The sequence below is a fragment of the Diadema antillarum genome, unplaced genomic scaffold, assembly GCF_040938485.1.
Source record: "Diadema antillarum isolate AM-2024a unplaced genomic scaffold, OU_Dant_1.0 seq00000406_RagTag, whole genome shotgun sequence".
Lineage (NCBI taxonomy): Eukaryota > Metazoa > Echinodermata > Echinoidea > Diadematoida > Diadematidae > Diadema > Diadema antillarum.
In genome coordinates this window covers 10397-82485 of record NW_027271394.1, presented here as the reverse complement: position 1 = coordinate 82485, position 72089 = coordinate 10397, and the positions used below count along the sequence as shown (strand labels likewise).

The following is a 72089-nucleotide window of genomic DNA, read 5'->3' as shown; positions in this document are numbered from 1 at the left end:
TGAATCAAAGAACGACCCAAGTCCACCACACAAAATTGCCTCTCCACAATTAATGTAAATGTTAATTGTCACAATAATATATGTTCTAATTTGTATATACAATGTTGCCTTCCCATCACAGTTAAATAGAATATTATTGGACAAATAAAAAAGATATGAAGTTTTTTTTTATAGTTTACTCGAAATGGTCTTCCATGGACTTGGGTCGTTCTTATATTCATATACTCAATTCAATAGCAGAAAACTCAATGTAGGCACCTATATCTGCAGATGATATACCCCTTTCTGCCTAAACAATCACGCGTATACATTGTCAGTTACTAATATCATTCAACTAGAAAAGCACTCTGAGGGCGCAGACCTCCGCCAAGTAGCTATTTTCCACCGATGATCTTGCTCTTCCCAAGGAGATTTTTCTCCATTCCACCACTGGGGAAAAGCTCTTTGGGCTCTGCGACTTCCTTGTGGATCAGTGATTAGAACCACCCATAGGTTGACATGCTGAAAAATCGCCCGACTTCCCAATGTAGAAGCTTTTGATACGTCATAAACCCTCAGCTGCACGGCGCGCCTGCTCGCCCTATAGCAGATTGGAGCACTGCACTTTAGTGCGCGCATGCAAACCTCAAATACGCGCAGCCTGAACTCCCAAAGTTCATTGACCCTACCTGCCAAAAGATAAAAAATCCTTCCTAAATTCCCCCAAAATTCTCGGATCATTACCAAAAGTTAATCGTTTGGTACTTGTGTCATTCTCAACCTTTCCTGCATGTTTCATCCCAATCCGTTAACCACTTTTTGAGTTATTTTGCACACGGACAAACTAACTAACGAACACACAAACCAACGCTAACGAAAACATAACCTACTCCATTGGCGGAGGTAATAAGTTGGCAGAAAGACGTTGGTATAATAGGCCTATCTCCTGATAGGCCCACTATAATGTAACTTCAACTTACTGAGAGCAAGGAGGTTCGAGAAATGGAGTCAACAGTCTTATTCGATTTGATCCCATCCTCGAAGCCGCCACTCAAAAATATTTGAAGTATATGTCAAACTGGATCTCCCCCCCCCCCCCCCCCCCCCCGGAAGAAAATTAATTCTCGTCTCATTGCATAATGACCAGCCACTATCTAAGGAAGATAAGATAATGTCTTTATGATGGTAATTACTTTTCGCTATCCCTTACAAACTTTCGCTATCTACTTACAAACGATGGGCGGTAGACAACGGTAAAGGCACGGGGGTGCGCGAATAGAAAATGCTCAAATATTGCTGAAATAGAATATCAAAATTACTCGACTGTTTTACGTGTCGTACGCTAATTTGACATATTAATTTATAAAGAACTATGTTTGATAAATAATCGGAAAAGTGATAAAACCGGCTTTTCATGAGGGTAAAATTTCAAACATTGCACTTTTACAAAATACAGCTCAGATGTTACACTTTTGCACTTATCATTTTCGAACGGAATTTGCTTTTGTTTTATATACTTTATCATTAGATGAAATTTCAATGCATTTGACATATAAACGAGCAGCATACCCGATATGATATGTTAGCGTTTAAAAATGAATCTCCAGATTGCTCAGAAAGATGGCGGCTTCAAGCATCGAACATGAAAGGCACAAATGCACCTGTGGAATTCTTGTGTCCATCCATAGAAAACTGACAGCTGATTGAATAGTCAGTTGTAACTCCATCTCTCGAACCTCATTGCAGCTGAGAGTGAGCCAAATAAAATAAAAGTGTGTCTGGATAAACGATCAATGTAAACATAACTTTAGGAAGTTTGAAACAAGAAAAATTAGCAGAAAATAGAATTTGAGAAGTGTATAACATATTCGAGAAGAATACTAAAAAAAATACTACCACCCTAAAGTTTAATAAGTTTAAACGTTAAAGGTACAGTTCCAATTTCAAGGCCAATATGTCTCTCGTTTTTTTTTTGTTTTTTTAATGTAACGTGATACGGAGGGGAGTAGGCCTATAGGGCAGAGATTGGCCACTACCCAAAACACGGCCGTCTTTGATATGAACGAAATGCGCCAAAAATGTTAAAAAAAGGAAGAAAATGAAGTACGAGTAAAATAATAATTCCATTGCCTTTGGTGCAAATCGATATTTTGTTGTTGTTGTCGTTGTTGTAAAAGCACTGACTAAAATCATACACAGAATATTCAGTATAAGACACACAAACACTTTTATCATTCCTACGGTCAGTTGTTGGTGTTGTTGTTGTTGTCGTCGTCGTCGTTTAATCACACTGACTAAAAATATAATTGTTTGAAGAGTTTGCTCGCAAAAACCGAAAACTCAATTTTTCATGAAAATTAATCGACATATACTGTGATTTAGGAAATTGTTGGACCAATCTGAGGATATAATAATTAGTTTAACAAAACGCAATATAATTCGGATTATTTAAGTCTACTTTTCGTTTTGTCGTAAAAGCCGATAAGTCCCATTAACCAATCTGTATGTTGTATAGTATTTGTCAGGTGGCTTCATTGATTATACGCTGTGACATGCACGCAGTACAGTAAGTAACTATGTAGGACTATAGTAACGCGACAGGTTGCACAGCGCCAGCCGTCGCGACTACCTATATATAACTGCGTGCTGATATAAATAATTGTGTATGTCAGTAAGCTTCTATAGAAGCTTGCCAGCTTTCGTCCAACCCGGGACGAAAACGGGAAGGCAGGAAATAAAATATACAGTTACTATGGCAACGCAGTTTTCACACATTCGAAACATGAGTCCTGCTTCCCTACTTGTTCCAAAGAACAGCATGTGTGCCGAATTGCATGAGCATTATCTACTTCAAAATATGAGGAAGTAGTTTAATCCAAATATTTTGTCCTGGTTTATTTTCATGATTGGGCGTATGTGGTTCCCATAGCAACGCAGTTTCCAACATATCTTGGCCACCACACCAATGTGTGTGTACCGAAGTTCGTGGGGATTTTGCTTGCAAAAAAAAAAGAAAAAAAAGGAAATTCTGCGATCACAAATAGTTTCCCGATTTATTGCCATAATATGCCGTTTACATATTACCAAAATGTTTTGTTACTATGGCAACGCAGTTTCCAACACATTCGAAAAATGTCTTGCACATCTTTATCCCGACACTGATGTTTGTGCCAAGCTTCCTAAGGATTTTGCTTGAAAATTGAGGAACTTTTACGATCCCTAATATTTTTCCGATCAATTGGCGCATAGTAAGCTGTAACCATGGCAACACAGTTTTTGAGCAATGAAAGAATGTGACTTGCACATTTATTAAAGGCCAATGTACCCACCAAATTGCATAATGCGGAGTGGTACCTCGATTATATACCAAAAGCGATACCATGATGATTTAGGGCCACTTCCGGGGTTTCGTAAGCTAACAAGCAAAAAAAAAAAAAAAAAAAAAAAAAAGGGGGGGCGGGGGGGGGGGGGTACTCAGCTCATCTCTTCCCTTCCACTTACGGGTTTCTTCAGCTGAAGAAAAAAAAAACATATTTTTGTTTGTTTAATGTTTGTTTAATGTGTAGCTCGTGAGTCTCATTACTCGTGAGTGTCTATCTCGTGGATAGCTAAATTATACATAATGAAGGTGCCTCCGACTGGCTAATCATTGTTATTTCAGTCCACAATGTGTATTTTATTGGATTCTCTAGTCAATTCTTGGGCCTTAAAGCCTTGGGGAAATCCAGTCAAAAAAAAAATTAGTCTGATGAAAAATATTGAAATCCTAGTAGTTCAACGGTAAAAATCTGACTGAAATTGGATGAAAAATAAGGAAGTTATGACATTTTGAAGTTCTGCTAATTTCTGCCAAACAGTTCTTATACACTGGATATGAATATGCAAATGAGTGAGCCATGTCATAATCATATACCCTAACAGTTTTCCCTTGATCGTGTACAACAACAACAAAAAAAAAAAACGATGAAAATTCAGTGTTTTGTCATTGAAGTCTGAATCATGATGCTATTCCTGGTTGAATAACTTCAGAATAGTGATCAGTTAGACAAACCAGGATTTTATCCTTGGGCATATTACTGCGTTTGAATGAAAAACTGGGAATTTCAGCATTTTACGAACGTACAAACTATATTGTAAGTTGTGAGGGGATGACATGCTCACTTTGCCATTTGCATATTCATATTGATCTTTCAGGAACTGTTTCCTGAAAAAAATAGCGAAACTTCAAAATGTCATAACTTTCTTATTTCTCACGCAATTTTGATAATATAATTTCATATAATATCATAATCATTTCCGATATATATGAAGAGTTTGTTTGCAAAAACAGTAAGTCCATTTTTGAAGATTTTCAAGTATGGTCTCTGTCATAAAGTACAAAATAATACCTTTTAAATGATATATTGGTCACTACATATAAAAGTACATTTTTGGAGTTATGGTCAAAAGAAGCAAAAATTGTCTTATTATTCTCTTTAATTTTCCTGACATTTAATCGCAAATATCTCCATTTGGCAAATATGGACTTATCGGTTTTTGCAAACAAACTCTTCCTACATATATTATTTAATAGAATATCATAATTCTACCATTGAACTCGTAATATTTTACTCTTTCTTGTCAGACTAACTTGAATTTGGACTGGATTTCCCCTTCAAATTCAATCACACCTTAAAGGGAATATAACAAAATGACCTTGCTTGACTCGATGGCCTTAGCGGGAAAAAAGTCCGGTAGTTTATCATACACAAATGCACAGATATCTAAAGGCACTAAAGCCACTAAGAGACAAACAAGCAATCACACAAAGACATTTGGCCCGAAGGACAGACAGGTCATACATCCATACACACAGACATAATGGTGGTAGGCTTGGATTATCCTATACTATAATACTCGAAGTTGTTGTTGTTGTCGCGGCCTTATGTATTTCCTGTTTTATTTCGGCGTTGCTGGTTTCTCTATCTCCTCCCGAGCCGTCGGCTCAGGGCAGTTGCGACCGGTGCCGTCGGCCGCAGGAGAGTATCCTACATCGAATGGCGCGGGTTTCGTCTCCTCTCCGCCTCCGTGTCGACGTCGAGGACGAAAAAGAAAAATTAATTAGCTACATGCATAATGCATTTTTGTGCGTGACGAAAGAGCCGAGTGTTTCAATATTCACGGAACGTGCGCTGGCCTCCTGCTTTCTCGATCTTCCATCTTTTAGCTTTCAGAGACATTGGGGGATACTAAAGATGATGGTGCAGCGAAATCTCTGACATCTTCCGGCGGACAGACGCGCACGCACACACACAGAGTACCTCGCAGAACTCTATACACACTCTACACTGTGTGTATATAGTTCTGTGATGTACCTTTGCCTCCGCCTGTTACGTGTACTGAATGTATTGACGATGGTTATCCCTAACAAAAAAGTCCTGTGGTACTCCCTGTGGTACTTGTCGGTACCACACAATGTACCACACACTTGTAATGTTACCACAGGAACTGTGTGGTACTGTACCACAGGCTTGTAGGGTACTCCCTGTAGTACTTGTCAGTACCACACAATGTACCACATAAATAAATGTTACCACAGGAACTGTGTGGTACTGTTTTACAGGCTCATGTGGTACTCCCTGTGGTACTGGTTGGTACCACACAATGTACCACACAAATATATGTTAACACAGGAACTGTGTGGTACTGTGTCACAGGCTCGTGTGGTACTCTGGGATGTACCACAGGGCAGTACCACAGGACATTACCACAGGAAAGTTCCACAGGACAGTACCACAAGACAGTATACACACAAATTGTCCTGTGGTATTTTGGGACGTATACCACACAGCAGTACCACAGGACAGTACCACATGAATTGTCCTGTGGTATTTTGGGACGTACCACAGGAGAGTACAACAGGAAAGTACCACAGGATAGTACCACAGGACAGTACCACACGAATTGTTCTGTGGTATTTTAGGACGTACCACAGGACAGTACCACAGGGCAGTTCCACAGGACAGTACCACAGGAAAGTACCATAGGATAGTACCACAGGACAGTACCACAGGAATTGTCCTGTGGTATTTTGGGACGTACCACAGGACAGTACCACAGGATAGTACCACAGGACAGTACCTCACGACTTCTCCTGTGGTATTTTGGGACGTACCACAGGGCAGTACCACGAGGGCAGTACCACAGGACAGTACCACAGGACAGTACCACAGGATAGTACCACAGGACAGTACCACACGACTTGTCCTGTGGTATTTTGGGACGTACCACAGGGCAGTACCACAGGACAGTACCACAGGAAAGTACCACAGGATAGTACCACAGGACAGTACCACACGACTCGTCCTGTGGTATTTTGGGACGTACCACAGGACAGTACCACAGGGCAGTACCACAGGAAAGTACCACAGGGCAGTACCACAGGAAAGTACCACAGGACAGTACCACACGACTTGTCCTGTGGTATTTTGGGACATACCACAGGACAGTACCACAGGACAGTATCACAGGATATTACCACAGGACAGTACCTCACGACTTGTCCTGTGGTATTTTGGGCAGTACCACAGGACAATACCACAGGGCAGTACCACAGGACAGTACCACAGGAAAGTACCACAGGATAGTACCACAGGACAGTACCACACGACTTGTCCTGTGGTATTTTGGGACGTACCACAGGGCAGTACCACAGGACAGTACCACAGGATAGTACCACAGGACAGTACCACACGACTTGTCCTGTGGTATTTTGGGACGTACCACAGGACAGTACCACAGGATAGTACCACAGGACAGTACCACAGGGCAGTACCACAGGGCAGTACCACGGGACAATACCACAGGAAAGTACCACAGGATAGTACCACAGGACAGTACCACATGACTTGTCCTGTGGTATTTTGGGACGTACCACAGGACAGTACCACACGAATTGTCCTGTGGAATTTTGGGACGTACCACAGGACAGTACGACAGGAATTCCTGTGGTAATTTTCGATGTATACCACAGGAGAGTACCACAGGAACTGTCCAAAATCCCACATGAAAATCATAATATGGTGCTATTCCACACAGAAGTACCACACAGCAAATTAAATTCGTAAGTACCACAGAAAAATGCTACAGGATATTCTTTTTTTTTCTTAACATTTTATACCAGAGGACTATCACATCAGGAGAATATCAAACAGCAGTACCACACAGGAGTACCACACAGGAAAATTGTAAGGCAGAATCAACTGAAATTTATAACAAAAATACAAACAAAAAAGCACATATTAATATTCCTCAATTAATTGATAGATGAGTTATGCTGTGAATTATAACGATTGATTTGCCATTACTTATCCTGTCCTATACTCCTACAGTATTACCTATTTAGTGAAAGTGCTGATGTAAAGCATGAGAAATTTCATAAGGACTTCTGTGGTACTCCTGTGGTACTCCTGTGGTACTCCTGTGGTACTCCTGTGGTACAAATTTTTACATAGCTCATGAATATTCATAAAAAGCACTCTAGATTTTAGAAAATACATATATGACTTAAAAAGTCAAAGTATTAATGATGGAACTTACTTTGAACTTTATGAAAGATTGTCTAATTATGTTATGTTATTCCCAATATCATAGATATTGTTATGAAAGTGTAATTTCATATCTTGATAATAAAGTATAATCGAGTTAGTAACCATGCCTTAATGCTTTACGGATAGACGGCCATATATATATGTACTGATAGGGTCGATGGCTACCTAGGAATAGAATATGACTATATAGATCTATTATAGGACTAGATTGGCACTTGGCCATTAGACTCTCGTTTGAGGTTATATGTTAGGAGTAGGACAGGTTATTAAGTAGGGCCATGTTTGTCCTAAAATCCATCACTCACCTATCAGGAATATTCCTTGAAATGTGGCTAAAAATCTCCCAGATTTTTTTTTTTCGATCTATCCTGTGTGGTACTCTCCTGTGGTACCATGGAAATGCTGTGTGGTACTGCCCTGTGGTAATGCTGTGTGGTAATGATCGACCTGTGGTACTGTCCTGTGGTACTGTCCCAAAATACCACAGGACAGTTCCTGTGGTACTGTTCTGTGGTACTAGTCCTGTGGTACTGCCCTGTGGTACGTCCCAAAATACCACAGGAATTCCTGTGGTACTGTCCTGTGGTACTGTTCTGTGGTACCGGTCCTGTGGTACTTTCCTGTGGTACTGCCCTGTGGTACGTCCCAAAATACCACAGGAATTCCTGTGGTACTGTCCTGTGGTATGTCCCAAAATACCACAGGACAATTCCTGTGGTACTGTCCTGTGGTACTGTCCTGAGGTACTTTCCTGTGGTACTGTAGCTGTGGTACCGTCCTGTGGTAATTACCACAGGAGTACCACAGGACTTTTTCGTAAGGGATATACACGAATCTGTGTGTGCGTGATATGGACTACAAGGGCATTTACGTACAGTTCGCCATTATTGGCGTCCCCAAATGAAAACAACGAACGTTGGTTATGTAATTGTATTTTGCACAACTGCAGAATACTATATGCAGCTCAGGTACGTCATTTAGTTTGCTCGCCGTTTGCTCTCAAGTCCGGTGTCATTGTACGCAGACTGTTTAGGACGCGGCTAAATATATTTGCCGATCGTACCCTTACATATCAGATTACTGCAGTACACGCGCAGCTGTGTCCATTCGTTTACTGCAGAGCTGCTGTAATCATACATATTCATAAGATGAGCGGACGTAGAGGAAAACCTCGCTTTGCCGACCGCCCATTTTTAAAATTGCAAGTGGAAATAAAATGTGTGGTTCTATTTTGGTGACAAAAAAAGAGGGAGCAAATGAAGACGAATGCAGTGATGTATATATTCTTCTTTCTTCCATAACATGGGAAAAATATTAAAGAAAAAAATACGAGGTCGTGAGAACCTACTCACACGGGTGCCTGTTAAACCTGATGACTATGATCTCCCCCTCCCCAAATAATAACAATGATGATGATAATAATAATAATGATAATAATAATAATGATAAGGATAATGATAATAATGATATAATAATAACAATAATAGGAGCAATAATTGTAGGCCTAATATTAATTATGATAATGTACAATCTGAAGCAGATGTAGTTCTATATTAATATGATATATCAAGCCAAGTTTTGGTGATTAAAAACAACAAGGAGGGAGCAAAATTATGAAGACGAAAATATCTTATTTTTGTCTCATAACGTGGGGAAAAGAAACATGAAAAAAAAAACACAAAACAAACCGAGGCCTTGAGACCAGCCGTGGATTCCCGCGGGTGCCCGCGTGGATGCAAGAGCAGGGGGTAATCAAAGTCATAGTGTTAATATCTTCCCGTTTCGACGGGAACAACCTGTGGGCAGAACTTTCGGGGAATCTCATTCCCTGAATGTTTTTGTTTTTTGCCCTGCGGAGGTGGAAATGTGTGTGTGCGTGGGGGGGGGGGGGGAGGGGTGAGGGGCAACAAGACAACTGTTGGACTTCAACGGGTACAAATAACCCCTCGAAACTCAAGTTCTATGATAAAAGCAAGTAGTGGCGGGAATGATCCCTACCAATGGACCGGATCGCCTGGCATATACTACAAAAATGTATTATAAAATTTCTGGGAAGGGTGGTCATTTAGAAGACAGCACATTAACGAAAGAATGAGAAGACTTTTCTTTTTATTTGTTCAATAAAAATGTGCAAAATCGTATTATGAGGAAAAAAAAAATAAAACCCCTCAGACCCGTGGATTTCCACGGGTGCTGCTAGTTACTGTTATATTACCGACTTCTAAATAATCAGCTGCTGCGGCAGCAGTCTGCCGTAAAATTGCTTTACCGCCCTCTTTCGACGGTATTGCTAGTTCACAAAAGCAACAAGCCAAACTGAAAAGAGAAGAAAGATACATCGAACACACCATTTTCTTATCCATTAGATATTGTAAGTTCTTTATAAGGTAAAAAAAAAACAACAAACAAACTTTTAAATGAACACTTCGCTATATATATGAAGAGTTTGTTTGCAAAAAGCGATAAGTCCATTTTTGAAGATTTTAAAGTACGGTCTCTGTCATAAAGTACAAAATAGTACCTTTTAAATGACATATTGGGCACTACATATATATAAAGGTACATTTTTAAAGTTACGGTCAAGAGAGAAAAGAAAAATTTTTTATTATTCTCTTTATTTTTCTTGACCTTTAATCGCAAATATCTCCCATTTGGCAAATATGGAGTTATCGGTTTTTGCGAACAAACTCTTTATATATAAATACTTTATATATATATAGATATTGATATATATATTATACATATACATATATATATATATATATATATATACATATTATTATGTTGATAAGGTAGTCCACGTGTTGGCAAGATAAAAAGATAAGTAACAAAGCTGCAACAAAGTTCTGTATTCACCAACGGTTTATTTCTTCAGTGTGAAGAAATAACCCGTTGGTGAATACAGCATGAACTTTGTTGCAGCTTTGTTACTTTATACATATATATATATATATATATATATATATATATATAATACATATATATATATATATATATATATAATACATATATATATATATATATATATATACGTTTCGATTGCAGAATTTCTGCACGCTGCTTATGCAGCTTCTTTCAGTCAAAATGAATTTTGAATCGACAGGACAATTGAAAAGACCACTCTTAATGTTTCAATGTTTATTACCAATCACTTTGTAACTTTCATTCTGACGTTGCAAAAGTGACTACTGAATGTCAGAATTTCAATTTAGTATTTCTCTATAGGCCATAAGTAGATCTATGAATATGCAGTGTATCTCATTGTTGATATAAACACAGTGTACAGCAATCTGGCCGGAGTATAGGCTCGCTTCCGATTCCAATAACCAAAGCTAAAACAAAAGACTTCGATATCATCACGTCGGTATGCTATTATTGACAGCACGATAATGTTGCAGCACATCTACGAGTCCCCTCCCAGAATGTGATTGGTCAATGCAAAACATATAGACACTTGACTGAGATTTGAAAAAAACAAAAGAATCTTCAAAATACTCGCAAGAGGAAATTAATGATTATTCTTTCTTAAATACTAACTCTCAGACACACGTTTCAAGTCCAAGCGATTGCATTAGCTAGCAGTGTTGCCAAAAAAAATACGAACAAGGCGCTGGGACTCCATGCTGATCTTTCAATGTATGTATGCCCTCCCTCTTTAAGTATACATTGGAAGAACTCTGGCCCAAATTCCCGAAGGTGGTAAAATCTTGTCCATGGTTTAAACCGTGGACAAAAACCATGACTCGCCAAGTGTCGCACGGAATATTTCGTTACCGAAATCAGTCATTTTATCGACGAAATGACCATTTCGTTACAAATGTTGTCCTTTCGTTACAAAATAATTATTTCGTCGATGAAAATGACTGATTTCGTAACGAAATATTCCATGCGACACTAAATTGGCGCCCCACAGCCTTTGTCCATGGACAAGATTGTATCACCCTCGTGAATTCGGGCCCGTCCACTTGAGTGTGTGTGGAACCGGTCTAACTTGTATACCCATCCATGAATGTGTTCCATGCATGTGTATAATAGTAATAGTGTATAAAGAGTCTTTCGATTTGCATTTCCATCTGCAAACTTGTAGTTCTAACCGAAGAGGATTTCTTAATACACACCCTGTTTCTGTCATTATGTTGTCAGTTTCATGTATTTGAAGTGATTTTCCCCTTATATCTTTGGGAACAAAGTTACCTCATGTAGATAGGGCCTACTCTTGTCGTTTGTACGCCCTAATTAGATATCAATCAATTTATCTCTCTATTGGCATGGTATCAACCGCGAGATTAAATCGTAAATGATTTGCTATTAATAGTTTAAAGGCATTCTGGTCTTATCAAGTTTTTGATGATCCATTTAACGTAACCTCAGTTGAACATTGGTCCTGACTTTTATACTTTGATCATAATCCACGCGATTATTTGCAATAATGATGCACTGTATAGATGACTATTGTACTTTTGTCATTGTTTTTGTTGTTGTTGTTGTTTTGGGTTTTTTTTTTTTTGTTCAATGGGAGCCCAATAATGAACATACTATGTTCCCCCATAAAAATACAACGGGATCCTTCCGCAGCTATAACTTCAAAAAGAGTGAATCAATCCAAATATAATTTGAGGGCATGAAACTATAACTTATTACCACATCTTTAAAAAAAAAATCCTATCCGATTTGTTTCAGCAGAGAAATGAGGATCTTTGAGAAGTGAGGATCTTTGTAGAGCATGTCAGGAATCGCTTCCCTATACAAGTTCTGTTCATTGTGTTTTCACATTAATATGCAGTTCCAAGAGCATCTAAAGTGCTAGGCGTGGAAGAAACAGGTCCATAATATGATAATAAAAAGATCAACATTTCTCTGTAAACCACTGAACCAATAATTGAATGAGGCTTTCATTCAGAAAGTTTAATGATATTGAAAATTATCAATGCGGAAATCCGATTGTATCTCTCTCTTTTTTTTTTAGGACATACTTTATTGGTCTAGTTGTGGCTCAAAGCCAACAAAATATTGCTTTTGTAATTATCGGGGTTGGGAGACTTTTCGCTATTAATTATAGTTCTTTTAATTGTGATACACCAAGATTTTTCCGTGTTCATGTCGACATGAAACGATATCAATTTGTTGCCCCTTGTTAATATCTAAGTCCCTATATGCTTCATATTGGGGAAAATATATCACTTCAATCATCAAGCATGTTTCTTTCAAGAAACTTAGAAAGTTTTTAATAACCCACATACACTTCCCACCCCATTTTCCTGACTGCATCCACCCAACAGGGATACACACAGTTTCTCTCATTATACTGTCATGTGAAAAATTAGTAGATATTAAAACATGTGGGAAATACAGTGATATTTTAGAAAATTAATATGAACATGAATGAAATGGAATTATATACGATACATTACCAATTCTCTTACATCTCTCATATCTTTATCAGCCAGTTGTTCATATTTACTTGAGATGACCTGCTTATTGGGGAAATAAACTTCCTGATTTTTCACTCTTCACCTTATTATCACACTTGCATATAGGTCCAGATGCTGCACTGTATCAAGTAACAAGTCGAGACAATAGGTGGAGAGAGCCAATTTGCAGACAAGTCGCAGAGGACCTTAAATGTATTGTCTGACCCGGATGTATACCATCTCACACTCTCACGACCCTTAAGGTGGACTTCCGGTTGAGGGGAACGGACTACATTTTGTTCCACTGTCAGTGTGCCAAGCCTGTCATGTATACATTAAGTTTCAGTTTTGCTTAAACTTGAGCAGGTTGTTGCACTCTAAAGTTGGTCCAGGGTTTATGATAGACTCGAGTCTGATGGATGTTAAAGTAGGTCAAAGGTCCGATAGACCCAAGGATACCATTACAGTTCATTATTCCGGAGTTTGTTTGATCGGAAAATGGGGAAGATTCGCCTGGCACTATCCCTTTGGTGAGATTCGATTTCTACAGGGATTCACCCAACTTGATTACCAGACCCATTGTAGGCTTACATTGTGCATCTATATAATATGATAACATACAGATTTTGAGAATTTGTTAAAGGTTTTGTTACAATATGAAATCAAAAGTTGTGACAGAATTTACCCGTCATAGCCGGATATATCTCAGACTTTAATAGCACCCATGCTTATTATGTTTTTTTCGGCTTCATAAAAATCGTTATCTATTGAGCAAAGCACTCAAGAAAAGATTAATTAATAGGAAAAACTTTGTACAGATGAAACCGTTTTGACACCGTCTTTGTAGTCACCGACGAAAGGCATGCTTTCTCTTTATATGTTTTGTTGTTTGTTTGTTTGCTTGTTTGTTTGTTTGTTTGTTTGTTTGTTTGTTTGTTTGTTTGTTTTTTATAAGCTAAGAGCAAGCCAAGAGGTTCAAGTTCAGTTTCAAAGTCAATCAGGTTCAAAGCATCAATGTCAACCTCTAGGCTACCTATAACTGTCTTATGAACCTGACACGTCAATAACATTATCGATGGGCATTGACTACCTGATCGGGGATTGATCTTTTACATGTACACGCCGCGCCGGCCGCACGGCATCTCAGATTAGTTTCCAATCCGAGTACATCCCACCAATACCCCTAACAAAATTTGAATGACAATATTGTCATTGCTCTGCAGCTGCACCGTGTGGAGTCTATGCGACCAGAAAGTCAGGTCTACATTTTTTTTTTTTTTTTTTGTAGCCCCGCGCCTGACAGAATGGTGGATTCATTGTCTCGATGATTCCCCCCTGTATTTTGAGTGATTGATGTTTTTTTTTTGTTTCCAAACAATTCCACCACTCTCCCAGCTGAGTCAAGGACGGTGCAATGATTATATTCTGTAAGCAAAACTGAAGCGACTTTAGAGGTGTTTTGTTGTTGTTGTTGTTGTTGTTGTTGCGGGGAGTTGCTAGAAAAGGGAGGAGGTTGATACAAAGCCACCCACGAAAAATACCCAAAGACTCTCTCTTGCATTTTTCTCCACGCATACAGACTAGATGAAAATGAGAATTTCAAGTACCTGAGCCATAATGACCCTGAGAGGGCGCCCCTATATCTATTGTCCAGTGGAGGACGTGAAGGAGTTCTACCGCAGCTTGAAACTATTCATGAACAATTAAGGTGCATTCCAAGGAGAATATGATCGAATTCAAACTGCAAGAAGGTAAACCTAGCTACGTCTTGTAGATAAACCTGGCAGCCGTTGGTCAAAAAACGCACTATATTGTTGTTGTCGTTGTTTTTTCTAAATCAGAGTACAATTTTACTTCAGCAAGTGGCTTTCATTTTTTCGGCATCAGGAATGTTATGAACTCGCCGATACCAAACTTAGTTTTAGAGTTCTGTAGATATTGTGGCTAATACTAGTATCCTTTCATTGCCTTCAATTCTTGCAATTTTTATAGGGACAATAATTTTTCATCCTTTCTCTCACCTAGTTTGAGACAGATCGATGTTATGATGTTCAAAAATCAGATTCCTATATTTCGCGAGGATTTGAAAATGATCCATTTGGATATTTCTAAGACGGCGTGGAGACATGCTGCGCAGAATAATTATATTCTGCGTCACGTTTATGTCGCATTTCTCGCCCTCGATTCGTCTCACTTAGTCACGTCTCAATCGTCTGCACTTCGACTGTGTTTCGTTAACAGTCTGTTTGTTCGCTTGTTTGTCTGCTTCATTGCCGCTTTGGCGCAAAAATTTCACTCAGGTGACGTGGTGACGTTCAATAACAATCGGGTGATGCACGGCCGGAGCAGCTTCACGATGATGCAGGATGCCGCAGAAAACGGGAAGAAGGCTCGACATCTGGAGGGCGGATACTAGTATCTGAACTGGGACGCTATTTACTCGAGGATCCGTTTGCTAGAAGAAGAACTCAATGACATGGTTATCCTCTAGGAGACCATCCCTGTATACCCCACCTTTAACAGCACACCCCTCACTTCCAACTATCATAACTTTTCAGAGGATGATGCTCCTGCTTTGAAAGTTGGTATTAGCTATGTTAGCCATGGATAGAATATGCTGATAGAGTATGCACAATTTCAGCTTAATCTCTTGATATTGGTTGCTAAGGAGATTTACAATTTGTTTTTCCATTCATCACGCAGAGCATTACTTGAATAGACTTGAATAGACGTTAAACTTCAGATCCTCTTATATCAGTATCAGTGTGTGCTTTCTTTTCATCATTCTTATAGGTTAGGAAAGTCCATTTGTATTGAGTAAACTATTCATTTTAATTTTTAGAAGTCAGCTTTCTCAGAATCGGCCCTCCACTGAAATTCCATGTCTGGCGATGTTTTGGTGGTTTTCTGAAGCAGGATAATTTATGCTAATGTATTTGTTTTCACATTACGTAAATAACGGTGTATTAATCGCACCAATGTATTAACCGCATCCCTCTTTTCAGCCGTCGGGGGAAAATAATAGCCCGCCGACGAGCGCTGATATTGCCATGCAATGGGCGGAGATTGTCCGATTTAATTGTCAGATTCAATTTATACTGTGCTCAATTGGTTTGTTCAATTTGTTAAATTGAGCCATTTTTTTTTTTGAGGGGGGGGGGGAACGCGTTGATTTTTGTGCTATAAGAAAGAATGAAACATATATCGTAGAATGCCCAAAGAAAGGGAAATTATTTCACCAACATTCGAATATTGAACATTGAACATTATTGTCTTAACACTACACGCAGACACCATCATCATAATCATCACGTGGAAACGATGTCAAATGTCAAGAGATCCAGACCTGTCATGAATAAGATTGATGGGGATCTCAAGATTGACTGGTATTTATTCGTGAAGAGCATGGTCAAGAAAAGTCCTGTAGCCAACACTGACCGATCCAATGGTTTAGCAGTTTGTATAAGGTTATCATGACGTTATTATACATTTGGAAATAATGTGATGCAGCTCTGTAAAGAATACCACAGACGATACCGTTTTTGTAAGGTAAAGTAGGGCGCTTTAGATTTTCGCGACGGGGACGTTCTGAAGAAAAAAAAAAAAATGTTCTGAGCATGCGCAAAAACGCGCGTCAAGTCGATCTATTTATAGCTTGCGTCGTCTGAGTTTTTCACTACGCGTTCTGGGCCCCGTTGCAAGAAAGTTGCAATCAATTGCAAATAATTGCTAATTTTGAAACAACCATTCTGATTGGCTCAGAGTCTGCCCTATTAAGAAGACATGCATGCAATAATGATTTTGATTGGCCAGTGACAATCAGTTGCAAGTTGCGTTTAAACGCAAAGTTTCTAGCAACGGGGCCCAGGGCTATTTTTACGTCCGCTCAATTCACGACGTAGAGAGCTACTTCATGCACTCATCATGATATGGGAGCGCCATTTTATTTTCTATACATTGCGTCTCAGCTTAATCTAAAGCGACTTTTCAGCACGACGCAGGGAGAAACTGAGGAGAACGTCCACCGCAATCGTCTCAAACGTCCGCGCCGCAAATCTAAAGCTCCCTACTATTTATATTGTGAAAAGGGCCAATCCGATGTGACTAAACTATAACCACTATAGTCTCACTGCCCTGTAGAGAAATTTCGTGCTATGACGTAGTCTGTATAGAAGTGACCGATGATTGTAGTTATTTTCTTTGCTAGTCACTCTGGTTTATGTGAGGTTTGTTACAGCTTCTCACCACACGAACGACGGAAATTAAAAATGTTTCATGCAGATCGAACGCCGTACTAAATAAGGCTTTTCATAGCTCAGTCGGTAAGAGGTCCAGTCTACAGGAAGTCACTAACTGCATAGGTCTTGGGTTCGAATCCCGACGGAATTCCCCCCTTTTTTTCTTTCTTTTTTTAAAGTTTTTGCTCATTCTCATCCATTTAATGTCCGAATATTATGCAAAGCTGCATTCGTCCTCTTTAGGTCGTAAAAAAAAACAACAACAACCAAGCAAACATCAAAGTCATCTGAATGTATAGGAGTGTGTATTCTCTTATCCCGGTGATAACTCATTTCCAAGGGTAGGCCTAGTATTTCTCAATATACAGGGCGTGTGAAAAAAAGCTACACTTTTGAAAAAATTGTCTAAATTACATTTCAAAATATTTGGAAGATTTTTTTTCATACTAATTTATGGATGCCCAATAAGCTCATCTATCAAGCGTAATCAACAGAACAAATTTTTGTTCACGCTTGGCTGAACACTAACGCTCTTTGTCCAGAGTGTGAACAATGACTTGCACCAAATTGAAAGAAGATGGAAAATTCAGCCAGCAGTCCAAATAAGTGCTCCCATTCAAACAAATTGCTCTTTTGCTTAAAGCTTTGATTATGTTGTGATAGTCTGAGATTTTTTTTGTCAGCTTTATCGTAATTTTAATGATTTCATTTCTAAGTTAATTGGTGAGAATTACAGTGTGTAATTACTTCAAGATCTTTAAAGCACAGTTTTCACAATACACGGACACATTAATCAGTTGATTGATTCAATGAATGATTGCTTGATTGATTGATTGATTGATTGATTGATTGATTGATTGGATTGATTGGATTTTATTGATTGAATAATCTGAGGATGCATTAATTTTGTACTTTTCTTCTTGACTGAGTGACTGGCATGTAGGTTCGATATGTCTGTCCATGATTTGTGATACCTGTGCTTAAAAGATCTTAAAGTTGTTAATGAACCTTCCGTAACACAATGGAATCATTTAAAACGTTACAGAAAATCGTCAGAAAATTCCTAAACTATCATAACATAATCAAAACTGTGAGCAAAAGAGCAATTCGTTTGAAAGAGAACACATATTTGGACTGCTGGCTGAATTTTCCAGCTTCTTTTAATTTGGCGCAAGTCATTTTTCACACTCTGGACAAAGAGCGTCTGTGTTCAGCCAAGCGTGAACAAAAATTTGTTTTGTTAATTGCACTTGTCTTGATAGATGAGACTATTGGGCATCCATAATATGAAAAAATCTTCCAAATATTTTCAAATGTAATTTAGACAATTTTTTTCAAAAAGTGTAACTTTTTTTATACACCCTGTAGTGTATGTGTTACCTTGGATCTGACTATGGGCATTTAAAGACTAATGGTCATCAACCAGTATGATACATTGTATACTATAAAAACCACAGCAAACTGATACAAAGTACGTCTTATGCAATGTGCACAATTTCACATTCTGTGGGGATATGTATTGGAATATCAGATGACAGGTTTTCATTTGGTGTTCGCCTAAAGAATACGAATAGACTTAGATCGAATATTTGCTCAAAGTACCAAACAAGGAATTATGCAAATTATACGCAAATCAGATCATTGATATTCTTGAAGTACAGTCGCCATTGGGTGAGCGAGAGGGAGAGAAAACGACTGAAGAAATTGCCTGAGTTGTGTCTGTGTATGCGGGTGTGTGTACTATATCATTTGTATGGTAATGAATAAATAACGTAAAAAATGAATATGTGTGCATCAGTTTACATGTCATAGAGTGCATGCACAAATCAAATGATTTTTATCTCCAGTTTTTGTAGCACATGTGATAAGTTCCGACGCGAAATGTATTCTTTTTTAAGACTAGAATAACAAGGATACTAGAGAAAATAATCTTTGTCACGTTTGAGTTGATGACTTGTGCCATAAGGCTTGAAATATCAGTTTTCTTAGCGTTATCGACAGCGATGCTTCTTTTATCGCAGTCGTTGTGCCGAAACAGTTTGCAAATAACTTTAGGTGGCCTTTATGCCTTGTTCGATTATGGGAGCGTTTGTGTTTGTGCATGTGAGTGAGCCACTGGCCACGTCGTAAAATAGCGGAAAACACCAACGGCAATAGGACGAACAGCAAAGACGACCTCAGATTCGCATTATGCACAGGTAAACAATTTTTTTCTTCTTTTCAAGTATGCAAAAGCACCTTATTTGAAGAGAGAATTTGCATGTGAAACCATACCTCCTTGGTGAAACGATAATGGACTTCATGGCTGCTGACCCGTATACACAATAGACTTATCATTGTGAATCTGCTTTTGATATCAGTGTTTACGACAAAACAGAATAATCATGGACCGAATCATAGACCGAATTAGGCCGAGAATCGAACGTGGCCCGTACCGAGCAGACGGCTTGCAATAAGCCAGTTCGGAGTTAGCTCATAGACACATTATGGTACGAATGACCTTTCTTTTTACTCATTCGGTTAGGGGCACTTTACTCGTTTTCAGGAGGACATAGTGCATAAGCTTTAAGTAACAATTTATGGGTTTCAACAATTCTGTTAAAAAAAAACCGAACTTGCGTATACCAGATGACCAGAATGATCCGTCATTTAACGCTTGGGAAGCATCCTTTTCATTATTTCGCATTTAATGTATTAACAATCTCTCTCTCTTAGGCCTATTGTTATTACCAAATACCACTTCTGCAGCTGTCAGGTGGATGTGCTGGCAGGCATGCAGCATTTATAAGAATTATACAAATCATTACATCACAGATGCTTATCCCAGTGAACCTAAAAACCAACATGTCTGTTGGTACGAATGACCGTTTCTTTTGCACATGCGCATGTGGAACTCCGAACTGGCTTATTGGCAGTCGACTGTCCGGAAGGTCTAGGTATCCTCCCCACGAGCAACTATACTGTAGCTTTATACCCCGATTCCACAGAGATTAATGTTCTCATAGGTCACTCATCGGAAACAGAGTTTGTTGACTCCGGCCATCCACCTTAATTATATCGGATCGCAGTCTGATGAATCCGACTTGGCTGGTGGACTATCAGGTGAGTGTCAGACGTGTGGCGCGTGATCCTCATTGGACGATCTTGCCTCATCGGATCACCGCCCGACGTGTTTGACACTGACCCGATATTCGACCAGCATATACAAGTCGGATCCACCGGACTGCGATGCGATACACTTCGCGGGGTGGCCAGAAGCGATAAAAATTAGCTTCCGATGAGTGACCGATGAGAAAAAAAAAACCAAATCTCTGTGGAATGGAGTACAAAACGCTACTTTCAAATAATGTGAGGAAGACCCGTCTATCGACCATTGTGAGATTCACCGCTACCAGAAACGTTCCTACCACTACAGTCCCAGATAGTATTGTTTGAGATGAGGATTCATCTTTTAACTTTTTGCCAGATACTTTAAAGAACCACGGTGACTAACAAAATGTTTAAGAGCAAACAATATTCTAAGAAGAGAATTCAAGGTTTATTCGATGAAAATCGGTCTTCAAAATGGCCGAGATATTTACAAACAAAGTTACACAAAGCAACCCTTATAATAGATAGTTCCCACCTTTTATTAGGATTGTGTGTGTGTGTGTGTGTGTGTGTGTGGTTTTTTTTTGGGGGGGGGATACAGTAATTAAGCCACTTTAAAACTAAATTTCATCAAATAAACTTTGAATTCCTCGTAGGGATTATATGCTCTTTCATTTTTCATAAGCTGTATCTCATTATCTACCTCTCTCTCTCTCTCACACACAAACACACACAAAACACACACACACACACACGACACACACACACACACAAATGGAAACCTGAAGTCCCATCTCAACCGAACATATACGATCATGAATTAAAAGAAAATTGGTATCTCGCGTTATCATTATAATCGGGTGCTTGTTTTGATTCAGAGGCTAAAGTCTACAGTAAAAATACTTTCAAAAGAACTGAGAGTTGAGACATGGGAGTAACTGAGATATTGTAGGTCATGCACCTAGGCCTACATAATGTATATTTTGAACACCAGCTCTATACCCATAGGTAGGACTATCTACCTTCCTGTACCTTAAACAAGTAAATAAAATGCGGAAAGGTTTGAGGAGTTTGTTTCTGAGTATTTGAACTCTTCTTAAACCTTCTCAATGTGGCAAAACACTAAGAAATCATGTTTTGACTATAGCCACTTCCTCGAGGAGAGCTGAAACGCAGTTGAAACCCCTGTTTTAGGAAGCATACAATATACTTGGCAGGTTCAAAAGTTTGCAACGTCGCATGGGAGGCATGTCAATGCTCGCTCAGAATATAATTGAGAACAAACCTATAGCGTGCCAATGCTCTCATCAGGGAGTCTCTCTTCCACATCCCTGCTCTTATAACTCATTTGCCACCTTGTACGGAAGTGGGGACGGAAAGAGGTCAAACGTTGCAATAGATAGGCCTGACGTAGGTAACACGTTTCTGTGTCATGTATATAGGCTTTGTCAACGCGATGCATTCTGCTGTTCTTGTAGTACTTTCACTTTGTCAACACGCAAGGGATTTTAGTGAGCGTGTTGAAGCAGAGCTGTGCGAAATAAAAAGAGTTCCATAACTGAATACAATAGCCGATTGTAGGCCCTATGATACAGTCCGATGCATTCCAAAGCAGTCCCACCTCCATGATCACAAGGTAAACAGCTCATGGACCCATGTCTAGAGGAAATTTGGCTGCAGAAATCTCATCCATCCTGTTGTCATCAAATCATCACTGCACTCAATCCGATACTGGAGAAATATCAGAAATGATTACATTCATTGAGTCAGATTCCTACAGGGCGCCGGGGCGGGGGCAGTGATTCCGGATCCGTCATTGAACAAACTTGAAGTATACAGTTATAGTAATAATAACAATGATAACAACAATAATGATGATAATGACTATGATGATGATAACAATGATATCTTTGTATGTAAGACGGTACCCTACACTTTATGTTCTCAATAATGATTAATTCATCATAGATCACGGGTCTTACATGGTGCAAGTTTATAAAATATGATAATCCAGAGCCCTGTTTCATAAAGCTGATCGTAAAATTACGCATGAATTTACAAACGACTGGAATATGAATTAAGTGCCAATAATTATGTATGTCCATTTTTCCCCTGACGTTTTACCGAAGTACGGCTGTATATAGCACAAGCATATATGTCAGCGCAAGGCACTGATGGGTGGTACGGGATAGTACCGCAGGACAGTACAACAGGTCTAATGTCCTGTGGTATTTCGGGGCGTACCACAAGGCAGTACACAGGAGAGTACCACTGACTGACATCACCACGGGAACTGTCCTGTGGTATTTATGGACATTACCACAAGACAGTACCCACAGGACATTTTTTTACCACATAAATTGTCCTGTGGTATTTTGGGACGTACCACAGGACAGTACCACAGGAATCTCTGTGGTAAATTGGGACGATATACCTTAGGACCAGTACCACAGGACAGTACCACATGAATTGTCCTGTGGTATTTTGGGACGTACCACAGGGCAGTACCTTAGGACAGTACCACAGGACAATACCACACGAATTGTCCTGTGGTAATTTGGGAGGTAACGCAGGACAGTACCACACGAATTGTCATGTGGTAATTTGGGACGTACCACAGGACAGTACCACAGGAATTGTCCTGTGGTATTTTCGGAATGTACCACAGGGCAGTATCAGTATTAAGTAAGGCCATGTTTGTCCTGAAATCCATCACTCGCCTATCAGAATATTCCTTGATATATGGCTAAAATTCTCCCCGATTTTTTTTTTTCGATCTATCCTGTGGTACCATGGTAATGCTGTGTGGTACTGCTCTGTGGTAATGCTATGTGGTAATGATCTGTGAGGTACTGTCCTGTGGTACTGTCCCAAAATACCACAGGACAATTCCTGCGGGTACTGTTCTCTGTGGTACTGGTCCTGTGGTACTTTCCTGTGGTACTGCCCTGTGGTAAGTCCCAAAATACCACAGGAATTCCTGTGGTACTGTCCACTGTGGTACGTCCCAAAATACCACAGGACAATTCCTGTGGGTACTGTCCCGTGGTACTAAACTGTGGTACTTCTCCTGTGGTACTGCCCTGTGGTAAGTCCCAAAATACCACAGGAATTCCTGTGGTACTGTCCACTGTGGTACGTCCCAAAATACCACAGGACAATTCCTGTGGTACTGTCCCGTGGTACTAAACTGTGGTACTTTCCTGTGGTACTGTCCTGTGGTACCGTCCTGTGGCAATTACCACATGAGTACCACAGGACTTTTTCGTAAGGGATATTTTGAGAAATGGCAAGCAAACGGCCCCTAAGAAAGAGAGGAACTGCTCCTTTGGGATTCTTCGAGGAAGGTTGGTCAACATAACTTTTAGTACATGATTAGTAGGCCTAAACCTAATCTTAGCTAAAATAATTAGCGGCGAGATTTGCATTGATTGTCCCGACCGACCCGGGGCCGGCCGCGGCCCTGCTGTGCAAATTTCGCATGATCGTATTGTGAGCTATCGATGCGATGTGCCTGGGGATAATGCTTCGCATGGCACGGCAAGCTTTTACTTTGAGTTTGGCTTTACTTTTAAGCCAACTGAATATGATACATATATATTAGAGTCTATAATATAGAAACCTATATTGGGTATTTATTTATTTATTTATTTATTTTTAACGGACTCGTCTAACGCCAACGTTAACGTCTAGTCGCCAGGCCAGGCAGGCCAGGGTACACAGCCCAGCCTGCCGCCCTACCCACCCAGCGTACTCTGAACAGCGTCTGGTCGGGGCTAAGTCGCCGTAGACCCTTAAAGTTATCACCAGTCGTTAGCTAGCTAGACCGTAAACACTAGAGTCTCGAGTGTTCAGACAACACTACTTACATTACCAGTTATGAGTTAGACTGGTCTGTATCTGAGAGTGAGAGTGAGACTGAGTGTGAAAGTATTGGAAGGGGAATAGGAGATCGATTGTGTAGAACGATTACACGATTTACACGATTGGTGGAGATCGATGTAAGAGGGAGAGGAAAAAACGACGATGTAATGACGAAGAGGTTAAACTTGTGTGCCGTGTCGGCAAAAGTAAAAGAGAACAGATTGCATATTCCTGGTGTCGATATCAGTCATTCTGTGTGTTGTCTAACGAACCCTTACATTTGGCGCTGCGAGCAGGGTTTATGATGACTATGAATGTAGGATATTAGCCAGGTTTGGCACTCTTGATTTGTTTTGGTGTCCCATTGTGTAGTTACAGTGTAGCCCCAGCTATACACTTTTCCATGAGCAGTGAACGTAGTAGACAGAAAGATCCGTCTGTCCGGAGGACTCTTTTATATTTTGCCATCGACGCTGTCCTCCAGGATCCGTGAAGCCAGACGCAGTCTCCGCGGAACATTCCCCGACGGACAGATACAGACCGATCTTTCGGTCAATGAACGTAGTGATTCCCACCGCTGCGTATCGACGGGCATTTGTTAGAAGCACTCGGTGGATGGTTAAGATGTGGAGCTGTTTCACATGTATGGTACACAGAGAGTTTATGTGAATGCCGTCCCTTGGCAGACGTACTTACTTGAGGATCAGTACGTTCTTTCCGCCCCACATGAATGTTAACTTAACTAGGAATACGGTTATGTCTACTCCCAATATAGGCCTTATAATGGTTCCTCAGTGTCATATTGCAAACATCTTAAGATATTGGGCCACTTGGAATTCTCTCTTTGTGTCCGCCATATTGGATTTCAAAATGGCCGCCATTTGAAATCTACATTTGCTATTATATCTGGGTCTAATGCTGCTATTAACTCGATTCTGGTGTCTAAATGTATTTCAATCAATCAATTCAATTCAATCATAGTTTATTTCCAATCAACGAAAATCAAAAACATAGTACAATGTATACATGTCATTAAATGATATTGTTCAAACGCTTGCAAAAGATTCATGTAATATACGAGACAAATTATAGAACAACATATATGTACAATAATAAAGAGGAACACTGTACAAATACTACGTGGGCGAGCGGAAAATAAATTCGATCATGGAAAATAGTGATCCACTAAAAGCAAAGCTTGTCGGACGTGGATCGCTAGATAAATAATGAGTGAATGATATACTATTCTATAACAATATACATGTAGTTATTTTGAGATACACAGGTCGGGAAAAAAATATAGAATACCAATGCTATAGTGCCCGGACACTGTTCATTGAACCACGTGTACCGGGGAAATATGACAAGGACAATACATTCGTACACACATTCAATTACCCACACGCATATAAACTGTTGGACGCGAGACAGTACCGAGAGGAGAGAAGACGGTAACAATATACAAGTCTACGAAGAACAATAGACGGGAAAGGAAAAGGAGAGAAGAAAGAAGAGAGGTCTGCACACAGAACACGCCAAGTGCTGCGACATCAGGACAGGTGGAAGCTCAAACATAAATTGTAGCAATTTAAATTATCTAAGATTATAAGTAGAAAGTAAATGTTTTCTGAGTTTATATTTAAATGTGACAAATTTGGGGGAATCTTTTAAACTATTATCTAAATTATTCCAAAGTCTGGGTCCGGTATAAAGAAATGTATTTTGGGCATGTGCGGTTCTCATTAACGGAAGATGGAATTCGTCGGATCGTCGCGTGGGATAGTTATGAACATGACTGTTTCGATGAAATAAATCGTGGAATATTTTAGGTAAAAAGGTACTATTGTAATTAAACATAAACTGACCAAGTTTAAACACATACAAATCATTTACTTTTAATATTTTATGGTCAGAAAACAAAGCATCTGTATGTTCTCGGGTATGTAAATTAAAAACAATTCTAAGCGCTTTCTTTTGCAATAAAAGAAGTTTATCAAGTAACATCTGATATGTATTACCCCAAGCAAGAATCCCGTAGTTTAAATAAGGGAGTATCAAACTAGAATAAAGAGTTAGTAATGCAGATGAAGGAAGATAATATTTCAATCTATTCATTACGCCAATGTTACGTGAAATAATTTTACATATGTTATCAATATGACTCCTCCATGAAAGCTTGTTATCGACGCAAACACCAAGAAATTTAAAAGAAGAAACTTCTTCTAAGGGAGTAGTATCAAATGTTATATTGCCTGGGAGGCTATCTAAAGAATTACTAAAAAGCATAACTTTTGTTTTTTGAATATTTAATGACAATTTGTGTGCGTATATCCATTGTATAACCTTTATCAATTCTTCATTGACTGTTCTTATTAAGATATTTGGGTCAGGGTGGGAAAAAAAAAGATTAGAGTCATCCGCGAATAATATGAATGATAGTTTCTCCGAGGATCTATGAAAATCATTCATATAAATAATGAATAACAATGGGCCTAATAAACTCCCTTGTGGAACACCACATGCAATTGTTTTACTTTGAGAGTCAAAGCCGTTGACATGTACAAATTGGGATCTTTCTGATAGGTAACTCGTGAACCACTCCAAGGCCTTTCCACGTATTCCATAATGAGACAGTTTGGCGAGAAGTATTCCGTGGTTAATCGTGTCAAAGGCCTTGGAGAAGTCCAAGAAGATACCTATTGTGTGTGAAAGTGTGTCGAGTGCGTGTGTGACTTTGTCGATGAGGGCAAGTAGTGCGTGTGTTGTGCTGTGATTTTCCCTGAATCCAAATTGAAAGTTTGAAAATATGTCGCAGGTTTTAAGAAAACGTACTGTCCTGATGTAGACTATTCTTTCAAGAATCTTAGAAATAGAAGATAATAAAGATATGGGTCTATAGTTATTGACATCATCCTTCTCCCCTTTCTTATAAATAGGAATTACTTTCGCAATTTTCATGCTATTTGGCACATGGCCAGTTGCAAGCGATGAGTTGATAATATGTACTAAGGGATCCACTATTTGAGGAATTATGTTTTTTATCAAATGGTTGTCAATTCCGTCATGGCCAGGACTTTTACCTTCTTTCAAATTAGCAACAATCTTTATTATTTCTTCTTTATATGTTGGGTCAAAAAATATAGTTTTAGAGTTAGGTGTATCTAAAAAATCACTAAAAGATTTACTAGAAAGAGGAATATTTTGAGAAAGATTTTTTCCAATTGAAGAAAAGAAGTCATTAAAAATTTCAGCCATGCCAGCGGGAGTGTTGCTGGAGGCATTGCCCCACCGAACTTCAGAAATATTAGATGAATTGTTAGGTGTATTCATAGCATTCTTTAATGTTTTCCATGTGTTTTTAATGTCATTTTTATATTTGCTTATCTGATTAACATAAAAAAATTCTTCTGCGTACGCAATAATTTGGTGAGTGTGTTTTTGTATAAAACATATTTTTTCTTATTTTTTCAGTGGGATTACATCTATATTTATAAAACAAATTATTTTTCCTATTTATAGATCGTAATATAGACTGGGTTATCCACGGGAGTCTTGGAATTTGCTTATATCTATTTTTTATGTTACGCAGGGGAATATGGTTATCGATTTCGGAGGTAAGAGTAGATATGAAATAATCATAAGACAAATTGACATCGGTAGTGTTGTATACAGAAGACCAATCGAGTTCTTTTAAACTGTTTTGGAGACTTGTAAGATTATCTGCAGTAATCCTACGACGCTTATAATAATTATTTTGTTTATTCAGTTTAATTGGAACCTGAGCAAATATAGGAAAATGGTCAGTGATGTCTGAGAGGACGATACCAGACTCAGGAAGTGGAAGAACATTACAAAAAATGTTGTCTATGAGGGTAGCCGATTGGCTGGTGACACGGGTAGGCTTGGAAATTAATGGTAAAAACGAAGCAGACATTAATGTTTCTATAAATTCTTTTGAACTGTTTTGGGAGTTACATTTCATGAGATCGATATTAAAATCGCCCATCAGAAATGTATCTTTAATAGATATCATGGGATTTTGTACTAAATCCTGCAAAACTGTCAAAAAATCATTCAAATTTGACCGAGGGGGCCTGTAAATTACACCAATCATAATGTTTTTTCCATATGGATTTATCAATTCAATAAAAAGGGATTCGAGAACATCGCTCATAACACTAATCTCCTCATGTATAATATATTTAAATTTTTTCGAGATGTACAAACCAACTCCTCCACCAACTCTCTCATTTCTATTTCTAAATACAAATTCGAATCCGGGTAAAGAAAATAAATGACTGATATTAGAGTTCAACCATGTTTCTGTTAGCCCTATGATGGAGCAAGATTTATGATCTGGGTTTTCTAAGAGTAAGCGCAACTTATCAAAATTTTTATTGATACTGCGTATGTTAAAGTGAGCTAACAAAAATGTTTCATCAACTGTATTCGTGATCCGATTTTTATACTGATTTTCGGTCAAATAAACACACGATGGACTCTGGACTGGATCATTTGAGTCAAATCTATATTCAAATTCTTGTGCTGAGGTATTGTATTTATCGGATATGTAATCTTCATATAAACTGGAGATCATATTTGCATGATCAGATTCAGAGTGCCTTACTGTGTTATAGAATTCATCATTATTCAAAGAATTAAAAGCAAAGTTTATTGTGTCAGCCATGGGTTAGAATATAAAACATTCAGGAATTAATAACTGGCCTCCCGCCTGGTCCTAACTCAGCAGCTACGTGGGGGTATGCAGACCTAAAAGAAGAAAGGAAACCGAGTGCGTACAGAGAAACATGAAACACAGACAAAACAAGGAAACGAACATGAACACAGATGACACAGAATCAACATCGTTGCGGATGGTACACAAGGCCATGGGCTCGTATACAATACCTAACATAAACTTATTTAACAAACAAAGACTAGGCAGAGTAGGCAAAGTACTAGGCAGCGTCCACGAGCATATTAAACTTCTCGACCACTTAATGACAAAATAAGGAACCAGTTATTGTTGTGGGTTTTTTTGGTAGTCGGATCGCCTATCCAAAATAACTAATTCTTATACCATTGGGATTTATAATCAGTACGAACAATTATATCAAAGTAATGCAAAAACACATACACACAAAAATGCAATTCCATTGTTGTTGTTCAAATTTTCATCAAACTGATATGCAAATACAGTGTACAAACAAAATTGCCCAAAATACGAGTACACAATGTGTAAATACTGTACATAAAATAATAGATAGCCCATATTTGGCGGCAAGGAATCCAATGGTAACAATCTGCATTGCGTATTTTCACCAATGGGCCGCCATATTGGATTTCAAAATGGCCGCCATTTGAAATCTGCATTTGCGATTATCTCTGGGTCTGATGCTGCTATTGACTTGATTCTGGTGTCTAAATGTATTTGGCGGCAAGGAATCCAATGGTAACAATCTGCATTGCGTATTTTCACCAATGGGCCGCCATATTGGTTTTCAAATTGGCTGCTACTCGATCTACATTTGTCGTTATCTTTGGATCTAATGACTTGATTTTGGTGGTGGTGGTGGCAGTAGTTGTAGTGGTAGCTGTAGTGGCAGTGATGATAACAGAAATGTTACATTGTGTCATTCCAGGTTCATTGTGATGTATACATACCTGTAGACTGACAGTGCTGTTTTTGTTTTTTTGTCAAAGAGGTTCAGACTGAAAAGTTATGTGATTCATTCATGCAAGTAGTAAACCATACGGCTAAGGCAAAATAGTGGGGCAGCTTAGCAAACCTGTTGTGCATTTTGTGATACAAGCACCAAATTTGGCACAAATGTACATTAACATATTGCAAACATTTTCAGATATTGGGCCACTTGGAATTCTCTCTTTATGTCCGCCATATTGGATTTCAAAATGGCCACCATTTGAAATCTACATTTGCTATTATCTCTGGGTCTAATGCTGCTATTAACTCGATTCTGGTGTCTAAATGTATGTTTGTTTGTTTTTTTTTTTGGGGGGGGGGCAAGAAATCCAATGGTAACAATCTGCATTGCGTATTTTCACCAATGGGCCGCCATATTGGAATTCAAAATGGCCGCCATTTGAAATCTACATCTGCGATTATCTCTGGGTCTAATGCTGCTATTGACTCGATTCTGGTGTCTAAATGTATGTTTTGGGGGCAAGGAATCCAATGGTAACAATCTGCATTGCGTATTTTCACCAAGGGGCCGCCATATTGGATTTCAAACTGGCTGCTACTCGATCTCCATTTGTCGTTATCTTAGGATCTAATGACTTGATTTTGGTGGTGGTGGTGGCAGTAGTTATAGTGGTAGCTGTAGTGGCAGTGATGATGTTACATTGTGTCATTCCAGGTTCATTGTGATGTGTGCATGCCTGTAGACTGACAGTGCTGTTTTTTTGTTGTTTTTTTTTTGTTGTTTTTTTTTTTTTTGTTAAAGAGGTTCAGATTAGCTCATGCTGAGCGAACTTCACCATCAACATCACCGCAGCTCACCACAACTGACTGTGCGCCCACAAACATCTAATCCTTTCATGGATTTGAAATTTGTGCACATGTGATGTGTGCGCATGCGCTGGCCGTACTATTCAGTGTATGTAGCTCTCCCAAGGTCCTCTCGACCGAGTCACATTCAGTCATCAATTTGAACAGAAAGGTACTATTGGCAGAACCAAACGTTGCCCGAAGCCCGTTTTCAATACTTCAACTTAATTGGTAAGTCTTCAAATTGAAGAAATTTATGGATTTTAAGTTGATATTTACCCGCGACACTAAATCTGTCATGATCCTGAATGCTACAATGCAAAGCCCCATTACGGTATGCGTATGGGGCTGCTGGTCGCAGTTAGCTATGCGTACTCGTGTTTTGTATGGGGCTGCACGCTGCTGGTCGCAGTTATCATGCAATAATGGTTTCGTACAATACGTGTACTACCTCGCCGTCGAACGGCGGCGGCTCTGGTACGAAACCATTATTGCATGATTACTAAGACATGAGAGCACTTTGGGGCGAGTAAGTCTCACAGTGTTAATTATATGAAAGGTACTTTAACCTGAAACCTACAAACTAAGACAAGGAAATTCAGGGAAACTTTTGAGGTACCAAACGATCTTTAACCATGGTTTTGGCACGGTAGAAAAAAAAGTAGTGACCATGGTAATACCACAGTAATGTCATGGTAAGTGCGTTCTAATTTACCACCTTTAAATCATGGATACCAAGGTTAACCCACACTAAACCTATAGTTTAACCGTGGTTACCATGGTTTAACCATAGTGCGCCATTGTTTAATTATGGTTGAACACTAGTGCAACATGGATTGACCATATTGCACTATGGTTGAACAATGAGTTTACCATGGTTTCATCTTTTCCTAACCATAGTTTCACCATTTCCTAACCATGGTTTTACTTTTTCTTTACCATGGTTTTGGCACGGTAGAACCACAGTAGTGAGCGTTCAAATTTACTACCTTTTAAACCATGGTCACCATAGTTATTCCATGCTAAACCTATGGTTTAACCGTGGTTACCATGATTTATCCACAGTCCACCATTATTAGACTATTGTAATATATCAAATGTAGGAGTGTTGTTGCTGCAAACCCAAGCTTCAATCACTACAGACATGAGGGAAAACTCCTTCATTGTATTCTCAGAATTTCGTCCAACCCCACTGGTCATCACATCCTATGGTCAGTCTACACACCCTACCTCCCTAGGAGCCTAACCTCTCCCATAAATATTTCTGGATAACTTGTCTCCCCACTGTCTACCAGTGCTAGATTTCTCTCCGCCCCATCATCCCCATTATGTAAAATGTGAGTCATTAGTGTCAGTGACTCATGGATTGTCAGTGGTCACTATTAACCTACTCCTTTATTTTATTATAATTTGAATCCCTCTATTTTGAATATTTGAATATTGTAGATTAAGCCCCTCCTTCTAGTACACATGTACATACGTGTATTATAAAAGTGACCACGTGCTTTTGGTCAGGAGTTCTCTCTTTCACCCTCTTGGGGTAAAGACACAAGCGTTGGTCTCCCTTGCCATCCCTCTTTAGGGGCGATATATGGCCGTTTGATGGGGAGCACCTATTACACCTATTACATCAAATACTGTGTTAAATCTGGCATACTCCATCGTCGCCTGGGATATTATCACCGTTATCATAATTGCTGTCATATTCCGAAGTGAATATTTCTTCGAATAAAAAAGGAGCCCGGATTGCACATGTACATGAACTGCATGTCTCTTGGTTCTTTCTTTGGAGCGTCGAGAAAACGTTTAATACCAATGTAACACCGATTACTAGTACGCCATCGAAGAACACATCAACAAAAATAAAGGTGTTACACTATGGTTAAACTATAGTTAAACACTAGTGCACCATGGTTTGACCATAATTAAACCATATTGCACTATTTTTAAACCATTAGTTTACCGTACGATGGATCCAATGTATACCTCATAGTCAAACCATGGTATTTTCTTACAAGGGATAGTACAGAGCATCCCATTTTAAGAGGAATTCAAAGTTTATTTGATGAAAATCGGGTTTGGAATGACTGAAACATCCAAAAACAAAGTAAAACAAAGCGATCGTGATAAATTGTGGGTCCCACACTATTTAATCGCCCTTTTTTTTTATATCTCAGCCATTTCAAAACCAATTTTCATCAAATAAACGTTGAATTCCTCATACAATTACATGCTTTTACATATTTCATAGGAGGTTTCTCATTATCTCATCAAAAAACAAACAAAAAAATGTTAGAAACCTGAAATTAAGTCTCAACCAAAACTATACATCTCTTTAAACTTGCTCACTTTGTAGCACGGTGCGACTGCACAAACTATTAGGCTAATCGTAATGCAAAACATTCAAATCAGTGTGTGTATCAAATTTTCGTACAGTATATTTTATTCATCGAATTTATACACAACTGGATACATTGAATTATGACAATAAAACGATTACGAGCATAAGGATATGATAAAGCAGATATAGGAGTAGTCTGGTAAAGAAGAATTCAAAATACATTATGTAGCCTAGTAGCAGTGTGAGAATATAGACCCCATGATTTCTTCCCTACTCATAGAACATACAGATATTGACACATTTCAGTTTATTGATGTACGAAAATGGCATATTCTATAAGATACGAGCACAATGTATATGACCCTTCTATGGTATTCGATTCGTTTCATTCTTATAATTCGATTCAAAAGCAGAACCCTCCCCCCCCCCAAAAAAAAAAAACAAGAAAAGAAAGAATGAGCATTATATATGCAACGCACGTTAATGTCACGATTCTATCTGGTCTAATAACAACGATAATAATATGATAATTAGATACTGAAATAGTGTTCTTTGTCCAGGATAGTCTCGTCGGTGTTTGCACTGTCCTACCAGAGGTCCCTGTCATTATAATTACCTTAATTAGTGTTGCCAGGTACCATACACGTGAGTCGAATGGGACATTGTGGGTAAAACATTCTGTTCAAGGGGAAGACACTGAATGAATTTGAAGTAGAGTCCTTCGATTCGGAGTCAGGAGACTTATCCTCTATCTTATTATAATTATGACACAATCAATTGCTCCATTGAGTTATATCATTAAGTTCAGCATCTATTCAGCTCTGTTCTACTTTATTTTATGACATAAATGCTATGATCAATATTGATGTAAGTTCTGGATTATTCATCCAGGTAATCTTCCGTAAAGGACGGAGAATTCCTCAACTTAATGCTAGTTGACTCCGAGCAATAACGTCGACGGTGCGTCTGCGCCGATCACCTATACGACGTTTTCCCTCCACCAAATCTGACGAGCTGCATGATGAAACATACAAGAACGGACGCAAAACCGCTTTTGGGATTAAAACTGCAAGTCCAGATGCAATGATATAATTTTGTACCTTCATTTATCAAATGTCATAAAACTGGGTTCAAAATAAAGTTATTTCAGAATAAGCATTTGTCGGTGTCGTTTCGTCTCACCCTTCTCTCCACCCCCCCCCCCCCTTCTCTCTATCTATCTACACCTTCCTATCTTTCTATCCATCGTTCTATGCATCTGTCTGTCTATTTCAGATACGTTTTGATTTCAAAATCTTATTTTGTCTATGGTCCTGTTCAGTTTTAAAACACTAGCTTATATCAGTCGCAATCGAGGGACTTTCACACGAACTTAGATGATTAGATTGGAAATCCACGAGTCAGGTGCATTGCTTTTGTCAGGGCATAATCAACTGCATGCGTGCAAAACACGCCTGATTTCTATCAACAGACAAACAAAAATTAACAAAAACAACAAACAGCATCCAAGTCGAACAGGTCTATACATGTAGTTGTATAATGTAATATGTCTCAGACTCTGCGTCTACGCAGTGTTTATGTCCTCACAGTTGAGCAACAGTTTATTAAAGTGGGGGGGGGGGGGGGGGACTTGTTTCAATATGACCTTTGACTAGGACATGGAATTTAGGACTGTTCTGTGCTTAATTGTATACAGCGCCTGGCTCGTGGACATGTCTCAAAGTGTATGTTTGGCTATGAGCTGCACATCAACAGAACTCGGACGAAACTGTCCAGACAATCTTGTCATCACAATGCCCATTTCAACTACCTCTGTTTAGAGTGTATACATGGATTCGACGCAAATAACACTGTCTTACGTAACCATGCAGCAACTGGCAGTTTTTTTTTTAAAGTCTTTCTTTCTTTTTTGAAGGCGACAGTTTCCCCAGCTCAAGGCAGAATTTCTTCTCGTTTATGGCATATAATAATAATAATATATATATATATATATGTGTGTGTGTGTGTGTGTGTGTGTATATATATTTTAGATATATATATCTATATATATAATAATACAGTCATACATAACATATACATATACATGCACATACACATACACATAATACACATACATACATAAAAAAAAATCAATATTACAATTGCCCTTGCATAATGTCTTCTCATGGTTAGTATCAGTATAACAACACTCAGTATTATTGTCGCTGACTATATGGATGCTCTAATAAGTAACGCGTTATTATATTCCCTTGTAAAATGATACCATACACTGCAAAAAGTCCGGTGTTAAATAGTGAACACCAAGCTGGTGTTAAATTTTCGGTGCTCATTTATGGTGTTAAATTAACACCTACGGGTGTCATTTCCAAATTTTAAACTGTTTATTGAAGAGTTTCTTAGTAACTGCACTTCTTGTTGATTTTTAATTTAAACAAGACGATCAAGAATTTTACATTAAAATACTAGATTTTTGAAAAAATGTGAAAATACATTTACACCGAAGTAACACCAGCTGGTGTGGTCCCTTATTGAAGCTGGACGGGTGTTAAACCATTGATATTAACACCAGCAAATATCAAATCAACACCATGTGGTGTCATTTTTGAATTAACACCAGTACAGTGTCAAAATAACACCAGGTACGGTGTCAAATTAACACCACGAAGTGTCAGGTGAACACTTTTCAACACCATCACAGTGCGTTTTTAACACCTGTGGGTGTGGTCCTTTATTGAAGTTTGATCGGTGTTAGATTTAACACCCGTGGTGTTAAATCTAACACCGATGTTTTTACAGTGTACATTGATATGACAGTGACCTCGCGACCAGAATACCCGCTACTTATAAACTTGACAACATAAACATTGTAACTCGTTAAGCATTGTCACGGTGATTTTACTGGAAAACCAACTTGCCCTCCTTATTTTTATGCACTCACACTCATGGTTGACTATACCGATACATTGTATGAATGATAAACAATTTAGCAGCGTAACACATGTATATTTGAAGAGTTTGTTTGCAAAAAAAAAGTCCATTTTTGAAGATTTTGAAGTACGGTCTTTGTCATAAAGTACAAAATAATCCCTTTTAAATGATATATTGCTCACTACATATAAAGGTATATTTTTGAAGTTATGGTCAAAAGAAGCAAAAATTTTCTTATTATTCTCCTTATTTTTCTTGACCTTTAATCGCAAATATCTCCATTTGGCAAATATGGACTTATCGGTTTTTGCAATCAAACTCTTCATTTGCTCAGCTTTATAGTTGAACAGCTACATACATGTACACTTGAGTTCGAGATACCGGCTCACCCTCTATGTACAAACATATACTTCATTTCAAACACTCTAGGAAAATGAGGGTACAATAATACAATGTTATAATGGTTTGCCTCTGTGTGTGTGTGTGTGTGTGTGTGTGCGTACGTGCGTGCGTGTGTGTGAAGGAAGGAGATATATAATGAAGAGGCATCTTCATTATCTATTATTATCTATTATGTTCCCGTTTTGCGAGAATTATGTGTTAAAAAAAGCGGATTTCGTTTACTTGGTTGTAAGTTTGACATTAGTTTGCACAATGTTTGTGTACAATGAAGTTTGTCTTTGTATAATGTTTTGTTTTTGTTTCTGTGAACGTTTCTGTTTCTGTGATATGAAATTGAACGAAATTCGAATAAAGAATCGTCAGAAAAAAAATCCTGTTTAACAAAGAGTCTCTGGATTTCATGAGAGATAGGTTTTATACTTTGGTTCATCTCTTTTTTATGGCAAGAGGAAGCTGGAAGAAAGGATTAAACCAAAATGTCCTTCTTTTCCATCACGTTCCCTCCTACCCACGCACAGAGTCGGGCCTGAGTTGGTAGTAGGGAGCTTTAGATTTTAGACGCGCGGACGTTCAAAGGGAAAAAAATGATCTGAGCGTGCGCAGAAGCGTGTGTCAACTTGACCCGCGCTACTGCGCACGCTCAGATCATTTTTTTTCCCCCTTTGAACGTCCGCGCGTCTAAAATCTAAAGCTCCCTAGTGATCGGTAGTGATGGTGACGCAAGGAAAGAGCATGAAGAAGACGAAGAAGAAAACGAAGAAGAAGAGATGATGAAAATGAGGAGGTGGGAGAAGAAGGAAAGGAGGAGAAGGAGGAGGAACAAAGAGATTTGGTGGAGAGGCAGAAGGAGCAGGTATTATGGCAGTATGACGGGAGGAATTATATTCCTGACAGCGCGAGCCTGTCCTCCTAGCGCCTAGAGGACAACCATGCCGTTGACTTCTTCCTCCAATAGACGGATTCGTGAGTAGATGGCGTCCCAGTTCAGGTATCCGCCCTCCAGATGCCGAGTCTTCTTCCCGTCTTTCTCGTTCTGCACCATCCTGAAGCTGCTTCGGCCGTGCATCACCCGATTGTTGTTAAAGGCTACCACATCGCCTGAGGGAAACAAACCGTTCATAATATAAATGTATAACGCTGAAGCACATTCATGAGACGGGGTAACTGAGTGGTAATAAGGAAGCTAAGGAATGAAAAAAAAAACTGCTTTCACTGTCTTGTAACAGTCAATTCTATCTAAAAAGGAACTGGTTCCTAATGTACAATATGCTGAACGCAAACATAATGATCATTGCAAGGTAGAGCTAACCAAAACATTATAACAGACAGGACTAAATTAATGTCAAGACTGTAGCGGCAATTGTCATAGAAATCCAGCTTTGAACTTGCCATTGTCTGAAGCGACAAAAGACTGATTCGCTGAAGTTATAGAAAAGTATACCGGTATAGTAAAATAAGAAAAACGATGCAGTGTAATAAACACCGTTGACCATGGCTGAGTGGAATGCCGGTATTAAAGTGGATGTGAGTGTACCTTCTCGTAGTTTGATTTCGATCATGTTCTCCTTGGAGACGATTTTACTCTCGAATAGTTTCAGGCTGCGGTAGAACTGCTTCACGTCCTCAACAGGACAGTTGATGTACGGCGCCCTCACGCCGTTGTTGAAGCTCAGGTATTTGAACTCCCCTCTTTCATCCAGTCTACACATGGTGTGGAAAGAGGAGGGGGGATGTAGAAAGTTATACATACTTACAGATACAATAATATTCGTCGACTTTTATTCTTTCCATTCAGCCTTACACATGCACTTTTTCTTTTTAGGATGCATCTGTTACATGTACATGTATTTAGAAAGCAGAAAATACCTCCGCTAGTTTAATGAGTCTGTCTAGTTTGCCAATTATCTCTAACGCCAAGAAAAACTAATCTTAGCATTATCAAACTTCACTGGCAGTCATTCAATTCAGCTTAAGTGAAATCATCTGATATCGACTGAATTCAACTGAGCTCACTTACAATTCAAAAAACCGCTCTATAGCTAGCAAAACCTCAACGAGCATAAATTAACCACAAACTGAACTCAACAAGAACTCGTGAGAAGGAGAGCCTCACTCACAGTATAACAGGCTTAGCGAACTGATAGTGGTACGGGATGAAGTCGACCCCTCTCAGCCGGAAGTCGACCTTCAGGGTCGTGAGAGTGTGATACACATCCGGGTCAGAGAGCTTGAGGTCATTAGCAACTTTCATGGCATCCGCGTATTGGCTCTCTCCGCCTATTGTTTCGACTTGCTTGATGCAGTGCAGCATCTGGACCTACGTTGGTAGCAATAGATGAAGAATATTTAAAGAATCAAACTGGTGGCATCTATGCTTTAAAATTACTGCAAGTAGGGCCTACATTCATACAGAATTTTAGGATTTTCACCTGGCCTTTGATGCTTGACCTTTGACCCACGCACCCTAAAATTCTAATGGGAATCATTGTAAGGCAGCACATGCATATATGCGCATTATGCTCAGTTTCATGGAGATAACAAGTCATTTCCGAGATATGGGGGAAAAAGTGATATTTTGGAATTTTCATTTGACCTTTGAACCTTGACCCCAAGGCCCAAAACTTTGCTGTAAAGAATCTCTACCTGGTAATACTAACATGTATACATTTAAAGTTTCATGAAAATTCCTTTAAGCATTGCAAACATATGGGAGAAATGGTGAAATTTTAAGAATTTGCTTTGACCTTTAACCTTGATCATCTGCACCCAAAAGTTAATAGGCACAGCTTCTTCCACTCATACATAGGCCTATATAATAAACTATGATAGATTTCATTTCGATACCTCAAACAATCTTAAGGGCTTTTTACACTTGTGTTTCTTAACCCCGGACTTTCTCTGACCCAGGACTATCGTTAGTCCCGTACCAATTTTTTCAGCTTTTTACAGTCGCCAATTAGTCCCGTACTATCTCTTGTCCGGGGCTAAGGAGAAAACTGACCTTTTTACACTCGTATTTCTTAGCCCCGGACTTTCCAAACCACATGAATATTCATAATTACGCTGTGTACTGTACACGTACACGCACGCACCGGCAGCACTTGATTACCTCGTTTCTGATTGGTCAGTGAGGGTCGGACTTCGTCTCCGTCGCTTAGCCCAGGATTATTTTTTCGTTCTGTTTACACTCACTTGCTTGGCACCGCAATTGCGGTGCCAGCACCGCAATTGCGGTGCTAACCCCTGCTATTTTGCAGGGCCAGATAGTACCGTACTATCGGTGGGGCTAGCCCACTTTGGCAAAAACGAGTGTAAACAGAAAGTGGGCTAAGGATAGTCCCGTACCAACGGTGGGGCTAAGCCCCCCCCCCCCCCCCCTTAGCCCCACCGTTGGTCCGGGGCTAAGCAAAATTTTACAAGTGTAAAAAGCCCTTTTGAGCTATGCTGACCTCAAAATCGATTACAGAGGGAAGGGCGAAGGGAAGGACAGATGGAGGGAGGGACAACACGGTATTCGAAAGCATAATACCTAAGGTGAAACTTCGTGGCGGTGGCCTAAAATGTCAAGATCTACATACTGTTCCATCTCATATAGGACATTCCCGTTGTAACGAACGCGTAATTTATAACGAAATTCTGTTCACAGCGAATTAAGAAAAAAAAAAGACCATAGCATTACCGCTCAATATATGTATGTATTTATATTTATACACACACACACACACACACACACACACACATATATATATATATATATATATATATATATGTACATATGAAGAGTTTGTTTGCAAAAACCGATAAGTCCATTTTTGAAGATTTTGAAGTACGGTCTCTGTCATAAAGTACAAAATAATACATTTTAAGTGATATACTGGTCACTACATATAAACGTACATTTTTGAAGTTATGGTCAAAAGAAGCAAAAATTTTCTTATTATTCTCTTTATTTTTCTTGACCTTTAATCGCAAATATCTCCATTTGGCAAATATGGACTTATCGTTTTTTTGCAAATAAACTCTTCATATAATATATATACACACATAATATATTTTATGGTTTATTGTTCGGATATGTCAATATAACGAAAGAACCGGTCCCGAGGATTTCGTTGTAACGGGTGTCTACTGTAATTTAGCCCATGCACCCTCTTTCTCTTCTGTCGCTCTGCCTTTCAAGATCATCTTGATAGGGTTACCATTGGTTTAACTGATGCGTAATCAAATTCTCATTATGGTTATCAATATGACAACATCATAAGATATAAACAGGGGTGTTCAATGACATTTGATCGCGACGCTTTGCCCGCGCATGCGTTTTAAAAGCATTGTTTAATGTCAAAGTCATACACCCAACTGCCAAAGTCTAAGTGACTTTCAAAATGGGTCGTAAGAATACAACAAAACACGTTTACTCACAAGGGCACTACAGTACCAACACACGGGAAGATAACAAGTAAGTGATTAAGCAGGAACATTCGGGAAGCAGTAGATTACGTTCATCGTATGATAGTGTGATCAACGGTTATGTACACTCACTAAAAAAAGAATAAATAAATGAATAGATAAATAAATGAAATGTATAGGAGGAGACAAGCTGCGTATCTCCACCAAGCTGAATTGTCCCGCAGGTTAAATCTGTAATCACCATTGGTCACTTGTTTTTCTGTAAAGCCAATATAAATTTGACGTCATGGATCTATAGAGGTTAAGTACACATAAATAACATTTTATAGGAAGGACAATCAAAAAATGGAAAAGCGCCGTACGGACAGAAAAGAAGGGTATACGCCCTATCACCCGTGTAAAAGAAACCCAAGGCCCATATTTAAAGGAAATTCGTGGTTTAATGCTTCGATTTACATGCACTACTATAACACATGGAGAAAACAAGAACTCACGCAAACGCATCCATCCACATACACTAACATATTTGTATTTACATAGACAAAAACACGCAACACACACACACACACACACACAAACAAACAAACAAATACACATTATACGCAAATTCTGTACCACACTTACGGAGGGAGGGTAATCATACATCGGAAGATCGACATGGAGCCCCAGTGCCTTCGTTGTGTAGGCCAGGTTGCTTGACGATGCGATTGCTTCTACCTGAAACGTACGTCTAATAGCGAAATCACACAGAAAAAAAAAACAACCAATACAGCAACAATAAAAACAAAACATATCAGCAAAGCCCTGTTTCTAATAAAGATTTGTGGTTGAAAATACTATGTAATGTAAATGCGTTTTGGCTACTTGTGTTCATTCATGATTCCCTCAACATTGCTCGTATTGACCAATTATTTAAGCACATGCATTATAATATATTTTACAATTATTTATTTCTACTATTTTTTTTCAGATAATATTGGGTACACCCACAACAAATTTGACAATGTTATTTCAACTATTTTTCTTCCGATTATTTGGTACATCCACAACAATTTTTACAATTTTTTCTTTATCAGATTATTGGGTTCACTCACAGAAAAAAAAAAAAATCTTCCAACCCAAATTTCTACCAGTGACATCATCTGCAAATCCTTCCTAAAACACTAGTACAATGAACTTAGGTCATTATAATTCGCCTTTCCCTAAGGGAACATAACTTGAATAATTTTTCCCTGCAATTCATCCTTTGTTGATCATAATTAGTAACAAGGATTAAAGGTCTGGAAGGCCGGCTTTTTCATTAAATACTGTTTATTTCTTTTTTTGTGGGCATGTCCAAGTATAGCCTAACGAAAAATATTAAAGGTACTATAGTAGGCCTATACAAAATGTATGATTCATTACATACAGAATGATAATCATTTTGGTCGTCTTATAATATGACCTAAGGTATGATAAATGCATCAATGCAATCAATACAAGCCGACATGTCGGCCTATTTGGACTGCATAATATATAGTTTCTTTTTTTTATCATATTTTTGTCAGTACGTGTATATAAACATAATCTGGCTCAATCAGGCATGACCCAAAAGGTGCTCATAGCACGGTATCCAATTAAGACACTACTACACCATTACGGACATAATTTAACTTATCACTACACACACGATACAAAACAATATGCTTTTATGAATTCCATTCATATGAAACATTTAAATCATTACAAGAAAATTATGAATTGCACATTTGAAGCAGGAATGAACACTATGGAGCGAGAGATACAATCAGATTACTTACACAAAAACATAACATCAACAAAATGCAAGTCAGACCCAATTGAGATTATTCCTTTTGAATTGTTGAAGTGATAAGAATATATAAGCAGATGATCGGCAACGATTTTAATAGCATTATTGTGTCAAAGGAGTATTGGCACAATCTACTCTTGTTTACATATTTAATCTGAGATAAGAAAGTTGGGAGGGTATGGGGCCCCGTTTTACACGTCGATAGTGTTCGCTCTATCTATACAGACTTCATCGGACAATACAATTAACAGAATATAAAGGACGTTTAATAGGGATCAAAGAGCCCGCTTTGGTGGCATATATCAGAAAGATAACATCGCTATATTGTGTCCTAATTAGTAATAAATGGTCTGATACCTATTGAAACTGTTTAATTTATATCTAAACTCAAATTAAATGGGCACCCTCCATGGACATGGTGCCATGGCTTCGGCAATGGCTTTGATTGCCTTTAGAAACCTAATTCGCAGTAAAAATTAAAAAAAAAAATCAACCAATCAATCAAGAAAAAGATGGCCTCACATCCGATACGAGATGACATTGCAGATTATTGCGGTAGAGAGAAATATAAGTATGATATGCTTGTGCTGAGTTGTGCAGAGTACAATCTGCGTATGAGTGTTCCAGATGAATTGAGTATACAATCGCGTGAACACCGACAAAAAAAGAACACCATAGGATATATTCTGTACAATGTGGATGGGGTATTATTGTGCATTATTGTAAAAGATATGTGCTGAGATCAACAGCCTCTTTACAAAAAAAAAGAAGAAGAATAAGTAGATAAAAAAGAATAACCGAGAGCCACGCACAAATTGTTCTCCCTTTAAAGGCATAATTTATCATTTGCAGATGAAACGAAAACCCAGCATTGATGCTTCCAAATAGTTCTAAAACGTGAGTTACAGGGGTAGAATCAACCAATGTAACAATTTGAACAAGTATAACCGATGTTAAGTATTGTTAAATATACAAAATGTGAACAATAGTTATAATAAAAATGTTTCCAGATTAAACCGTCTATTTATAAAGTAATGTTTTAATGGGAAAAATTGTGATATCTCCTTATATTTTAGGCTTTATTGCAAAGATGTTATATAGGATGTTTTGTGATACAACTGACCTACACATATGCATCAAAAGTGATATCTTGAACTGTTTTTTTAAAATCAGTGCTCCCAAAGGTAAGTAAGACTTTTCAGTATGTCAACTATGACTCTTCTTTAAAGGGATGGTATAGTAATGGTTGAGGAAAGGATTGGGCTTTTAACTTTTTTTGTAAGATACCAAGAAACCATTTATGAAATAGCACAGAGCATACCATTCTAAGAGAAATTCAAAGTTTTGGAATGGCTGAGACATCCAAAAACAAAGTAAATCAAAGCGATCGTAATAAAAGATGGGTCCCACCTTTTATTAGGATTGCTCTGTTGTGGATGTCTCAACCATTTCAAAACCAATTTTCGTCAAATAAACGTTGAATTCCTCTAAGAGTTACATGCTCTTTCACATTTTAAAAGAGGTTTCTCATTATCTCACCCAAAAATGTTAGATCCCCTGAGTAGGGTCTTTACCACATCTCACCGATCCCTTTAATGCTCTCTTTTATTAAATACGCACGCAAAGCGTCCACGGTTTGCCTCGCCTCCGCACCTCCTTGGCTGTACGCCAATTGCAACTACTATAGTACTCAGCAGAGCGACAAGTTAAAGGGAAGACACTAAAATGGTTTGAGTTGAGGTAGGGGATTCAGATTTTGCTTTTTTGTTGTTGGATTATTAAAGAGCATACAATAATTTAAAAGGAATTTAAAGTTTACTTGATAAAAATCGGTTTTAAAATGGGCGAGATATCCCAAAAAAGTAGGCCTGAAATTTAGTCCACCTTTTGAAAGATTGGTCCCATTTTTTATCATGACCTCATTGTTTTTGAATATCTTGGCCTTTTCAATACTAATTTCATTAAATAGATTTTGAATTCCTCCTAGAATTGTACCCTCTTTCACATTACATAAAAGGATACCTCATTACCCCCCCCCCCCCCCAAAAAAAAAAAAAAAGGTTGGAAAGTTGAAGCCCCATCTCAAGAAAAACTATGTCAACCCAAAGTCCCTGTACAGCTTATGGATACCTTACTGGTGTTTCAAGGCTGACCAGGCCGAAAAAAACCAAGAATCCCCGAAACGAAATGTGAATAGATTTATCTCTGTGATCTCTCTGATCATAGACACAATCCCATTGTTGCATAATATCGATTGAAGTCGTGGTTTTCGAAATTATCCCGGCTTTTGGCAATGGGCAGAGAATGAATTGAGCCGCCCATAAATCCCAACGCGACCTACCGAGTCTTTAAAGGACAAGTCCACCTTTATAGAGTGGATCGAGTGAATGCAGCATTATTGGTATAACACATCAGTCAGAGTTTGAGGAAAATTGGTCAATCAGTTTAAAAGTTATGATTTTTTTTTAAGTTTCTGCTTAGTCACTGCTTGATGAGAAGACTACTGCAGTGTGTGATGTCACAATATTGCTGCTTTCACTCAATCCACATGTATATGAAGGTGGACTTGTCCTTTAATCTGTACACCACAGATTCTGTAATGAGATTGCATGGGGAGTTCATGTAAGCATGCATGGTAAAATCGTCAAATTCTTGCTGCTTCATAGTTGTAGCTAGATTTAACTATATTCATTTAACCTTAATATGTTATGCATAATACATAGGAGAGTGTATGATTAAATTCATCGTACTTGTATCTTGAAACTCGAAATTTTCGACAATAGTACATTCACATGTCAAAATGTAGCGCCTATAGGTTTTCAAAAGGGAGGAATTAGTTACAGGAAATTTTTTTTTTTTTTTTTTCTGGCACTTTTTTTCAGTTTATCGGTTTGTTGTTGTTTTTTTCATGTGTTGAAAAACAACGAGGGAAGTTACGGGAAGTAAAAAAAAAAACAAACAAACAATCATTTCTAGCCGGTTTTTGTTTGTTTGTTTGTTTGTTTGTTTGTTTGTTGTGGTTGTTGTTGTTGTCACTTCCGTGTGTTACCAAAAAAAAAAAAAACGAAAACAAACGTACATAATGTAAGCACAGGGATAGCCGCTTGCCTATGATCAGATGGCAACATAATCATCGTACGTTATCGGAATGCATGCAAAGATCGAAGGTGACTGGGTATCGTGTCAGAATCTTTTATCTGGCGGCCAATCGAGTGCCACGTATACTTTAAGCACTACTAATCGAGGGTACAGAGGGGAGCTATCTGCGGTTTTTCACCCCTGGAGCACTGTCAAGGTCGAGTCAGTCACAGAGTTTGTTATGCATGTTCGGTGACAATCAGATCCGCATATTTCAAAACAGACAATGCTTCGCTTTGGCATTGGGATAAATTTAGAAAAGAAAGAACAAATAAAAAGCTTTCGTCCGTGGAAAGACTGATGTACCTGTATGATCATGGTAAACTCTTGAAGAAAACTTCGTCACCCGTAGCCCGTAGAGATCATATTGAACGAAAACCTGTATGACTTCGGGATTGTTCTGTTTTTTAAGGGATTAGAATTGTTTCTCGTTTCTGATACGAAAATGAATTTAGAAGAACCTTCAAATCTGACTGGTAAAGATCAAGTCAGCTTTATATAATTTACCACCATTAAGTGGGGTTGGAAAAAGTAAAGAACTTGCAGATTCTTGGATCGTAGTGGGAAAAAATTGGATATTAATTTGACATTTACCACAAAACAATGAATCTTTGGTTTATCTCAGGGACTTTGTGTAATGTTTACATACCATTTTGATGCAGAAGCTGGTCCCTGAGGCCTTCACTTTTTTCCTTCCTTTCACCTTCTAGCAAGTTCAGGGTTAAGGGGGACACCCTTGATATAAAGAAGTCTTAAAGATGAAATCCAGTCCAAAATAAGTTAGTCTGATTTAAAAAAATATATATATTTTTTTTTACGAGTTCAGCGGTAAAAAGTTGACTGCAATCGTATGTATGATAAGGAAGTGCACCAGGTATTTTTGCCTTTCATTTTTGTTTCTCTTTGTTTTGGTCCTACGTTGCATCCGTGCTCCTCATCTTTACACTCTGTTCAGAATTAGGGACCTACGCTTAACAAGCTCGCTTTCAAGTAGGTTCCGTCATATTTCTTTAGCGTTATACATAGAAACAAACGTACGATGATTGACCACTATATGTTTTATATTCTTACATTAATTTACTGTACATCCAAGCCAGATATGATGATTCACTGTTTTTATTATATTTGATGTACATTCCTTCATTGAGAAGTATGAAAATAGATTGAATTAAATTGAATTGAATTGAAGTTATGAAATTTTGAATTTTTGATAATTTCTCCAAAACAGCTCTTGTACAGTGGGTATGAATACGCAAATGAGTGAGCTAACCATGTCATACCGTCACAATTTTGCATTGCTCGTGTACAGAAAATGACGCAAATTCATTGTTTCTGTCATTGACATCTGTAACATGACGTTTTTGCTGGTTGAATAACTTCACAATAGTGATCAGTATATGAGGATTCGAGCCTCGGGCCTCAGACGAGCAGCCATGTTGGCTTTATCTTCCTTTTGCTATAATGTATGCAGGTGTTTGCATGACTGCCGCACGGCTGCATGGCTGTCAACCAACGGCGTAGCCAGGATTTCATCTTAGGGGGGGGGGTTAGTCTGCGAGGGAGCGAAGCGACCGAGCCCGAGCGAGCGGAGCGAGCGAGGGGGGGGGGGGGTGTGGGAGGGGGGTGTCCCCCCTCCCACGGTAAGAACTTTTTGCATTTTGATGTTGTAAATGGTGTAATTTGATGCATGTTTTTGCGCGTTTTATCGACGTGAAACAGTCCCACTTGTTTATGGTAGTGTAGTTTATTTTGATGTAGATTATTATTAAACAATTTGCCTATAAAAGGGTATAATTTAGATACACTTCTTGTATTAATTCTTTTCACTGAATATCATGAACGCGACTGAACCCGAGCGAGCGGAGCGAGCGAGGGGGGGGGGGGGAGGGTGTGGGAGGGGGATGTCCCCCTCCCACGGTAAGAACTTTTTGCATTTTGATGTTGTAAATGGTGCAATTTGATGCATGTTTTTGCGCGTTTTATCGACGTGAAACAGTCCCACTTGTTTATGGTAGCAGTTTATTTTGATGTAGATTATTATTGAACAATTTGCCTATAAAAAGGTATAATTTAGATACACTTCTTGTATTAATTCTTTTCACTGAATATCATGAACGCGACTGAACCCGAGCGAGTGGAGCGATCGAGGGGGTATAGGGGAGGGTGTGGGAGGGGGGTGTCCCCCCTCCCACGGTAAGAACTTTTTGCATTTTGATGTTGCAAATGGTGCAATTTGATGCATGTTTTTGCGCGTTTTATCGACGTGAAACAGTCCCACTTGTTTATGGTAGTGTAGTTTATTTTGATGTAGATTATTATTAAACAATTTGCCTATAAAAGGGTATAATTTAGATACACTTCTTGTATTAATTCTGTTTACTGAATATCATGAACGCGACTGAACCCGAGCGAGCGGAGCGAGCGAGGGGGGGGGGGGAGGGTGTGGGAGGGGGATGATGCATGTTTTTGCGTATTTTAACGAGTTGAAACAGTCCCACTTGTTTAAGGTTGCAGTATATTTTAGTGTAGATTATTATTGAACAATTTACCTATAAAATGGTATAATTTAAATACACTAGTCTTCTTGTATTAATTCTTACACTGAATATCATGAACGCTGTCTGTTCAGCAATCAAACAGAAAATGCATGCACACGAGGGTGTAGATAAGGGGCATATCCCCTCCCACACGAAGGTGATTTTTGCGTTTTCAGACCTGAAATTCAGCGATCTGGTGCAAATTTTTGGTGCAATACTTTTTCATCGAAGTGTTAAAATCACGGAATTTAGCTCTTATTCCGAATGTGCACCATCTGTGTGTATGTATAAAGTCTAGTGAGGTAGAGCTTAGGGGAAGGGGGATTCCCCCTCCCGCTCGTGGAGCTTTTGCGTTTTTAGAATTGAAATAAAGCGATCTGGGTATAGCCACAGTCTACTTCTATGCATGGCGGGGGGGGGGGGGGGGACGATCAGGGAGAAGGCGTGGGCGAGTGTTATCTCAACCCTTCCCTTCCAATGGAGCTTTTGCCTTTTTAAGGTTGAAATTGAGATATCTCGTATACGCATATTTGATGGAATCAACATTTGGGAAATCAGCAAAAAAAAAAAAAAAAAAAACTGATGGGGGGGGGGCTGAGGGAGGAAAGGGTCGATTAAAAGGGGAAATTCCCCTTATACATGAGGGAACCTTGAGTTTTCGCAATATAAGTGATAAGTCTTGTGCACTCAGAATTATTCATAATTTTTTTGTAAATCTAAAAAGTGTACTTAGCTAGGGAAAGAGGCACAGAGGGGGAGGGTTTGGGAGGGGGATACCCCCTGCCAAGCACGAGAGATTTTGCATATTTTGAATTGAAATTCAACGATCTGGTGCACACTTTGAGTGAAATATTAAAAAAAAAATATCTTATTTGATGAAAGGTTGCAAAGGAGACCCGCTTCATGTGCATGCATACAGTATACACGCATTTTTTTTCCGCCCTCCCAAATCCCCGGTCCAAATCTTAGGGGGGGGGGGGGGCGACCGCCCCCATCGCCCCCCCCCGGCTACGCCAGTGCTGTCAACCATGTCAGAAAGGCGCACAAATCATGATGATAATAATATACGAATATTCCTATATACCAGGAAGCGCTTACTGTATGACAAACGTAAGATACGTTCAACTGTAAATTTCATTTGAGAGCCCAATTTGATAATCCATTTCACATGTGGACATTGGTAGAAATTACCTTTCTTTTTTTTCTCAGTTGGTTAGGGACTTCCCTCGTTTTCAAAGCGGCAAATGCATAAACTTGCCCGATGTCAGTGGACTATGGTCTGTCAGTACACTTCAGTAGGCATCCTTTCCATTGCTTCAGGTATCTGTGTGCGTGTGCGTGTGTGTGTGTGTGTGTACAATTAAAAATTTTGTAAAGTGCGTAATCTGTACCAAAAAAAAAACAGTCTGAAATTGTCCGCTGTATACATGAAATATAAAATTTATTGTTACTCCAAACGCCCATTATTCTTTGTGCTTGGTAACAGTAAAACAAAGAAACGAAACACTCACCCATACATGGTGGTGCGGAGGTGTCCCACATGTTTTCCAATTTGCTCAATGACTCCTGTCTCTTTTGGTGCCCCCTGTATGAGCGCCAGGCCAGTGACCACCAGGGTGGTCAGCCAGTCTTTGAACACCTTCGGGTCTTCCATCACCTAGACAATTTGAAGAAGACGAGACTTTCAAGATAATTTTAAGAACTTGATCGCAAAACGGGTAAACGTGCAGATGTCATTTGTAAACACTGAAAGGCGTTATTTACCATTTGCCGAAGAAACAAAAACCCAGCTTTAGTGCTTGAAAATAATCGTAAAATGTGAGTTAGGGATATAGAAGCAACCAATGTAAAGTTAATCAGTACAATCAAAGTATTGTTGAATATACAAAATGTGAACAACAGTAATGATAAATTGCTTCTAGAATAAACTATCTATCTAAGGTTTATTGAGAAAAGTAATGATATCTATTTATATTTTTGGCTTTATTGCGAAATTTTCATACGGTTATCATTTTGTGTAACAACCGGCCTATATACACATGCAGTTTCGCTAATTTTTGAGGAATCAGTTCTTGAACAGTCAATATGAATATGCAAATGGCAAAGTGAGCATGTCATCCCCTTTTAACTTACCATATTATAGTTTGTACACATACAATTTTGAAATTTCCAATTTGTCATTCAAACGCAGTTATGCCCGAGGCTCAAATCCTGATATATCCAACTGATTACTATTCTGAAATTATTCAACCATGAATATAATGTCTCGGACTTTTATAACAGAGACATTGAATTTACGTCATTTGCGCACACGATCAATAAAAAACTGTGAGGTTACATGACATAGGGAGCTCACACAAGTGCACATTCATACCCACTGTACAAGAACTGTTTTGCAGAAATTAGCAAAACTTCAAAATTTCATAACTTCCTCATTTTTCATCCGATTTCAGCAAAATTTTTACCGTAGAATTCGTAAGATTTTTTTTTTAAAATCAGAATAACTTATATTAACTTGGACTTGATTTTCCCTTTAACTAATAGGAACTTAATCGGATTAATAGAAATCTCTAAGAATTTTCTTTTACATATAATCATGATTGCGTGCATTACCTTATCATAGTCAAATCGAGGAATATTGTGCAACATTTCTGCCCCCCACGGCTTTGGTACCAGCTCTTTGACAGGGTCAAACTTGGTCTTCTCAAAGCGCATGCGGTACAGCCAGTTGGCGGGAAAATCACTCGTGCATCCATCAGGCCAACTGACCTACGAATAAAAGTTGCAAGAAAGAATGTCACCTTCTGCAACCTACCTATTAAAATTACTGACTTCCTTTTATCTTTTTCTAGCGCTTGTAAATAAAAGTGTTTTCAGATGTTATCAATTATCACAGATTTGGAGCTTAAACAGCATAGGGATGTTTTTTGTGACGGCTCCTGCAACATCGTGGAAGTCAAATTGTAACAATATACTGTAGTTTGTTTCTAAATGACTGAATAATTTTGTTTGATCACTAACAGTCTTGATCTTCCTTACAAAAATAAGCAAAATCATAGTTATTGTATTTTCGTTTGCATATTCTTGAAAAATGCAGAAATAACTAAAATTGAAAAAGAGATGAAAACTCAAACGGAATATTTCATTATCTTATATATAAGGCCCTACGTTTTTACTCTTTCTAGCGAAATACTAAGATAGATATGAATTAAAACAACAGTAAATATGCATCACCATCCTGCTTCTGAGCCTGGCGGTATAGTCGTTCATATCATTCTAGAAGAACAGGAGTATTTCGATTAATTGATTATGCAACGATATTGATTAGTCTAATCGCCCTATGTAACAAGTTTGCTGCTGAGACGAGCTGGTAAGTAAAAAAAAAAATGCATTCCAGTACAGACATTCTCATTATATCATCCTCACTGCCAATGCCATGAAATGAATATATACCATGGAAACGATCATTTTCACATATCGAAATCCCATGCCTACTTATAAATGCGCTGGTGTATTCATTTATCTTTGAAGTTTTATTAATAAAAGCAAACAGAGTAGCCACGCTCAGAAGCCAGGAACTTGTTTGTTTTCTAAAGCCCCCGTTCCACTATGCCGTTCTCGCTACGATTTGACAATTTTCTCAGATCGGGAAGGATCGGGTAAAACCTGAGCCGATCTGGACACAGTACAATGTTAGAACGCTCTAAGTACGCTGCAGTTACGACTACCAAGTGCTTGCTACGCTCTTACTATATACGATGATCGGGAATTACACATTGCGATCTCTGCCGCTGCCGGTACGCTTTAGAACGATGTAGCTACGCTGTTAGTGCGATGTTGCCGATGTTATTCGATCAATGCACACTGTATATCTACGCTCTGAACGATCTATACGATCTTATCACGCTGTTACCCCGTTCAGAGAGCTGAAAAGTGCCCGATGTGCCCCGATGTACCCCGATTCGACTGTGGGTCAGCAGTCAGTCAACTTATTAGCATGCAGAACCGAAGAAATATACTGTGGACCTCGAAGATTCATTCTTCTTTTTTTACTTTTGATTTTCAAAGTTGTTGTTGCTTCGTTATTCTCACTACTCTTTCTTCATCAGCGAGCCCGTGCTTCTGTGTCTCCAGTGCCCTGGTTATGACCCACCATTTCCCTCTCCTCTCCCCTCCTCCTCCCCCCCCCCCCCCTTGTCCACCTCGGACTTACTACCTTCTTCACTACTACTATATATCTTTCTATCCTCTCATCAATTTTTTCCTTACAAGAGAGCCGCCATGTGTTTGTTAATGTGCGTCCGTATGTGTGCATGTATGTGTGTATAACTCTGTCTGTCCTTTTTTTTTTTTTTTGCTGCCGCTTAGGGAAATTTGTTGTTGTTGTTTTTTGCAATTATATATTTTTCTCTATGAGGGGACTGCATTCTAATACTACAAGCTCTGCTTTTTAGCAGACCCCTCCATTTCCAGCAATATTTTGTATGCATTTACCACAGTGACGTAACTGTTATTTGTATCTCTGTTGATAATTTGCCTGTATCTCTTTTACAATGTTATTCTGTTCATTGCATTGTGGTACTGATTTCATGACGTCTGTGTATATGAGCATTTCTTTGTATTTCTTATTATTTGTTTGTTGGAAGTGAAATAAATCAACTTGAACTTGAACTTGAAGAGCCTCCTCAACTCACGGTTCTTTTGCAGCAATGCATTGTATTAACAAAGACGTGCTGATTTTTCAAAGGATTTTTCTTGATGTCCTTGCTTTTATAGTCCGCCTTCCTCCAGTTGTAGATGATTTCATATTCTTCAAAATTCTGCTATGTCCTCTTCCTCCTCTTTCAGCATCACGTGCAGTCTCTCTTTCTTCGCCTTTTCGGTAGCTGCTTCGCTGCTTTCTTCTCTTCTTTTTCTTCGAAAATTAAAGCTAAAATTACTTCCCGTTCTTGTGCCGATGTTACTACGCTCAGAAAGACCTTGTTACGCTCATCCCGCTGCGTTTACGCCGTCATTACGCTCTCCCCGCTGCGTTTACGCTGTCACTACGCTCTCCCCGCTTGCCATACGATTAAAAATATGTCAATTTTGATCGGGGAGATCGGGAAGAAATTTTGAACCGGTTCAAAATTTCTTCCCGATCTGAAAAACTGCCCGCTCCAACCCCGACCTCCACACGCTGCTGCTACGATGCTTCCGATCCCCGTACGCTTTTGCCGCTCTCTTCCGATCTGCTAGATCGGGACAGATCGGGGTCCAAATCGTGATAGTGGAACGGGGGCTTAAACGAGCCATGTCGCAATACCGAATCCGGCACGCATGGGGTTAAAATCTCCACAGCGCAAAGAGAACACAAGCATAATCAGAACACATTGAAACATTGGAAACGCGATATCATAAACTAAGAGATACGGAGAGAACATCAAGAAATTCTCATGTAATAAGCAAAGCTGAGTTAATCGTGATAACACACACACACACACACACACACACACACAGATTCGCAAGCGCGGAAGATACGACAATTTTATTTCATGACAACCGAATTGTTAAAGTATGACAGAAGGAACACAAACAAGACCAGGTGTACACAATGCATCAGGCAGACTATCAAAATCATTGCTTGATTTATTGACGTATACATTGTATAAATTACTGAGTTTAGATTAGCAAATTGAGTCTTTATATCGCGACAGTGACAAATGAGGAAAGATTGATGAAACTTGGATCGGCCACTGAAAATAGAACTAGCAAAATAGGAACACATTTATACATTTGTATATTACATAATTTTAATGTTATACAGTTTTAGGTGAGCGGAAAAAACAGTGCAATTACTATATTAAAACTATTGTCGTACGTGATATGAGTCTTAGCAGTCATAATTTTCATGATCAACAGCATAAATCCCGATTTTTGTTTTGTTTTGTTTCACTGCGTCTGTAATTAATGTAACTGTGATATTGTCTATAATCCTGGCAGAAAAGGCAACAGAGGGAGTTAAATACCATGGAAACATGCGAGCATAACATACATCATAGATATGAACTTATTCAATTTGCCGCTGTTAATGTGGCCGTGTATACCACCCATGTATGCCTGATCAGTGGTAATTATGTTCTGCAGAACTTGACTATCAATCAACGAGGCAATCAATGGGTATGAATGAATGTTCAGTAAATACATTAAAAGACTGTTTTCTATGGGGGCAGAATATTAGATATGAACAAATTTGGAGTTATAAGAACTTCTGTACGTTGTCAGGTAAAAATTCCCTTCATGTTTCCTTTAAAATAAACGGAATATTGGGTAACAAGAAAAATGTTGGCTTCACCTTTAAAGTCTGGCCGCCATTGGTAAGCGCCTCATTGGTGGGTTGAACATCGACATCGAGGTTAGAAAGCAAGCTCGATCGCTCTTTCGAACTCGCGTGATAACATGCATGACAACGGCAGTTGTCCCGAAGCCAGACGAACGGGTAGCGGCCGGTGTAGCCGTCCGTCCAAGTCAGCTCATACCAATCAGGAGCCTGCTCCACCCGAACGATAGTGTCTCCAGGCTGATTCATGGTAGTACTGCACACTATGTTCTGAGGCTTGACAAGCACAGACAAGTGTTCTGAAGATACGATGGCGATCGAATGACGATCCCTCCAGACCGCAATTTTTCCCTTACGGACAGCCCGTCAAAAAAGAATATTACAACAAACGTTGAATGTACGCCGCAATTTTGCGCTCTTTATTTTTTGTTGTTGTCTTTTTTTTTACCGCACAGAGAGCCAGTAACGTGCGCATAAAGAATGGTATATTACACATACGAGCGCACAGGGGACCCATGCAAACGTTGTATCCGTACAATGCGTTGGAGTAGTCAGTAAATATGTACAACAATTAAAATGCAGCCTATAAGAACTTATATACAGAGACTCCAACTCTCCCGTTTTCGACGGGGGATCTCCCGCCGAAATCCCTCTTTTTTGACAATAATCTCACATTCTCCCGCTTGAGAGTAAATTCTTCTCCCGCCCTGGCTCTGTGTCTCCCGCTTGAAATGATTTCTTACTTAATAATCATTGTATGTTGAAAAAAATAAGCCTTAGATAGCACGAGGGAGCATCTGCAACCCTAGAGCAAGGAACTTCGCGCACATCAAATTGGAGTCTCCCGTTGCTAGGGGTTTCCAGGCGGGAGAATCCCGATCAGAAGGTGCTTGGGGTTGGAGTCTCTGTATATAACGTTTCTCTCTATCAGACACACAAAAACTGTACAGAACCATTGATCTGGCAACTTTTCAAGTTGTGCAACTATCTGTTCAGCCCTATTCGTATAGAGTTACCCATGTATGGTTGTCGCTCTTGATTTCTACAATATCCACTCTGCATAGCGTTAGTTAAAGAGAGAGAGAGAGAGAGAGAGAGAGAGAGAAGGGGGACTATAGAGCGGATTACAGCTTTTCCGGCAAAACCTATTCAGTACAAGCAAGACACTATATGCATCTTCGAAGGTTACACTTTTAACAAGGGATAGTATACAAAATATCGACTGCTGCAGAGGGAGAATGGTAAAACTATTTGCACCGAGGTGATTTCTCAACAGTGCTATGTCCCGAGACGAAGTCGAGGGACATAGCACTGTTGAGAAATCACCGAGGTCAAATAGTTTTACCATGGCCCGAAAGAAAGCAGTCGATATTTGTTTTATATCCCTCTCGAGCATTTTACTAGAGTGATGACGGTTCCCTTTTGGAAAAAATGTGCAGGTTTCCTGAACGATTTGTTGGCCGTAGCAGTGCAGCAGCAGTGCGTGCAGCGCGTAGCGAACGACACCGCTGCGCTGTATACTGTATAGTAGGCCAGCCAAGACGATTTTTTTTACTTTGGACGGCAAAATTTGTTAATGCTAAGTTTTCCAGCTGAAAGTCTTGCAAAAATACTCAAGCTTAGCGGTACGTGCCGGATGTCAAGCGCGTTTTTGCCGAAAAATGTCTTTTTTAGCACAAAATTTGAAAGAATGTAAAAATCACGATTTTTATTTTTTTACCGAAATAAGTAATGGTTGATAAGTACCTTTCAAACTAGAAATGTGTTATCTTCCATTTCAAGTTTAGAACCTGACTAATATGCATTTGAATGTAGAATTTTTACACGCACATATGGCACAATGAAACATAAAAACTTGATTTACTCAAAATTGTACTTTGTAAAATCTACCAATATTTCAAAGTTTTTTAACTTAAACTACCTAAATCAATCTATTCAAAAGTTTTTATTATTTCCGAAATATAATATATATTCTGATATCTTATGCAGCAAAGAAATTACAAGATAAGGCGAAAGATAACTCGTTTTATGTTATCCTAAATGGGACGATGTATTTTTACCGGACGCGCATTTTGAATGAAAAATCGAATGTATAGCGTAAGCCCATATATATTGTACATGGTATAGTGCGTGTAGGTATTTATCTTACATAGTTGGCGAAGTCAATCGGACAGGTTGGATAGCTGACTGCAAAACCCTTTGTGGCACCTTGATATGACTGAAAGGTGCTTCTTCCCCACCCCCCCACCCCCCCACCCCCCCCCCAAAAAAAAATAAAATCAGTAGTGTTGTTACCATGGCAACTGATCATCATTAGGTCACTCCCTGAAATTTTCAAATATTCATAATTGTAAAACGTACGAAAGTGTTGAAACATTTTGTGTTTGTGTGAAAAATGTGTCAATCTAACTAATCTATGTTTAACAATGAAACCTAAGAGTATATAAAAATTGTTTACTATGTTCGGAAATGGTTGTCATGGAAACCGTGATAACAAATCACAATGTTACTGGGAAAAAATTACGATACCAAATCTCCCATCCTGCATACTCACCCCTTCCCCCGAGAATGCTTTGGAATTCGTAATGCTATATAGTTTGCATTCTCAGGCCCTGAAACGGAGCCCTGCAAGGGATAGGCACGAAATCGCTTTTACTTTTGTAATGTTCTAAGGCGAGGTGTTTGCATTTTATTTTGATTTATTCTCCCGCAGAAGACTTATACTAAATGTTTTCTTTTATGAATGGTTGATTGTTGACATGAACGTTGTTTGGAACGCACACTTAGTCGGCGACATAAAAATGTTATTATGTATCCCGGATTTGTGTTGAAAAAGTAAGGCAAACATCACCCTCAAAAGAGAAAATAAGAAGCGAAAAGGAAGTAGAATTGAAATGCGTACAATGCAATAACAGCTTTATTTCCCCTTCCCATCATTAAGTCGGTTATATCATCGAGTCTATATTGCAGATTATATTAATCCTTGGCCAAGTTCTATGTCCTTGGAGCAGACATGTAACAACTTGTTTGTTTGCAATTCGATTTTTTTTTCTATATTATCACAAATTTGTGAAAAAAAAAAATCATTTCAGTTATCACCAACACTCTAAATTCCCAGTCAACCAACAAAACGTACTACACAATGTGCACACGCCCGCAACCACCGTCTCAAACAGCGTTCACGAATGAAATACAGTAAACAGTAAACGAGGCAATTTCTCTTTTTTAAAGCAATGATTTGCCATTAGCGTACATTTACTAGAATAGCAGCACTTGACATCTATGTTGCTGGTTACCAAAATGCTGATTAGAATACCATACACAGTAAGAACATGCTTGAATCCTGCAAAATATATATAATTATTTCTCTTCAACAGTATTTCGTTTTGAAAGGTAAAGAACCTCAGTCTCCATTTGTGGACATCTAAAAACAAACAAAAAAATCCATCTGAAAGCAATCTTCTTAAATGATTAAAAGCTTTAGAAAAGAATGAGTCCTCAGTGAAAATGTCTTTCATGAACAAATCTCTGTGATATACATCAAAAGAGTTTGAAAAACAATACAAATTGCGCTGACTACATTAACTGCATTGACAGCCTCAATTTTTTTTTTAATGTGACATATACTATAATGTGTCCAGCATCACAAACGTTACACCAGTTAGAAAAACAAAATGTTCTCTTTAAGCAATATTTCAATATCTCTATCTTTTTAAAAATTTGTGGTTACATATCCTAGCTAATTATGACTGTACGCTGTTGCATTGAACTTTCGTCAATGTACAACTAAATTAGAATGGTGACTGCCAAATTTTTAAAAATCTACTTTTAGTCTGATATTATTTTTGTGTTCTGCAGACCAGTGTGATAAGGTATCTGTACTGAATACTCGTCTCTCAATGAAGAAAAAAAAATCACCTCTCCAAAATGCATGGTACCGGTATTTCCCTCTAATACTTTCCCTCATTCCAAGTACCAGAATACATTGCTGGGGCCCTGAATAGCTAACATATATTACAGTATTACCAACATCATGACAATTATGGCACATGTGAAAGAAAACCTGGCAAAACATACATCTTGACCAGTACATTTTCTTTTCACTACTTCTTGTACTTGGCGTTTGGATTGAAACATTTTACTTATGTTCGTTCCTTTAAGCTACATACTATTCTTTTATATCTTAAACTAGAAAAGAAAAAACATGCTCTATGCTATTTCCCTTCAGATTCACCAACTGTTACTTTGTGAAATTTTCTCTTTTTAAGCACTTCAACGTGCAGTTTTTTTTTTTCTGACTAACATGTCACATATTTTCCTCCATCTGATGAAGAAAGGCAAAGTTCACTTCCCTTTTGCTGCCCCCCCCCCCCATAAAAACAAAAACAAAAGACATTCCAATCTGACAGGATTAAAATGTTGGCGTTTGGGCTTCAAAGGAAATAACAGGATCAATTTCCATGAACTACTAGTATGCGGCTTGTAACTGTGAGTCTCAAAGGCATGGTATAGTTTTGGTTGAGATGGAGATTCAGACTTTAACTTTTTGCAAGCAAATAAAAACAACTTATGAAATATGAAAGAGCATCAAATTCTTAGAATAATTTGAAGTTTGTTTGATTAAAGTTCTTGGTTTTGAAACGGCCGAGAAATTTTTTTAAAAAGTGACACAGAATGATAATAATTAGAAATGGGTGCCACCTTTATTAGGACCTCTTTGTTTTTGTACATCTCAGCCTTTTCAAAACCAATTTTTAACAAATAAATTTGGAATTCCTCTTGGTATTGTTTACTCTTTAATATTTCGTAACAGGGTTCTCATTATTTTACAAAATCTCCATATCAGCCCCCATCTCAACCAAAAGTAGGCCATCCCTCATCCCTTTAATGCTGCCATCAACATTGGAAGTAGATCTACATCAAATCATATTGTAAATGCTCTTTGCCAAGTAGTGTTGTGCACATTTTGATATCAGGTCTTGTTTTACTTCATCACTAAGGGAAAAAAAGAAAAAAAAAGATTAGAAAAGAAGCATTTAATCTGGATTAGTAGAAATGTCTAATATATACACATGTCTTTTATATATTCAACTTCTATAATAGTTCTGAAAGCACATTGTGATTATATTTGAGAAGTTTAGATGGATGCATTCCACATGTAAGTTCAGGTTCTGATGACATCCTTCATACGGAATCTGGATGCGGACCGGATAGCCTGGCAGGGTTGTTTCTGGAGAGAGACAGAGAGAGAGAGAGAGAGAGAGAGAGAGAGAAAGAATGGTGTATCTGTCTTTACTTGATGAGGAAAGTGACATGGGCATTTTAATCTTTGGTGAAGACACAGTGACATATAGGCTAATAAAGACATACGGTTACTTGATTTCCTCTATATGTAGTGTTTCCTTGAAACTGTAAAGTATATTATTTTATACAGTAGATCCTAATTGTAGCAATTTAACCGTGAGTACACGATGAAATATAAAATGTAGGAAACTTTCATGATCCAAATATCCAATTCTTTCCATTAAGCTTTTTATTCCATTCAGAAGAATTTCAAGGTAGTGCTTGCCTGATACTGCAACTGGATACATTCAACACTTTCGTGCATATAATGTCCCTGTGACCTTTCACATCAATACCCTCATAACTAATCAAAGTCAAATTGCTTAGAGGTTATGGTAACTTTGCCATCCGAAGGTAAATATAATGTCATGGTAGCAATGCTCTACAGTCAATAAAAATCAGGGTTTCCCTGTAATTTACAATCAGCAGCAAAATCACAACAATAACTAAAATGCTACTTGTACAAGGCTCAGCAGGTAATCATCTCTTCTGTATAAAACCAAAGTTGAAGATGATCTGCTGAGTAAATGTTAAGTTATTGCAAGATGAGAATAGGACAGATGTGCGTGTGAATGATGACTGCAACAACATAAAAACTCCTGCAACCATCTTTGACAGAGGCTAAAAAAAAAAATAATAATCAGCGTTAATTCATGTAAATCTTCGTTGTTGGAGTGATTGACTACATGCATATGCAGTACTGCATTCATTTAGCAAAACATGCGTTAATTTTCTGCCCAATGAACGATCGACAGTCAAAAATTTGGTCAAGATGTCAAAGGCTTGACAAAATATTCCAACATATTTGGGGTTTACATTTTACATGTACATGTATTATTGCTTACCTCCCACATTTCCTTTCGAAATAGAGTGCAGGATGCACAGATTAGAGGTTGGTAGTCAGGACATCTCTCTCTTTCTTTTTTTTCTCTCTCTCTCTTGTCCGTAGTTGGCTGTGGTTTGCAGGGTCCATTTTGTCCACTTTGTGCTAATTCTGGTCGAAAATACAATTAACAAAAACTTAAATAAGTTATCATTTTTATGAGTGAAACAGGATAATCATACTGCAACATAAACAAACACATTCATCATGAATTAGAATTAATCATCACGATCTCATGAATCCCTTAGTATGAGATTTTGGATCTTCAGGTCACTGTCAACATTAATTTGTCTTACATGTAATACATTAATCATGTCATTGTTATTATCATCTTTGATGCTCTAAAGCCATATCTTACTGAAAATGAATTATGTAGGATGGAAGTCATCTTGACACCTGTAATTCCTGTACACAAATATTTGATTGTATCATGCTCTCATTTGTATGTGGATTAGGATATGATTTCCTTGCATAAATCGATTTGTATTCATGAGATGATATTCCTAATTTCAAATCGATGACACTTACTTCTGAGCTGGAAAGGGCATTCACATCGCAGTCAAGACATCTTTCTATCTCCCCCTCACTCTAGTGGATGTGATCTCAAACTCAGCATGTCCATTTGTTGGTGACACCTTGATAAATATAAAGAACAATACATCACAGCATATCACCCTTACGTCATACTTAACGCAACATAATAACAATGGAAAGTTAATTGATCTTTGACTACAGACGTATTTTCATTTGTGCACACATTAAACACTTGTGCCAATTGACATGGTTGAGAAATATTTCATTACATATAATATCTTACTTGATTACATTTATGTTTGATTTTTATATGATCTCATCTTCAGTAGATAGAATACTGTTCTTTCATATGATCCTCTACAATAGAACATGCAATGAATTTACAAGAAAACAAGAATACACATCCGATCATAGATTTGCTCCCCTTATTATATAAATGGAGATACACGTGTATAAGATTATTCTCCTCTCTTTGTTTGCAAAGTATTTGTACACTGCATTGTAATGCAACTGTCAAAGCGAAAACATGCTTGTTACAATTTATTCAAATGGAATAGGAATATTTGATACTCAATGTATTTAGATTTGGCATTATTTTCAACTGGGCACTGAAGTGATACATTTGATAATCAAACACTTAGTAAGTTAGTATTTAAAAGATATTTCAAATTAGACCGCTATTTAAGACATTTACCGTTTCTTACCTTCTGGTTGTTCTGCAATTTGTTGCAGGTAGAAAGAGCTCAGTCTTTACAATTAGATTTTGGCAAGTCAGAATAGGCATATGTCTCTCTCTTTGGTGAAGTTTGAAGACAAGACTCAGTCTGTCCACTTGTTGGTACATCTAGCTGAAAACAGAAATCAACATGACTCAAATAATTTTTTTTTCATCTTTAAAGCAGAGCATAAGCTAATAGTGAACAAAAAATAAAATCAATTTGAAATTTAATTGTTTTGAAAAGGCATCTTGACATTGACATAATTTTCTTTGTTTCCCATGCAAATCAATTATAACTAAAAATATATCTCTTTCATTAAGATGATATTTTTTTTTTTTTAGCTTTTTAAAAAGTTAAAAAAGAAGAAGATATTTAGGTTTCAGTGAGTCGGTATAAATGATCCATTAAAAATGTAATATTTACATTTTTTCAAATGAACCTTTATTCTTTGAGACATTAACATAAGAACTTGGTACTTATGAGTAAAGACATTTCTAAATAGTTTCTCTTTGACTAGATCTATTTGTAAACTAGAAGAGTACATGTAAATGATTCACAGATTAGGAGAGGTTGGCAGTCAGGACTGAACACTTTCTCTCTCTCTCTCTCTCTCTCTTTCAGGCATATTCGAATGGCAAGATCACTTGGTTGTAGACTCGCTTTTATATAAAACACCTCGGCCTAAATCCTAGACTCTTTTTCTGAACCCACAGGTCTACAAATACCAGAAAGAGTGGAATCAACCTTAGACCTCTGCTCTAGAGACTAATATTAGCCTAGATAATTCACGTTAGAGCTAATGTTAGGATCTTCTAATGTTAGATCTAACATGAACTTTTTGATCAAAGTTAGCCTACATATCAGGGGTGTATCCAGGATTTTTTCCGGGGGGGGGGTCGTAATCAAAATTTTTTGACCTTTTTTGCGAGGGAGCGGAGCGACCGACCGGGGGAGGGTGTGGGAGGGGGGTGTCCCCCCTCCCACGGTAGGGAGTTTTTGAATTTTATATCTTAAAATGGGGCCATTTGGTGCATACAAAAGTTACTTTTTCGGCATGGCAGTGCGACTTAGAAATAAGGTATGGCATTGCCATTAAATTAACTTACGAAATTTACGAGGTTTTTGACAATTTGCTGGAACACCACTTGGTCACTTGTTTTTTCTTGATTGTATATAGGGTAAAAAGCCCTCCAAAAATGTCTCTTACAAAAAGTGGACCTTTTGAAAATTTGGGGGGGGGGGGTCGTACGACCCTCCCGACCCCCCCCCCCCTTGCATACACCCATGCATATATAGTATAATTATTATGCATAGATTTTAGAACCTCTAGATGCCTAAACTTAGGTCTAGCTAGGCCTAGTAAGCTGGGTCTTTACAACAAAACTGCCTAGATATGAGTAGTAGATTACTAGAAACCTCTAACGTTAGGTAGAATCAGTGGCCCAGATCTTGACTAAGGTTAGACCTAGATCCTAATTCCAGATGCCAGCTATTTATGCTTCAGACCCCGGCCCTAGATTTTATATTGTAGGTCTAGTATATTACTATTAGACTCTAAACGTTGGTAGATCTACATCTACATCTTCTGTATAGTCTACAGCCCCTTGCCCTGGACCTGGCTCTAGCCCTACAAATAGAAATACATCTAACCAGCGCAGTAACGTTAGTAGTAGTGGACCTGTACTGTCCACGTTATACAACTGCTAATGTGCTAACGTTAGGTGTTAAGTTCATTGTGATTATACTACTAGTGTCATAGGGCCTAGCCCGATTGAATTGTTTTGGCATAATAACAGGCGTAGCCGTACATTCTAGCACTAACAATATCATTCGTCGTTAGAGTAACACTACCCCTACTAGCTAGAATGTCTAACACTAACGTTAGTATTAACAGTTAGAGAGAGTGTATTACCGTTAGATAGATTAGACCCAACAGTAGACGAGGATTCAGTCCAACTGCATGTGATGAGGCCATAAATTACAAACCTAGATCGAACTAACAAGACACCTAAATCTAGACGTAGACCTAATGTTTGTTAGGCCTCTTTTCGCACCGTGTCAAGACGTGCTTTACGGAATAATCGCTGTTCCACTAACAAACACCGCCGGCACGGTCGGGTGGCGGCCCGGGGGTTGGTGTAGGCATGCCCGCGCCAACGGGATCGGTGCGAAATACAGTAATTAAAGACATCGGCCTAACGTAGTACTAGCGCTTGAACCTTGATATTAACCAAGTCTCAGATCAAAGTTGTATATCTAACTAATAGGTTAAAACAGATTTTTAAGTTCCGTTATGCAGTGCAATAAGGAACTATGTATTTATTTACTAAGTCACTTACATTCGAAGGAAATAGTCCCTTTTCCAGTCACCACGTTTCCAACTCAACGACCGAAACATGCAGCTCTAGCTCTCGCGCGAGAGATTTTACCTGTATACACAATGTAGCTAGATCGTCGGGGTAGTGCGTGGTAGACGTACGCACACGTATTAAGTATTCGCGCGCACACAAGCTGCGCGGGGCTACTGGAAAATGCTCGGAAAATGCATTTTCTGAGTTCCTGCAAGTTCAGAGTTTTGATTAAAAGTAAAGATTTCTTCAAGAAAACTAGAAATGATATTGACACATTCAATTAAAGAAGCATTTGTAGTTTTATAAACCATTAAATTACTTTTGGAAGATCATCTAATTAGCTTGGAAAAACAAACTTTACAGAACGTTAATTAATCTGTGAATATTATTTCGAGAAAACAACACCCAAACATTTGAGAGCCCCATATATGGCTGTACAAAATAACCTTTTAAAATGCTAAAGAAACACATTTAAACTGCAATTTCATTAAAAGGGACAATTGAAACTCATGATCTTTCAAATATGAATTGAATGCAAGCAAAAAATCAAAATCGTGATTTTTGACATGCTTCTGAATTTTGGGGTAAAAATGACATTTTTCGGCAAAAGTACGCTTGACATCCGGCCGTACGCTATTCCTTAGTATTTTTGCAAGACTTTCAGTATGAGAACGGAGCATTAACAAAAAATGCCGTCGAATCCTTATCTAGAGCCTTTTTTGAGGTTTGGCTGGTCTACTAGTATAGGCCACCGAGTATTACAACGTTGATTCCTACACACACGAGCTACACTATGACAGCGTGCAAAACTCCGAAAGGTCGAGGAGGTCCAGGACTACGTTAAAAGTAGGCCTAAAGCGGCTTCGTTACCCAGATCATCTCCAAAATCGGTTTTAGTTTATTCCTAATTTGCACCTGATATGGTGTCCTCCTGCGATCATTCCTCCGTTACTTGAAGCAGTCACTTTGTCAATTGAGCTGAATGCATTGATCACATTAACGTTACACACACACACACGCCATCGCACCACAGATTTCTGTAGTATTGGTTGTAACAGTAGTGACTGTAAATAGCGCCATGAGGCTACACCGCGCTGCTCCTAGCGCTAGCTAGCTACAAGCCACAGGACTGTCGCTCAAAAGTATCGCTACTACGCGCATGCGCACTGCGTGTATAAAAGTGAGAAATGTAGATATCGATCACACGATCACGATGGGTGCAGATCGTGGATTCCCAAAAGTACTATATCACGCTGGCTAGTAACCAATTGCACCGCATCCAGCTGCTCGTAGCTAGCTAGTAAAACTACACCATGTTCGTGCTCTGTGTAATCCTATGGCAAGAGACTTTGAGGGATATAATACAGTTTATGCTCAGATGGGTCTTCAGTTGTTGATGTCGTTGTTGTTAAGTTTTGTGGCGTACAATTCTAGTGCAGAATATTGACGCCATCTACGTGTAGCGGGTTTCTGTATCTTTTTGGCTTGCTTTCGTTTTACTTTCCATGAGGGCTTCCAGGCCTGGCGTCAGTAAAACGTACCTCCCGCCTGATTTTCATTTATTTATCTATTTACTTACTTATTTGTTGGTTATTGTTGTTGTTGTTGTTGTTGTTGTTGTTGTTGTTGTTCTGGGTTGCATCTTCTTGACAATCCGGCTCTGTCTTTCTCGCAGCCTCGAGAGGCCTAGTCCATTCCGTGACAGAACAATTACCTGTAGTGAATCCTTTAAATCCAATGATCAATAAGATCAATAGGGTAAAGAGGGAAAAGGAGAAGTCGAGCGGAGAAAACATATAGAAACAAACAAGCAAAACAGGTGAACAAGACTATAACATAGCAGAACAAAATTATGGGTTGACAACGGACGAAGGATAAAGGGCTGTTCACAAACAGAAATCATGCGCGTTATGTTATTTAAAGCGCCATGCAGCTAAAAATTAATAAAGATATAGGACTATCACAAAGCGAAAGGAAGCGCATACTGTGAGGAATAGGTTAGATGGAAATGCAACTAACAAAAATATAACATAACCGACGGAAAAAAATAAAATAAACGTATCAATGGAACAAAAATAACAAACCATAACATGATCAGAAATTTTGTGTTTTATCTGTCATTGCTCTGATGTAAGTGTTTTTAATCAGTTTTCCCCTCAAAGCTGGTATTGCTATTGTTTTCATCTGACGTTCAGTGCGTCGTCATGTCCGTGCAGCCCGGGGAAGTAAAAGATACTGTATCAGACGAGAAACTGGATATTACCCCTAGACTTTCCCGAAAGATTAAAATTTCCCCTCCCTTCCCCTGGACTGCTTGGCACAGACTGTGGGGTGTTTTCTTCTTCTTCTTCTTCTTCTTCTTCTCCTTCTTTTTCTTCTCCTCCTTCTTCTTCTTCGGGTTTTTTTTTTTTTTGTACGACAGGCAAAAAAAAAAAGCAATTAAATGACTTATCACACATTACTGGGCTTCAGGTTTTCCAAAGTTTTTTTTTTTTAATGATTCTACATTTTTTTTTTAGATAATGAGAAATGAAAGAGCATAATATTATAAGGGGAACGCAAATTTTATTTGATATCAGTTTTATTGGTTTAAAATGGTTGAGATAATCAAAACAAAGCGATCCTAATAAAAGGTGGAACCCACAAATTGCTTTGTCTTATTTTGTTTTGAGATATCTCAGCCATTTCAAAACAGATTTTGCATCAAGTAAAATTTGAATTCCTCTAAATGTTTTTTTTTCAATGTATAGTTTCCAGACATTTAACTTTCTCATTTCTCTACTACATCAAAATTCCCTCCTTGTACATGTTTGAGTACTGTTTTATGGGGAAGAAACATAACCAATCCAATGAATAGAAATTTCGTAAAGTACTTTATAGTATGTTCTGAAGTATTCGCTTTTTACTGTAAATGCAAAATGTTTTAGTCATCGAATCTTTCAAATAAGGCCCTGCTTATATGATAATAATTATTACGTGATATATGTTTTCAAACCTTTGCAAGACATACATTTTATGAAAATAATAACAAAAACATAATCCACTGATGGGCACATTACATTTTTTCTTATTATTTCAACAATCTCCTCTTCATTTAAAAAAATGAGGCTTTAAGTTTACGGATGAAAAGAAAGAATGACATCCAACAAGCTTAATCGCCGTCAATCACATTCCGATTTATCTGTTATTTGTTTGTTGTAGTTTGTTTGCTTGCTTTTTTTTTTGCATTTCTCTCATGAGAGTCTGACTCCCAATACAGTTTGGAAAAGATAAGAATAACAAAACTATCAGATCTTGGCTCCTCTTTCTAAATAAAAACCTCGACAAAAACAAATCAAAACACTAACAAAGAACGCTTAATTAAATAAAATATTTGAATTGCATACCCCCCAAAAGTTCTAAATAGAACAGCGTCTATCGAAATGATTATAGGGTGTATGCGTGATACCAGCAAATATTATGCAGGAAAATGATTTCTGAAATGTCAAAAATCAGGTATTCTGTCCCTCTGAAATTAGCTAAGGGTCCCGTGTAAGAGAATTACAACCTACATTACGTAGAAGACCTCTACGTAGAAGACCTCTCTTCATTCATTCATTCATTCATTCATTCATTCATTCAATTTTTTCATTCACTCATATTCATTTACTTATTTATTTATTTATTTATTTATTCATTCATTTGTATTTTCATTTATTCTATTATTCATTTTCATTTTCTTGAAATCATTGCTCTTAATGAACAAACATGTTTCATTGTCGTGTGTTCAGACAGTTATGGTGTGTGTGTTTGTAGTTTAAAAAAACCCCGCAAAAAACGGTGAACTTCATTCGCCTTCACCACTCTCTTGATCGATTTTAGTCACTTTGGACTTCCCTGCAAAATTTTGGCAATGAAGGTCTATGGTATGACATCATTATCCTGCAATCCTGTTTAGCCTTGAACATTGTGACACACACAGTATAAGTATGAATACTCGTTCTTACCCCAGTAACCGAACTGATTGCGATTATAAATCCGGTCATTTGATGTCCAAAAAAAAAATGGTCAATCAAAAGGATATTGCTATTGCGACACGTGATGGCTATTATCGCATGTTATTCTTTATCTTTCTGTATGGATTGTGTAATAGGTTCATATCATGTTCGTGTGGATGTCTGTCTGTACATAATAGTTCTATGTGTCTATCCTCACAAATAACAGGCAAGAACAAGGTACAACTGAATATATAGGCCTACTTTGATCATTTTAATCTTAATTTTGGAGAACATATACACGAGTGACAACAGCCATTCATCGAAAGCTATTTGTACTTGCAGTCTCATATTCGCTGTTGATAATAAAAAAGAGGGCTTTTTATTGAATTGTACTGAATGGCATTGAATGCATTCTGCACAATGTTAACAAAAAACAATGCTTATCATTCCTCGACAAACCAGTATAAAATCCCAAAACTTGCAAAGCATACATATTAGGAAAGAAAATGTAATAATATGAATAGGTAATTAACGAAAGTTGAATTTCTAATTAGCAGCAACATTACTGTCCGTGTTTATACACAAGGTTTTGCTATAATAGTTAACAAGTTACAAGAGCTCGATATAAATCTGCACATATCCGCTTGTCAATATATATATATATTATATGTATAATTTTGTATATACATATACATTTTATATGTATATAATTTTATATATACATAATTATATCTAAAATAGTGAATATTATATATGAAGAGTTTGTTCGCAAAAACCAATAAGTCCATTTTTGAAGATTTTGAAGTACGGTCTCTGTCATAAACAGGCCCGTAGCCAGGGGGGGGGGGGGGGGGGGGGGGGGGTGCGTCGGGTGCGTACGCACCCCCCCCCCCCCAAATTCTGAAAGGTCCACTTTTTCATAATAACGGTTTTTAGCAATTCTCAAGATAACAATCCAAATAAATATAAAGACACATTATATGCTACGTAAATGTGGAAGAGTACGTTTAACAATGTTAAAAATAATTGTACGAAACCCTTTTGTTGTATGAACCATCGGATCGTCCCCATGCACACAAACACAAATGTTATGTATCAATTTGTGCGAGCTATTATTATATTGGCACTGCATGCCATGGCCCTTGGCGCGTGTGACCGGTGTTTTTTTTTTTTCCACTGGCCGCCCGAGTACATGCGATTCGTGGATGACATTGAGGTTGACACTTGCATTTTTTCACAGGAACAGAGGTAAGTGGATGAAAATCTAATAGCCTCAAGTTTACATATAAAAAGATATGATAAAAATTAAAGAAATTTCCTCGAAATTACTATAATCGAAAACCTGAGACATTTTACATCTACGTCTCACAAAGATATAGTACATGTACATATAAGCACATGTTGGCATGATAATGCCTGGGGATATATTATTATGTCAACTATTTTCCATTATGAATGCATGCTCCAATCAACTTGTGAAAAGGTGGTCATGAATTAGCATTTCTTACGAACGATCAGGAGAGACAAAACAAAATGAAAGGCCTGTCTTACTCCAGTTCTCTATTAGTTATACATTTTCTCATGTTGTGACAGTTCGATTGGTTCTCATTTTGAAGTGAGCCAAAACCTAAGAACATTCTCACTTATAATTTCCAAAGAGTATTATGCAGGCACGCAAGCTCAATTTAGTTGTATTTCATTTAAATGTAATGGGTAAGAGGGTATGAGAGAGAATGCTGAGCTATGAAGTAAAATGGTAAAGTAAAAAGTTTGTCAGATAGTATTACAAAAGCCTGAATATTGCAAGAGCTCCGGAGTAAAAACAGCTAGGGAAAAACCCTATGTATGATAACATTGTGAGAGCGTTAGACTGCATTGTGACGCGTCGTTATTTAATTCACATTCTTTATTCATATTTTTCATAAAAAACACAGGTAATGAGCCGGATTGGGTTAAAATTCTCACTTACAGCTTTGTAGAAGTCTGAGTCAACAGTATCACACAGTACTTCAAGACGTATTAGTACAAACGATTTCTTGAGCCTGCACCGTTTCAGGCTCTGTTCTGGATACGGCGGTAGAAACTCATTCTTTTTTGTTGTTTATTTTATCATTATTTACTAATCTCTTTACTAACTTACAGGTAGCGGATTTCTTTGCAGGCCAAATTCGGAAATGTACTGTCGATTATTACTTATACATTTTCTCATGTTGTGACAGTTCTATTGGTTCTCATTTTAAAGTGAGCCAAAACCTAAAAACATTCTCACTTATGATTTCCAAAGAGTATTATGCAGGCGCGCAAACTCATTTTAGTTGTATTTCATTTAAATGTAATGGGTAAGAGGGTATGAGAGAGAATGGAAAGTGCTGAGCTATGAAGTAAAATGGTAAAGTAAAAAGTTTGTCAGATAGTATTACAAAAGAAACTCATTCTTTTTTGTTTGTTTATTTTATCATTATTTACTTATCTCTCTTCTAACTTAAAGGTAGTGGATCTCTTTGCAGCCCAAATTCGAAAATGCCTAGAGACAGCTAGTAACCAAATATGCTACTATAATTTAATAAATAAGAAATAACCATTCCAGTATGTATCTTAGTGTGCACAGTAAGACAGATCAAATCAAATAGGAAAACATCTGAGCACTAAGCCTGAGGTCTGAATTTGCACTCAACTTCTTCCAATGGCTAACGGATGTTTAATTTTTGAATTTCACTGACCTCCAAATTTCACAAAGAAAACCTTCTTAGCATGATGGTTAATATGACATTTGACTGATATTGGAGATGTTTGTGAATCGGATCTACTACCTTTAATATTATTAAATCTAAAATGATTATTTGAAAGTTCGGAAATGCTGGAAATATCCTACCACAAGGAGGCAAAATATAAATGGTTCACATTTACAATTCATTTTGTTTTAAAAATTTTCTTATTTATTTTCGTTTTTGACAAACTCGCATACCAACGGCTGATATACTGTATAGTAAAGTGAATGTTTCATCTTCCAAACAGCATCCAATGGGATGGAAAACTCCAACTGAAAGGTGGACACCGTGACCATACTCGCTAAAGAAAACGCGTAATAGGGGTCGTTTTTTCTCACGGATTAGATGGAAAGTGTGATGTACGAGCGTATATAATCAAAGGGTATCAAAAAGGCCGAAATTTGGGAAAGTGGTATATTGTTCAATCATGATGAAGTACTTCTTTAGGGTGCAGGAAACATTTAAGGAATACTTGTTTTTAAGGCCCGAAAAAGTAATATGACTTAACCCTATTAAGCCCAAGCTATTTTGACCTCTCGCAGGCCCAAGGGGGGGGGGGGGGGGGCACATTGTGCCCCCCTATATATATATTACTTTTTAATTATTTGATGTATCATCGTCATATTTGGCACATGGGTAGAATAACATATAATCTACATGACCGTTTATTAGAATTTTCTCAACGTCACCCATGGAGGGCGCTATTTACCAAAATATAAAGAAATACATAGGAAATATGCCCAAAACTGTATTATTCTGTATTATTTCTTTATTCCCATTATATATGTCTTATCATAGACCAATCATTTTCATATTTGCCACAAATGATAAGCAAATGAAATCTTATTATTTGTTATGGTTTAAATTTCTCAAGGTCACCACATGGCGGCGCTATTCATATCAACAAAAAGAAGTACATTATGAGACCTGAGATGAAATGTTTGGGATGG

General features: G+C 38.2%; 1 protein-coding gene and 1 long non-coding RNA gene across 2 annotated transcripts; both read right to left on the bottom strand.

The window, feature by feature from the left end:
* Positions 1 to 37269: 37269 nt before the first annotated feature.
* LOC139732216 (gamma-butyrobetaine dioxygenase-like) lies at positions 37270 to 54813 on the bottom strand. Its single transcript, XM_071643092.1, has 7 exons — positions 54580 to 54813; positions 50859 to 51014; positions 49757 to 49902; positions 41385 to 41490; positions 38471 to 38670; positions 37888 to 38054; positions 37270 to 37451 (listed from the first exon to the last, which is right to left on the bottom strand). The coding sequence occupies exons 1-7, from the start codon at positions 54811 to 54813 to the stop codon at positions 37270 to 37272; spliced, it is 1191 nt and encodes a 396-aa protein (XP_071499193.1).
* A 4791-nt stretch (positions 54814 to 59604) lies between these two features.
* LOC139732193 (uncharacterized) lies at positions 59605 to 64425 on the bottom strand. The gene is made up of 5 exons (XR_011711012.1): positions 64383 to 64425; positions 62029 to 62172; positions 61319 to 61425; positions 60753 to 60901; positions 59605 to 59794 (listed from the first exon to the last, which is right to left on the bottom strand). It is a non-coding gene; the product is annotated as an uncharacterized lncRNA (long non-coding RNA).
* Between the last annotated feature and the right edge of the window lie 7664 nt (positions 64426 to 72089).

Coding starts and splice junctions, on each gene's coding strand:
- LOC139732216 (XM_071643092.1), bottom strand. CDS start 54,813: ATGAATCAGCCTGGAGACACTATCGTTCGGGTGGAGCAGGCTCCTGAT. Junction 51,015..54,579: donor ATGGCGGCCAGACTTTAAAG/GTGAAGCCAACA, acceptor TTTTATTCGTAG/GTCAGTTGGCCTGATGGATG. Junction 38,671..41,384: donor TGTATGATTACCCTCCCTCC/GTAAGTGTGGTA, acceptor CTACCAACGTAG/GTCCAGATGCTGCACTGCAT.